This window comes from Bos indicus, chromosome 2 (genome assembly GCF_029378745.1).
Source record: "Bos indicus isolate NIAB-ARS_2022 breed Sahiwal x Tharparkar chromosome 2, NIAB-ARS_B.indTharparkar_mat_pri_1.0, whole genome shotgun sequence".
NCBI lineage: Eukaryota > Metazoa > Chordata > Mammalia > Artiodactyla > Bovidae > Bos > Bos indicus.
Window position 1 is genome coordinate 128642013 of NC_091761.1, and position 72089 is coordinate 128714101.

Below are 72089 nucleotides of genomic sequence, written 5' to 3' on the forward strand. Positions count from 1 at the left end.
GATTCTACTTGTTTGACCTAGTATGAATAGAATGCTAGATTTCTAATTTTAAAAAATAGATATACAACTAGCAAAAAAGATTTACTATAAACACAGGTAACTACAGGGAATACCTTGTAATAACCTGTAATGGAAAATAATGTCAAAAATAACATATGTGTATATGTAACTGAATCTCATACACAAAAAAGAATTCTGCTTTTTGAAATTTAGTAGTGTGTAACTTTTTAGCAGTTTTTCTAAATGTCCTATGGTCCTATGGACATCTAATAACGATGTGTGAGATATAACATTTTAAATATATTTGTGTAGGATATAATTAATATAAATTAATTAAATATAAATCTATTATATTTAAACTATTAATGACATCATTCAAGACACTCCTATTATTTTTTTCTGCACTTTGATAAAATACTCTCAAAAAAATGTTTATATGTCTCATATGATCATATATTATTTCTTTTCCCTTATGTTTCTTCTGATTTTTGCTTTATGTATCTTTATTCTTTGTTGTTAAGGTGTCTAATGGTTTATGATGTCTAACTTCTTTGTTTCATTTAAAATAAATAAATAAATTCAAAAGGTAAAAAAATAGGTAAGGGAGGGCTGCAGTGGGCAAGAAAATGTCCAGTGCCCTCTTTGCTAATAGACTTTCTCCCTTGAACTGGCAGATAATTCTTATGGAAAACCTGTTTGGCGGACTTTGCCAAAGGGGCAGGAAATCACCAGTACAACAACATCAACATTCTACATTTTTTCCACCACTTCCTCTAGCCCTGATTGGCATGACTATGACTCCGTCCCATTGTGTAGCGAAAACACAGTTTGACTGCATGCCACCCCATAACAAAGCGCACCAGCTTTCCAGCCTGAAGCGGCTGGAGCCTCATTAACCCCTCTTCTCCTCCTCACAGTTAATTCTACAGCTTAGGGCCTGTGACTTCCAGAAACCACCTTAAAATACTAAATTCTACAGGCATCAGCGTTCCTAATTGTAGGCAACAGAAGCTGATCCTGGCTGGTTACACAGAAAATAAGAGTATTAAAATTATCTCAATAGCCCACAGTCTGTGGAACTGAAGAAACTGGCTCGAGATTAAGCTTCCAAGTAAAGTAACTAAAACCAAAAGTCTGGCCTGATGAAGAAACTACTGCTTCTGCTCCTGTGGCCGCCACCAGGATGCACCAAGGCCACCATTTGCAATTCAATCAGACTCTCCATTTGTCTCCAACCACTGCTGACCAGAAATGGGCTTCCCAGATGGTGCAGTGGTAAGGAATCTGCCTGCCAATGCAGCTGATGTAAGAGATTCGGTCCAATCCCTGGGTCAGGAAAATCTCCTGAAGCAGGAAATGGCAACCCCCTCTAGTATTCTTGCCTGGAAAATTCCATGGACAGAGGAGCCTGGCGGGCTACAGCCCATGGAGTGACAAGGAGTTGGACATGACTGAGCACGCACATGCACGAATATTACTTAGGAATCCAGAGCTCCACTCGACTTGCAACTGCCGTATCCCTGAAAGCCTCTGCCACTGCTGGGGAAACGGTCTCCACTCCAAGCCTCCTCCTTCCTCAAACTGCTCCTTCTGAATCAGCGTTTCATAGGGCAAGTCCTCTTGGTGGAGAATAGCTCGCGGGCCTGAGCCTGACCACAAAAGAGGCTGGAAAACACCTGTGGGGTGGAAACGAGATTCAAGTGGCTGGAAACTCCCCAAACAGAGTAAAAAGTGCGTAGAAGCCAGAAAACATGAAGGGTTACGTGGGGCATTCAAGTGGAGCAATCTGGCCAATGATGACAAGGCATCTCTATAGTTTAGGAGAGTTACATGGGCTCAGAAGCACAGAGGTGGTGCTATGGGCTGAACTGTGTCTCCCCCCAATTTACATCCTCACCTCCCAGGTGAGGCTTCCCAGGTGGTGGCAGTGGTAAAGAACCCACCTGCTGATGCGGCAGACACAAGAGAATCGCGTGTTCCTGGCTGGAGAATCCCATGGACAGAGGAACCTGTCACAAGAGAGTTGGACAGGACTCAGCACGCTCGCCCATGTGCTCACCTCCAGTATCTCAGGACGTGTCCTCAATTTGGAGACAGGGTCTTTGCAGAGGTGATTGAGTTAAAATGAGATCATGAGAATTGGCCCTAATCCAACATGACTGGGAAATTTGAATGCACAGATTGCCATGGAAAGATAAAGGCAGCAAGCCAACAGACATCAGAAATTACCAGCAAAATGCTAGAAGCTAGGAGAGAGGGGATGGAACAGATTCTTCGTTGCTCACAGACCTCAGAAGGAACCAACGCCACCACACCTTGATCTTGGACTTCTAGTCTCCAGAGCTGTGAGACCATAAATTTCTGTTGCTTAAGCCACCCAGTCTGCAGTGTTTTCTCACAGAAGCCTTAGGAAACTAACACAGATGATAAATTCAGCCAGGGAATTAGGTAAATTTGCCTAGGAAGGATGTGTTGGTGCAAAGGGAAGTGATCTCAGAGAGACAGGAGCGAGCAGTCCAAAGACAGACCTTAGTTCCCTGCCCAGGAATTCACCCTGGGCAGCCTGGATGAAACTAAGATCATGGCATCTGATCCCATCACTCCATGGCAAATAGAAGGGGGGAAAGTGGAAGCAGTGACAGATTTTATTTTCTTGGACTCCAAAATCACTGCAGATGGTGAAATTAAAAGACCCTTGCTCCTTGGAAGGAAAGCTATGACAAACCTAGGCAGCATATTCAAAAGCAGAGGCATCACTCTGCCAACAAATATCAGTATAAAAAAAGCTATGGTTTTTCCAGTAGTCATGTATGGATGTGAGAGATGGACCATAAAGAAGGCTGAGAGACAAAGAATTGATGCTTTCAAATTGTGGTGCTGAGAGTCCCTTGGAGAGTCCCAAGGAGATCAAACCAGTCCATCCTAAATGAAATTAACACTGAATATTCATTGGAAGGACTGATGCTGAAACTGAAGCTCCAATACTTTGGCTACCTGCTGTGAAGAGCCAACTCATTAGAAAAGACCCTAATGCTGGGAAAGATTGAAGGCAAAAGGAGAAGGGAGCAGCTGAGGATAAGATGGTTAAATAGCATCACCAACTCAATGGGCATGAGATCAGAGATCAGATCAGTCGCTCAGTCGTGTCCGACTCTTTACGACCCCATGAATCGCAGCACGCCAGGCCTCCCTATCCATCACCAACTCCTGGAGTTCACTGAGACTCATGTCCATCGAGTCAGTGATGCCATCCAACCATCTCATCCTCTGTCGTCCCCTTCTCCTCCTGTCCCCAATCCCTCCCAGCATCAGAGTCTTTTCCAATGAGTCAACTCTTCACATGAGGTGGCCGAAGTACTGGAGTTTCAGCTTTAGCATCATTCCTTCCAAAGAAATCCCAGGGCTGATCTCCTTCAGAATGGACTGGTTGGATCTCCTTGCAGTCCAAGGGACTCTCAAGAGTCTTGTCCAACACCACAGTTCAAAAGCATCAAATCTTCGGCGCTCAGCCTTCTTCACAGTCCAACTCTCACATCCATACATGACCACAGGAAAAACCATAGCCTTGACCAGCTGGACCTTTGTTGGCAAAGTAATGTCTCTGCTTTTGAATATGCTATCTAGGTTGGTCATAACTTTCCTTCCAAGGAGTAAGTGTCTTTTAATTTCATGGCTGCATTCACCATCTGCAGTGATTTTGGAGCCCAGAAAAATAGTCTGACACTGTTTCCACTGTTTCCCCATCTATTTCCCATGAAGTGGTGGGACCAGATGCCATGATCTTTGTTTTCTGAATGTGGAGCTTTAAGCCAACTTTTTCACTCTCCACTTTCACTTTCATCAAGAGGCTTTTGAGTTCCTCTTCACTTTCTGCCATAAGGGTGGCATCATCTGCATATCTGAGGTTATTGATATTTCTCCCGGCAATCTTGATTCCAGCTTGTGTTTCTTCCAGTCCAGCAGGGAGATAGAGGAGGACAGAGGAGGCTGGTATACTACAATTACTTTGCCAACAAAGGTTCATCTAGTCAAGGCTATGGTTTTTCCTGTGGTCATGTATGGATGTGAGAGTTGGACTGTGAAGAAGGCTGAGCACCGAAGATTTGATGCTTTTGAACTGTGGTGTTGGACAAGACTCTTGAGAGTCCCTTGGACTGCAAGGAGATGCAACCAGTCCATTCTGAAGGAGATCAGCCCTGGGATTTCCTTGGAATGAATGATGCTAAAGCTGAAACTCCAGTACTTTGGCCACCTCATGTGAAGAGTTGACTCATTGGAAAAGACTCTGATGCTGGGAGGGATTGGAGGCAGGAGGAGAAGCAGATGACAGAGGATGAGATGGCTGGATGGCATCACTGACTCAATGGACGTGAGTCTGGGTGAACTCTGGGAGTTGGTGATGGACAGGGAGGCCTGTCGTGCTGCGATTCATGGGGTCGCAAAGAGTTGGACACGACTGAGCGACTGATCTGATCTGATCTGATGGGGTTGCAAAGAGTCTGATATGACTTAGAGACTGAGCAACAACAGCCTGGATGAAAACCAGGGAAACCTAACTGCTAGACCACCAAGGGTTAGAGGTCAGAACTAAAATGGCCCTGGCTCTTGCCGCCGTCCCACCCCATTTGAAAGCAAGAATGTTTTAGGAAGGCACCAACTGTAACAACAGGTGCCAAGTTTATTATCAGAGATGCAGCACAAGTGGGAGAGCACACAAGGAAACAAATTGTTTAAGACTGAAGCTAGGCAGAGATCCACACCCAGAGAGAAATGCTGTGAGCACGGTTCCTGAGGAGGAGGAGCACAGTGCAGAGGTGAGGTAAGTCGCTCATGCAGGGCGGTCCTTCCAGGTCTTGGTTTCCCTGTGGTCAATTACTTCTTTTTCCACATCTGACCCATCCTAGGACCCTCCCCAACACGTGTGGCGCAGAGTTTTACCAAGACGGATTCCACCATACAGGCCCGTGGGGTGTTGCCCCCTCCTACATGACCCCCAGGAAGCCTTCCTGTGCATGTGCAGATGGGAAAGTTTTCCTTGACCTCAGGAGCGGGCACTGTATCTCTGCCATTTGCTTTGTCCTTGGTGCATCTGGGGAAAAACAGAGCTTCAGTTTTATTCCACTTGACAAATACCAGCTGTCCAGCCCGGAGGCCCATCCACCTCCTACCCGCCTCAGGGAAGAAGAAGAAGGGTGAATACTTGGGGTTATACTAAGGAAGGAGGCACTTTTTCTCCATGAGAGAAAGAAGGCAAAACCAGATGCAGGTGAGATGAGGATTCCTGGGCAGTGACCTTTCAGGAAGCAGGACTATTCTCAGGAATAACCTGAAGGGAGGAAGGAAGAGAGAGCAGGAGAAGAAGATGGCCATGATAGCAAGGTACCACGAAGGGCACCCTGACTTGGGCTGTCCGCCTGCCCAGGAAGCTCTCCCACCTCAGAGTCACTCCAGTCATGGGGCAAGGTTGCTGGGCTGCTGGGCTATTTGTACTCCCAAACCCATCAGTCAGAGGTTAAGAGCCGCCCTTGGTGAGTGGAGGTGGGGAGGGCGGAAATTCCTGGCCACCTGCGCTTCTCCGTGCAGGGAGAGGGACTCAGGCAGCCTGAGGGCAAAGCTCAGACCAGGGTCAGAGGGGCTGGCTGTGGGCAGTGAAGGCACATGGCGGGGGTGGGGGTGGGGGGGCTGGTGTGCCCCCAGACAATGAAAGGAATCAAGATGACATGGGCAGAGAGCTCCAGCAGCCTCTGCAATACAGCTGTGGGTTGGCAGGCATCTCTTAATGTCTGTGAACAGGAAAGCGGGTAGAAAGGGAGACAGCGGAGAGGCCAGGATCTTGGCAGTTTTAACCAGTTTGAAGAACGGATGTCGTGGGAGCAACTGCGTAAAAATAAAGAAAGAAAGAAAGAATTGTGAAGGATGAGAGGGTGTGGTGATGATGCAAGGTCCAGGGTATGCCCGTGGCAGTGGGTACTTAGGTGGAACAGAAGTAAGGTCATGGGAGTTGCGAAGCCAAAGAGCCACCAGGCTGCTCTCACCATGTTGCTGGTGCCTGCATCACCCAGTCCTCCTCTCCTCTCCCGTCCTGGCCGAAGCCTGGGGGGCCAGGACCACTGCAACTCTGCCAGCTACAGTGCAAAGATGAAATAGAATTAGAAACCATGGTTTGGCTTGAAGACCAGAAAATCAGATACCAGCAGATAAGACTGAAGACAGAAAGACTTTATGAAACATTCACAGCAGTGACTCGATAAGTTCTTGAGAGATATCTCACAGACAGGAACTGTTTTTTCCAGATTCAAGATCTCCAGGTAACAATTGCCTGGCTTCTTGGTTCACTATGAGACTTGATTATGCAGATAATGCTGAAAACTATAAGGACTTGGGACCTGATAATGCAAAACATGTAGAAAGAAAGAAAGTGAAGTCACTCAGTGGCGTCTGACTCTTTGCGACCTCATGGACTGTAGCCTACCAGGCTCCTCTGTCCATGGGATTCTCCAGGCAAGAATACTGGAGTGGGTTGCCATTGCCTTCTCCAGTGAATCTTCCCGACCGAGGGATCGAACCCAGGTCTCCGGCATTGCAGGCAGACACTTTACCCTCTGAGCCACCAGGGAAACCCAAACATGTAGACAGTGCAACTAAAACTGCAGAGCCTGGATCAGTTTGGATGTAAATAACCCTGCTTGGAAGGCTGGGGTAGAGGCTTGCTACCCTTCTTCAGATTCAGTGTCATGGTGACTACCTGATAATGATTAAAGTTCAGGTGATGATTAAGGCAATTCTCACCGTGGTCCAGGAGCTCCTGACACAGGATGTACTTGCCGGGGCAAACCAAACAGAAGGAGGCTTGCCTGATGCTTCAGACGAGCATATTCTTGGTTTTGACACAGGAAATGCAGTTCTCTGTGAAGCTGCTCAAGTTCTGCTGCAAATAGAAGAACTCGAAGAGCTGCAGACAAAAATGAAGGCAGGCCGAGTGGCTGTTCAGGCAATTCTTGCTGATCCAAGACAGACCCTGAAACCAGAGGATTGTGGGGAATACCAGGTTCAACTGGTCACATATTTGGAAAGAATCATTCTTAACAGACTTATATGATGGATATAGGAGGAACTCAGAACATTCTAGAAGAAGTCAGTCTTGTCCTAAATTTGTTGGGCTTTAGAAGACAGTGTCACCCAGGTACACTGACCGGTGAAAGTTCTATTTAGCCCCCAGGACTCTATCAGCAGTTGAACACAGCAGAGGGAGTGGACATGATTCAGGTCTCCAGGAATGTGTCAGCGATGGCCTGTGCCGATTTGCTTCTAACAGAATCAGCCAGCACCACAGGGTAAGCCTGCAAGTTCCTGGACAAAATTGGTTTACTCAGCTCTGTAACTCCCGAACCTAACAGATGCCCACCATGCATACCAGAAAGAAGCCCTCTAAACCCTTGTTGATTGAGGGCAGGAAGAGAAGGGAACAACAGAGGATGAGATGGTTGGAGGGCATCACCGACTCAATGGACGCGAGTTTGAGTAAACTCCGGGAGCTGGTGATGGACAGGGAGGCCTGGCGTGCTGCAGTTCATGAGGTCCCAACATGACTGAGCGACTGAACTGAACTGAAACCCTTGTTGATTGAATGATTACTGGTTTATACTATTTGTGATGGAATTTAGCACAGCCATCTAATAACAGGAAGTATTATCAAGACATTTAAGTTCAAGATTACATTTGAGTAAAGATTGAATTAGTGACTCCCCCACAAAATCCTTGAAACAGAGTAAAATGGAGGCTACTTTTTTGTGTGCAGTAAAAAAACCTAACAGAAGATTTTCTATCTTAACCATCTTTAAGTGTACAGTTTAGTCATGTTAAGTATGTTCACATTGCTGTGAAACAGATTTCCAGAACTTTTTCAGCTTGTAAATCTGTAACCCTATACTCATTTAACAAAGCTCTCACCTTTTGCCCTGCTTACCAGCCCCTGGTACCCCATGAAGCTACTTCACATGTGAAATCATACAGTATTTATCTTTTTGTGATTGGTTTATTTGATTTAGCATAACATCCTCAACTTTCACCCATGTTGTAGCATGTGACAAGATTTCTTTTTAAAGCTAAATAATATTCCATTGTATGTATATACTATATTTTCTTTATCCTTTATTTCTTCCTGCTATATCTTACTCATCTGTTGACAGACATTTGGGGTGCTTTACCTCTTGGCAATTGTGAATAATGCTGCTATAAATATGGTTGTATGCATGTATTTCTTTGAGACTCTGCTTGCAATTATCTAAGATATACACGCTCAGTTCCATTTTTAATTTTTTTAGGATCTTCCATACTGTTTTCCATAGTGGCTGCACCATTGCGTAATCTTGACAACAGTACCCAAGGGTTCCTATTTCACCATATCCTCACCAAACTGTCTTATTTTCTGGGTTTTAGTAGCCTTCCTAATGAACGTGAGGTGATATGTCATTGTGGTTTTGATTTGCATTTCTCTGCAACAATTATAGGATTCCCTGTTTTCATTTGGGTGATCATATTTCCAAGCCTTCTATTCTCAAAATCTAACTGATTAATCAATAATCACATAATTTCTATTCAACAGTGACTAATCCAACTTATATCAAAACAAATAATATCCATAATTATAAAGGACAAACCTGGTGATTAGTGATGTTGAGTATCTTTTCATGTGCTTGCTGGTCACCTTCAGTGAAACGTTTAGTGAAGTTTTTTGTCTATTTATTATCAGGTATTTAGGGGCTTTGTTTGTTTTAAGAATTATTTATTTATTCTAGATATTAATCTTTTATCAGACATATGATTTTTAAATAATTTCTCCCATTCCATAGGTTGTTTTTTCTTTTTGTTCACGGTGTTATTTGATGCACAAAATTTTTAAGTTTGAGGTGATCAAAATATAGACAAAATTTTAACCACAATGAAGTAGCTAAGAGATTGTGAACCTAATATACCTAATGTTAGCAAGACAATCTTGCTTATATGATTAGGAAGGTATTCAAGGTAAACTGAAATTTTCACTAAGATCTCTCTCTATTTGGAGTGGGCTTTGCAACTGACCCTGCAGTTACTCTAAGCTATATTCCTCAAAGGACTCTGTGCAACCCTGGACCTGCTTAAGACAATAACACAATAAAGCTGATGTTATAAGACATGGTTCAGTAAGACCAAACAAACAAACAAAGAAAAACAAAAAATAAAACATGGTATAGAAATTATCACTAAGGAAATGTTTTGAGCTGTGTAGTGTCCTAGAAGCCAAGTAAATAAAGTATGCTGCTGCTGCTAAGTCGCTTCAGTCGTGTCTGACTCTGTGCGACCCCATAGATGGCAGCCCACCAGGCTCCCCCGTCCCTGGGATTCTCCAGGCAAGAACACTGGAGTGGGTTGCCATTTCCTTCTCCAATGCATGAAAGTGAAAAGTGAAAGTGAAGTCGCTCAGTCATGTCCAACTCTTAGCGACCCCGTGGACTGCAGCCCACCAGGCTCCTCCGCCCATGGGATTTTCCAGGCAAGAGGACTGGAGTGGGGTGCCATTGCCTTCTCCAAATAAAGTATACTAGGTGCTATATGTTGTTGTTCAGTCTCTCAATCATGTCCAACTCTTTGCAACCCCATGGACTGCAGCACACCAGACCTCCCTATCCATCAGTATCTCCCAGAGCTTGCTCAAACTCATGTCCATTGAGTCGGTGATGCCATCCAACCATCTTGTCCTCTGTCATCCCCTTCTCTTCCTGCCTTCAATCTTTCCCAGAATCAGGGTCTTTTCTAATGAATCAGTTCTTCACATCAGGTGGCCAAAGTATTGGAGTTTCAGCTTCAGCATCAGTTCTTCTGATGAATATTCAGGACTGATTTCCTTTAGGATGGACTGGTTGGATCTCCTTGCAGTCCAAGGGACTCTCAAGAGTCTTCTCCAACACCACAGTTCAAAAGCACCAATTCTTCGGCACTCAGCTTTCTTCACAGTCCAACTCTCACATCCATACATGACCACTGGAAAAACCATAGCCTTGACTAGACAGACATTTGTTGACAAAGTAATGTCTCTGTTTTTTAATATGTTGTCTCAGTTGGTCATAACTTTTCTTCCAAGGAGTAAGCGTCTTTTAATTTCATGGCTGCAGTCACCATCTGCAGTGATATTGGAGCCCAAGAAAATAAAATCTGCTTCCACTTTTTCCCCTTCCATTTGCCATGAAGTGAAGGGACCATATGCCATGATCTTAGTTTTCTGAATGTTGAGTTTTAAGCCAGATTTTTCAATCTCCTCTTTCACCTTCAAGAGGCTCTTTAGTTCCTCTTTGCTTTCTGCCATAAGGGTGGTGTCATCTGCATATCTGAGGTTATTGATATTTCCCCTGGCAATCTTGATTCCAGCTTGTGCTTCATTCAGCCTGGCATTTTACATGATATACTCTGCATTGAAGTTAAATACACAAGGTGACAATACAGGGTGTCATTACAGCCTTCACGTACTGCTTTCCCAATTTTGAACCAGTCTGTTGTTTCATGTCCATTTCTAACTGTTGCTTCCTGACCTGCATAACGTTTCTCTGCATATAGGTTTCTCCATACAGGAGGCAGGTAAAGTGGTCTGGTATTGCCATCTCTTTAAGAATTTTCCAGTTTGTTGTGATCCACACAGTCAAAGGTTTTAGCATAGTCAATGAAACAGAAGTAAATGTTTTTCTGGAATTCTCTTACTTTTTCTATGATCCGACGGATGTTGGCAATATGATCTCTGGATCCTCTGCCTTTTCTAAATCCAGCTTGAACATCAGGAAGTTCTTGGTTCCAGATCTAATTAAAGGAAAGAAAACCAGTTTTAAGCATTTCAAACAGAAGTAATTAATAAAGGAAATGGCTACAAGAGTATTAGAAGAGATGGAGGGGCAGAAGAGGAAAAGGGTGATTTCTCAAAGATTATTAACTTCACCACTCTGGGCTACAGGAGCAAAAGTGTTACCTAAAACCCAGGGACACAGTATCCCTACGGCGCCTGTTGGCTGTTGGAGCCCAGTGGTCTGAGCAGGAGTCCGGGAGCCTACACTTCCAGCCTGTTGGAGCCCAGTGGGCTGAGCAGGAGTCCGGGAGCCTACACTTCCAGCCTGTTGGAGCCCAGTGGGCTGAGCAGGAGTCCGGGAGCCTACACTTCCAGCCTGTTGGAGCCCAGTGGGCTGAGCAGGAGTCCGGGAGCCTACACTTCCAGCCTGTTGTTGCTTTCTTGTCCGCAGCCACCACCTGATTCACTGCTGCCGCTGTCACCAGAGCCAACGCTGTCGCCACCACCAACACTGTCTCCTCAGCTGTTCTGCTCTCGCTGATGCCACAAGAAACCAGAGTCAGAAAGGTAGTCAGTTCTCTCTTCCTTTCATCTTGCAGTGCCTTACGTTTGACAAAACCTAAACAGAAACCAGCTAGCTTGCAAATCTGGAAAATATAATTTCTCTCTCACTGATATATAGCAGAGCACAGAAGGGCAGATAAGGACGGAAAGCAGTAGGCAAATGACCAGCACAGGCTACCCTCTTGGTCACTGAGCATCCCTTCTCATTCTTCTACCTCTATTTAGGCAAAAGACTCAATACTTACCAGTGCTGCCTACATCTCAGAAACCTTTCACATGTGCTGTGTGCTCAGTCGTGTCTGACTCTTTGTGACCTCATGGACTGTAGCCTGGCAGGCTCCTCTGCCCATGGGATTTCCCAGGCAAGAATAATGGAGTGGGTTGTCATGCCCTCCTCCAGGAGATCTTCCCGAAACAGTGATCAAAACTGTGTCTCCTGTGTCCTCTGCAATGCAGGCAGAATCTTTACCCACCAAGCCAGCCTTTCATAGGTCTCCATTATCTTCAGTGTAAAGTTATTTTGGGGGGCTCCAAAATCACTGTAGATGGTGACTGCAGCCATGAAATTAAAAGATGCTTGCTCCTTGAAATAAAAACATATTAAAAAGCAGAGACATTACTTTGCCAACAAAGGTCCACCTAGTCAAGGCTATGGTTTTTCCAGTAGTCATGTATGGATATGAGAGTTGGACTATAAAGAAAGCTGAGCACTGAAGAATTTATGCTTTTGAACTGTGGTGTTGGAGAAGACTCTTGAGAGTCCCTTGGACTGCAAGGAGATCCAACCAGTCCATCCTAAAGGAGATCAGTCCTGAATGTTCATTGGAAGGACTGATGCTGAAGTTGAAACTCCAATACTTTGGCCACCTGATGCAAAGAACTGACTCATTGGAAAAGACCCTAATGCTGTGAAAGACTGAGGGCGGGAGGAGAAGGGGATGACAGAAGATGAGATGGGTGGATGGCATCACCGACTCAATGGACATGAGTTTGAGTAAACTCTGGGAGTTGGTGATGGACAGGGAGGCCTGGCGTGCTGCAGTCTATGGGGTCTCAAAGAGTTGGGCTCGACTGAGCAACTGAGCTGAAGTGAAAGCTAAAGCCCCATAGTTTGGAGGTTAACAACCTACCAAGCTAGACCAAGCTTCCTTTCCCAACTTCTCACTATCCCAGTTAGATCGATCCATATTTCATTTCCCAAACACATCTTGTGTGTTTCTTCCTCTAAGCCTTTGAGCTTGTCACTTCCCCCACCCAGAACGCATTCCCCATCTCACCTTTTCTACCTCCTCAGCTTCAAGCCTACCCAGTGTTCTCAGCGTGGCTCAGGTTCAGTTCCCGCACACAGGTCCCCTCCCCAGGGTGCCAGTCCTCAGGACTTTTTCTGCCCTCTGAATTCCTCATGTCAATCCCACTGACAGCGACCAATTAGCCTTGCTGGCACCCCTATGGCACCTAGTGGCATATTGTTTCCAGCCTATCCACTTACCAACTGATTTCTGGCAGTGGAGGATAGAGAAAATGAATTGGCAATGCATAGCCAGCTATTAATTTGAAGCCCAAGCATTGACTGCCTGCCTAATATCAGCTTTCCTGCAGCCTCCCGTAGGCCCCACTAGGCTCTGCCTGTTTGATTCTGAATTGTAATTTGCAGCAGTTTGTCAGCTCTCCACAGCAAACTTCAAAGGAGTTCAGCTGGCCTTCAGAGATACTGTTCTCAGATTACTACCAAGCTAGCAACCTGATTGAGGGTATTACTAAACCACACAGCTTGCCAGCTAGTATCAAGTCAAAGCAGAAGCAAACAAAGTGTTTTTGAGGGTGTTGCTCAACAGGAATTGTGAGAAAACTTGCAGAGACTCAGAACTGAACAAATTTCTGCATAGCCATCCTTAGTCTCCTCCTGAAAAAGATTAAAAGGAGCTATAAACCCTCCTTCTCTATGGAAGTTTAAGATCAGCTCTTACCAACAAAAAAAATTCTTCATCAACAGGAAGGGCAATCAGCAAAGAACCAAAGATGAGATTCTTGTCCCAGTTCTGTCTGGGATGAGGCATGTCTCTTTCTCTCTCTGGATTTCAGTTTCCTTATCTGAAAAATGAGGAATTTGAACTAGATAATCCCCGAAGGCCCTTGCAATCATAAAATCGGAAGACATCTTTAATTGCTTTCTGGTCTCCTTTTATAAAATATCCAATTGATTCATTGAATTAATAGGTTATTAATTACCTATTATACTGAGAGCTACCACACATGATGGTTCAGTTTGTACACTGAACAAATCCAGAGGCCACTGTCCACATTATAGTCTGTGTAAACTATACCCCTGTGTTGAGTGATATACTGAACATCCAAACACAGCAGCCTTGACTATGCCCTTCAATTTTGTAAATATTTAAGTTTTCACCTTTTATTTTCCATTTTGTTTTTTGTTGTTGTCGTTTTATTTTCAAATGTAGGGTATACTTTTTTCTTCTTTTGACTGCACTGTGCAGCACATGGGATCTCAGTTCCCCAACCAGATATCGAACCCATGTCCCCTGCAGTGGAAGCACAGAGTCTTAACCACCGAACCACCAGGGAAGTCCCTCATCTTTAATTTTTTTAATACCCATTGTTTCTTGACCTTGGGTCCCTCCTGGCAGAAATAAAACCACATTAATATCTGGTACTGAACTAAGTACTCTTTTCTTTTTCTTTTTTAATATCTATCTATTTATTTAGTTGTGTTGAGTCTTAGTTTCAGCATGTGGGATCTAGTTCCCTGACCATAGATCAAACCCAGACCCCCTGCATTGGGAACACAGAGCCCCAAGCCACTGGACCACTAGAAAAGTCCCAGTACTCTCTTATTGATTAACTTTTAATCATGGATAAGAAATGAAACTATTAACATTAATATACCATTTATTGATCACCTATGTGCAAGACACTTTACATTATTACTACATCTAATCTTTATGGAATCCTATCAGGGATAAAAGTTTCATTCTTTTCTTTGGATGAGAAAGTTGAGGTTCAGGGGAACTAAGTAAACTACCCCAAGGGTTCCTAACCAGAGCTAGAAAGTGACTGAGATAAGGATTCAAAGCCACCTCTGACTCCAAAGTTCACTCCATCTTCCATGACACTTACTCTTGGGTTGACCAAAAAGTTCGTTTGGGTTTTTCTATAAAATGTTATATAAGCTCCATAATCTCCCAACAAGCTGATGCTCTTGTGATATTAGTGAACAAGGACAAGTAATTAGGACGTTCAGTTAACCAGAAACAGCAGTAATATTGCATAATCACTCTGGAAAGAAGTCAACATTCCCATTTCCATGCTGATGTTGTCACTAACTGGAAATGGGCTTACCTCTCGAAGGGCCTGTGTTCTCCTCTGTCAGATAATGGTAATGTCTTGGGACATTTTTAGGATAGTTAAGTACTAGCAATTCCTACGGCAATGAGCACTTAATTATTTGCGTTCTCTGGGTTTTTGTTAGTTTTTTTGGCTCCAACTAAACTCTTGTGCCACTCTTGTGATCACTTCAGACACCAAGGAGAGTTCTTTCGTGGTTCTTGTTTCTCTGTGGCTCCCACAGGGCATTCCTGTACTTCTCCCTCATCTTCGAGATCTCAGGTCTGAGAGCTTATTCCATATAGATCTGTAGGCTTTGAGACATGTGCTTATTATCAGCAGCCCTGCCCTTCCCTCTCATGTCCCCAGCTCTTTCTGGATTTCCCAGTGAACCGTCCATTGCATTGCTAAAGTGGGCTGGTGTCAGAGATGCGGTCAAGCTTGGTTGGGATGAAGTGGAAGGATGGATGCTATCTGCCTCCTTCATAGACCCTGTCTTTCAGCTCAGTATCTCTCGATAGAATTAGAGGATGTCCTAATGAGCAGCCATAGAAGTTTCAGATCCAGACCAGGTATTCCTTCTCAATATGAAAAATCATTCATTATGACTATGATTATGAGGGTAGGAGAAAATAGAGATCTAAATACAATTAAAACATGTGAATTATTTCCCATATACAGCTAATGTTTTCTTCTCCATACCACTTGGATACAAGATATGACGTTTTATTTATCTGTGTATGTGCTTAGTCACTCAGTCGTGTTCGACTCTGCGACCCCAGGGACCGTAGCCCACCAGGCTCCTCTGTCCATGGGGATTCTCCAGGCAAGACTATTGGAGTGGGTAGCATGCCCTCCTTCGGGGGATCTTTCCAGCCTAGGGATCGAACACAGGTCTCCCACGTTGCAGGTGGATTCTTTATCTGGCTCTGAATTCTTGTGTATGTGGATGGAAAAAAATATAACCTTCACTATATGTAGAGGCCCACCTCCTTCCCCTTTGCCCAGAATTGTATTTGCATATTGGGGCACTTAGGTAATCCCCAAAATTGGGGGCAAAAGTACTCTGATTCTCAATCTGTTGAGGTTGACACTAAAAGGCTCATTACCCAAAATTTTGTGGCCCATTGAAAGATAACAGTTCAGGGCCTTCCCTGAAGGCCCTGAACTGTTAGGTCCACTGGCTAAGACTCCACACTCCCAATGCAGATGGCCCTGGTTTGATCCCTGATCAGGGTATTAGATCCCACATGCTGCAACTAAGAGTTCACGTGCCACAGCTAAAGATCCTGCATGCGGTGGGTAAGACCTGGCACAGTCCAATAAGTAAATAAATATAAACAAAAATAAATATTTAAAAAGAGATGACAGTTCATAGCCCAGCCCTGAGGACCTCAGTCACTTCCAAGACTCCCATGATGCTGAGGGGTTAAACCCCAGGTTCCAGGCATCACTTCCAACAGAGGAGCCACTCCTTTTGGAACGCTGCATGATGGCTGGGCACTGGTCCGTGCCACTCTTGTGACCACCACTGCCACCAGGGAGCGTTCTCTGTGGTCCCTGCTCCTGTGTAGTTCCAGCCTGCTGTCTAACCCTGGAAAAGGGGCGTGTGATTGGTGAAGCTTAGGTCACAGGTCCTCACCCTCACTACAACGGAGACTGGGAAAGCAAGCATCTAGCAAGTATCTATACTGTGAGACAGGCTCTGCCTCTAACCAAGACATGGAAAACGGGATTTCCCAAACAGGGCATACGCAAGAACAAAAGACAATGTCTGCCCTGCTTCAACCTGTGGGTCTTGGTGAAATCCCTTGAATTGTCTTTTTTTTTCCCTTTCGGTCACATTGTGTGGCATGTGGGGTCTTAATTTCCTGCTCAGGATGGAATCTGCGCCCGCTGCAGTGGGAGTGTGGGGTTTTAAAGCACTAGACCGCCAGGGAGGTGGGAGCACTCCCCCGCCCCACCTTGTCTCCTCTTAGCTTCCTCAACTGAAAAAAGAGATAATGATACTGACTTCACAGAGTGAAAGACCAGGAAGCAAAAGCAGACCTGGGTAACCCAGCCTCCCTGCCTCAGTGGTGTGGCAGGATGGGGCAAAGAAGGACGAAGGGAGAGGAGGAGATGGAGAGGAAGGATGAGATGTAAAGCGCAGGCCTGGAGGTGATTATGGTCTGATCTTCAAGGCCAGGACTTGCGCTGAAATGCCCTCCAAAAGCGGGAATCATCCAGAAGTCATTCCTCTCCAACAGTTATCACAAAGCCCAGAGGATTCTAGAGTCAGACTGCAAGAACGGAAAAAGAGAACGGGAAAGGTGCTTTAAAATAGGACACTGGGTGCACAGGAGAGGGAGGGAAGTCAAAACACAGGCAGTGCTGAAACAGAGGTCATCTTGCCCTAAATCAGAATGGGGTAACCGCGGCAACTTCTCACCCAGGGCTCCAAGTCACCTGATCCTCCCACATGCCTGTGGGCTGCCTTTTAACCAAGTCAGAGTTAGAGCACAGCAGCCATGAAGCTAAACAATTAAACCTCTGCGTTTTTGCTTTTCATGCCTAAGGTCTCTACAAGTGAAAAAAATCTAATGCGATTTTTTTTCCTCATAGCTATGTGTCTCCTCTCATGTTCCAGACAGGAAAATAAATAACAATGGATTATGAAATATGGTTCCAGAAAGAATGTTGAAGTTTTTTTTTTCTGGTATTTTTCATCTCTACAATAGTTTGAGCTCAAAAATAATAACAAAAACACTGTGACTGTATAAATGAAAGATATATACATATTTTTAAAACATCCTGCACAATTCTATAGTTACTATATATTTTATGCCCTATATATATATATATAGAGAGAGAGAGAGAGAGAGAGGGGCAGAGGTGTTTCCCTGGTGGCTCAGACTGTAAAGTGTCTGCCTACAATGTGGGAGACCCGAGTTCGATCCCTGGGTTGGGAAGATCCTCTGGAGAAGGAAATGGCAACCCACTCCAGTACTCTTGCCTGGAAAATCCCACAGGCAGAGGAGCTTGGTAGGCTACAGTCCATGGGGTCGCAAAGAGTCAGACACGACTGAGCGACTTCACTTCTTTCACTTCTATACATACAGAGAGAGAGACAGAGAGAGAGAGAAGTCGTGTCTGAGTCTTTGCAACCCCATGGACTGTAGCCTGTCAGGCTCCTCTGTCCATGGGATTCTCCGTGCAAGAATACTGGAATGGATAGCCATTCCCTTCTCCTGGGGATCTTCCTGACCCAGGGATCAAACTAGGGTCTCCTGCATTGCAGACAGATTCCTTACCAGATGAGTCGCCAGTAAAACCCAATGTATATACATAAAAATAATTAAATTGTACATTTTAAATTTTATTAAAAATTGTTGAATTGTACATTTACTACGGGGGTACTTTATGGTATGTAAATTGTACCTCAATAAAGCTATCTTTAAAAACTAACCTACACAAGGTTTGAAGACACATTTCAAAGTAGCAGAATATATTTGCCATGAAAATAACTAGAATAGAGGTGTCCTTACTACATAAAGAACTCTCCAAACTTCTGAGAAAAATGTTTACACACGAATGGAAAAAAATGGGCTAGAGAATAAATAGAAATGGTCAATAAACATGGGGAAAACCTTCATCTTCACTAGAAATCAAATATATATACGGTTAAGGAAGTAAAAAGCTTAATCTAGAAAAATCTAGAAAATTACAACTTCTTTTTTAAAATAGTGTTCAGAATTGGTGACAGTGGCTGACTCAGACTGAGAAAACCCCTAGATCTGCCAAATACCACCTCCCTTCCAAACCAAGAGTGAATTAAGCCCCCCTTTGTTTCAGTGTCACCCTAAACTTCCATCTCTTATCCCTTATTGTTACTGGTTACTAACATACTGTGTCACCCAGTTAAATTTTAACCCCCTGAGAACTGTGGCTTATTCTTCAGTGTACTCCCAGTTTTAGCAGAGTATCAATTCTGCACATGTTTCGTATTGAATGAATCAGAAGAGTGTAATCGGTACAGCTTTCCAAAGGCCATTTTGATCATGTCTATCAACCAAAGGGCATTTTGATCGTGTCTATCAAGTCCTTAAAGTTTTTCTTATTTTTTGACTCAGTGATTCAAAACAAATTAAGAATTTGTACAATTCTTGTACAAAACTCAGTGATTCAAAACAAATTAAGAATTTGTACAAAATGTACAAAGATATTCATCTCAGGGTTAGTTTTCATAATGAAAATTTGGAAACCATGCAGATGTCCCAACATTCAGCAATACATTACATTTTTTTTCCTGCTTTTATGACCTCCTTTTATTGTGGTAAAATGTACGTAACATACTTTCACCATTGTAGCCGTTTTACGGTGTGCCACTCGGGGACACTTAATACATTCCCAGTGTTGTTGTTGTGCAGCCATCACTACGACCTCTTTCCTTTTTGTGTTCCTCTTTCCAACACATTCTCTTCACCCCAAAAGAGAACCTCATACCCATTGAGCAGGCCTTCCCCAGCAGCCCCTGGTGACCACAATCTCCTTTCTGTCCCTGTAGAGTTACCTATTTAGATATTTCATATTAATGAAATCATGTGGTCTTTTATGTCTGGCTTGTTTCACTTAGTATGATGTTTTCAAGATTCATCCGTGTGGTAGTACTTCATTCCTTTTTATGGCTGAATAATATTCAGCTGTATGAATAATATCATATTTTATTTACCCAGCAATCAGTTAATGAACATCTGGGTTGTTCCACCTTTATCTATTGTGAATAGTGTTGCTGTAAACATTCATGTCCAAATTTTTCTTTGAACACTGTTTTCAATTCTTTGGGGTATCTACACCGGGAGTAGAATTGCTGGGCATTTCTTTGTTTATGTCCTATATAATTTTATGTTAAGTTTCTTGAGGAAGGGTTGAATTGTTTTCCACAGTGGCTGCACCATTTTACACTCTCACCAGCAATGCACAAAGGTTCCATAGATTCACATTTTATTATATGCTTTTGCGATGTGAGGCTGTCCCGGCATGAATAAAATAGACAAGTCCATGCTTTTAAGAAACAGACATTCAGCAGAGGGAGTTGGGTAATACACAAATAAATATTAATCTTTTGATTTTTTTCAACCATTTAAAAACGTAAGACTCATTCTTAATATGAAACTGAAACTGTTAGTTGCTCATTCATGTCTGACTCTTTACGATCCCACGAACTGTAGCCCGCCAGGCTCCTCTGTCCTTGGGATTTCCCAGGCAAGAATACTGGAGTGGGTTGCCATTTCCTTCTCTAGGGGATCTTCCCAACCCAAGGATCAAACCCAGGTCTTCTGCATAGTAGGCAGATTTTTTATCATCGGAGCCACCAGGGTATGAGTATCATACAAAAACAAGCTACAAGCCAGACTTGGCCCAAGGGCTGTTGTTTTCAACCCCTGGCATATATTTCCACTTGTCAAGACTGACCTAGCTGCTGCCAGCCTGCCAGAAACAAAGATCAATGCTTAGTCCTGGGTACGATGTCTCACAACTAGCTGATCAACCCCTTTGGCAATAAGAGGAAGGGTTACTGTGATACCACTGACACTGGGAGGAATGCATGTGGAACCCAGGTGACCTAGTCAGGTCTCTCTTGATGTCCCCTGACAACTGTACTGTGAGTGGACAAGCGCAGCAACCCTGACCTGAGGAGGACATGGTGACGAGGGGCTCAGACCACCACCAGGCAAGCCATCAAGATTGGAAGAAGTGACTTGAGTGTGAAGACAGAGGAGAAGGGAGAGGAAAAATGCCAGATGTGGCCCAAGACCAACTGCAGCTATGGGATCCCAAGAGCCTCCCTCTTCCAAGTTTTCCCCTTAGTAAGAGAGTCATGGGACCCATGAAGGAGATGCTTCCCAATAATGTAAGAAAAAGGGAATCTGCGTGGATCGAGGCGTGGACTTTAGCCACCAGGGATGTGAAACCATGCAGGACCCTATGGGGCCTTCCTGGGACAGACCTCTCCCCATATCCTCTGCTGTAGGTAGCCCTCTTTGAAGGACCAGATAATAGTATCTCAAACATATTTCCTGAGTTTTTCAGATGCTAAAAGTCTCCACCAAATGGAAAAAATTAACCATTTGATGATCATGAGCATGTAGCCCCAGAACTTCTGGCACCTAAAGATTGATCACCATCAACCAATGAGAGACATGCACACAAGGTGATCACACACCCTGGGACCCTCATCCCTCATCTGACCTTTAAACAGGATTTATTGAAACCCTTCAGGGAGTTCAGGATCTAGCGCCATGAGCCACCTGTTCTCCTTGCATGGCCTCACAATAAACCTTTCTCTGCTTAAAACTCCAATGTTTCAGTTTATTTGACCTCACTGTGCATCTGACACGTGATCTTGGAACTTGCATTCGGTAACAGAAATGTGCTGTCTGGGTCTCCCTTTTAGAGTGACCCTCCTGCCTCCCCCCACCCAATGTGTAGTTAGCTAACAGCCTCAGTCACAGCACCTTTAGGATCCAGTCCAAGAGCAGAAGACCAATGTCCCAGTTCAATCAATTAAGCAGGTGAAGTTCTCTCTTACCCAAGCTGTTTCAGACCTTCTATTCAGGCCTTCCATTGATTGGATGAAGCCCACCCACATTAGGGAGGGCAACCTCCTTTACTCAGTCTACCTGATCAAATGTTAATCTCGTCCCAAAATAGACACACAGACACACACAACATAATGTTTGACCAAGAATCTGGCCGCAAAACTTGGTCACATTGCCTATGTTTGTCTACTCGTGTGTTGTGCTTCAGATAGTCTCTGACTTAGGCTCACTGACACTCAAAAAACATGTAGATACTTTAAGCTTTTTTAACTTGGCCTATTGTTACTCTGGGATTGGATAGTAGTTGACTGGTATCTTGGACAATATAAAACTAATCTGATTAAAATTAAAACAAGCCAATTATGAACCCTGTAAAACTAACCTGAAACTCAATTTTATAAATATTTTGTACCTCACCAGCTTAAGAACTCCTTGAAAACATGGGAACTATCTTAAATTGTCTTTTATCCCCTTAGCCTTATATATCGTCAGGAAGCCTCATAGTGTCTCAAAGTTTCAGTCTCTTTATCTGTAGAATGGGGATTAAATGATCAAATTAGATAATGCAGATAAAATGATAAACAGTATATGGCATGTAGTTAGTTCTTGTCCAGTGTTCACTTTTATTGTCATCGTCACCATTTCTACATAAATCAATTATGCTACAACTATGTAACAAAATGTATTCTTTTAATGTATCCACTTATTCCTTACAAACAAAACTGAGTGTGGGGGCGTAGGTGATGATTCAAGGAGGATATGCCTTTTGAACTTTGTCCTACTCTTTCTTTTTTCTTGGGATGTAGACATGATGCCGGAAGCTCCGGCAGCAATTTTGTGACTATGAGGCAATTTGAGTATAGAAGCCAGCCCTGGGGATAGTGGAAAAGAAAGGAGGAGCCTGGATAACCTGAAGCTGCCATACCACTCCTGGAGCCCCTATTCCTCACTTCTCAACATACAAAAAGCAAATAAGTGAAACTCTAATTTGTTTAGACCATACTGTATATGTGTTTCTTCATCTATAAAATGGAGAGAATAATAGTAACTTAGTGTATAGGTTTGGTGTGAGGATTAAATAGTTAATATACATGACTTAAAATAATTGAAAACTATGAGCAGACCGACCTCTAAAAGTTGTAACAATCTGCTACTTCCTTCTCTTTTGTGAGAAAAATGTCTGGCATTTAAGTGCTCAATAATGTGTAAGCTATCATGAGCAACACTATTAATATTTCAAGTTTTTGTTACAGGTAATTTAATGCAGTTCATAATTAATACTTCAATGATTAAAAACTCTATTAAAACTATCTAATGGTCAGAGAAGATATTCTTCATAAAATGCTGAGTGAGGGAAAAAACACATTATTAAACTGTATATATAGTATGACCCCAACTTAAACCATTTTGGAAAAGCTCAGAAATTTGGAAAAGTTTTAGAATTAGTTCTGAGTGATATGATCACAGGTGATGTTTGTTGTCTTTAAAGTTTCTCTATTTCCAAAATGTTAACAATAAACACAGAACATTTATAACTGGGAAAGATGTTATTCTGAGACAGTAAAAGGAGGCTAAGATATAACAAGTGATTTTTATCTTAAGCAGATTCAAAGTAGCAATCCATGTGCTAGCACAAATCATCTAAGGAATAAGATAAATAAGTTGAATTAGTGGTGAATTCACTCACACAGCAGAGCTGTGGGAGCTGGACTTCAAAAGAAGGGCCCGTACATAGATAAATTGATACTATGTTTGTGAGTGTCCTAAAGTTTCTGACCCACAGGTAAGGAATGTCTAAAAGGGAACACCGAGTCCTTAGTGTGGGGAACTTGGCTTGCTGCCTACTCATTAGAGTGGGAGGGAAACATCAGGCATGACTTATTAAACACATTTAAAGAGCATGCTTCTAACTGATTGTTTGTTCATGGAGACAGGCAGTACCGAGCACCATGCAGGGCAATTGTCTGAATTAAACAACTGTAGCAATAAATTTAAGCTTGATATACTGACTCAAGATTCTGGTTTTGTTTATGGAGACAGGCTCATAACATCATTCCAAGGCTTTAATAAAAACACAGAATTGATCCCCGAGTCTCCTTCCAACAAGCAGCACAGCCCTCTTAGGTGTATATCTGTACCCTCACCCACAAATCAGGAGAGAGTTGTTTCAGCACCAAGGAAGTTCATAGGTATGTATTTTACACTTGGATTTTATCTGTTCAATTCTAAGAACAGAACGCAAGGAGCGTGGTTTTCTGATGCAAATCCCAATGAAACATAATTTCTTCAAGAAGTGAAGCAGTGCCAGCAGATGGTTTTCAGAGGTTAACATTTGGCTTTCAAAAAAATCAGCAACTCTGGCATTGTGCTCGCAAAGAAATACGATGCTCTTCACCACACGTTGAAGCACTTTCGGGAGGAAGTGTTGCGCTTCCAAAGTTCTCGGACGTCGCTCCTCCCCCACCTGCCTCCGGCACTCCCACCACCACCCGCGGCAGATTGCTAGTTTGGTTAAGTGCCCAGCTCAAGCCCCAGCTGAAAGGGGCTTGCTTTCTCTACTTTTCCCAATACCATCTCTTCTAGACTCTGGGATTCTAATGCACAAAAGGTAAAGGGCACTGGCATGCGAGGCAGAAAGTGATGCTAGTCAGTAAATATTTGCTCCTATTATTATATTAACTGGCTCCTATTATTTCTCAAGGCATTAGGAGTAACAATAGTAATTGCTAACATTCAGGGCAGGCTTCAGTGGCCATGGCACCTGGGCAGTTGCACGGGAGCCCACATTCGGAACCACCTTGCCCTTGGCTTAGAGGGCTGCCATTGTCATGTTAATTTTTGAACATTTTCGATCTTCCCTGAGTCCCACAAATTATGTAGCCATCCCATTAACATTTATAGAGCCCTCACTATGCATCAGACTGTTCTAAACATTTATCCACATGTGTTAATGTCCTCGTTGTTGTTTAGTGGCTAAGTTGTATCCCACTCTCTGCAACCTCGTGGATGGTAACCCACCAGGCTCCTCTGTCCATGGGATTTCCCAGGCAAGAATATTGGAGTGGGTTGCCATGTCCTTCTCCAGGGAATCTTCCCGACCCAGGGATGGAAACTTGGCAAGTGGGTTTTTTTGTTTTTTTTTTTTTTAAATCCCTGAGCCACCAGGAAAGTCCAGTTCCCTCATTATTGAAGGTAATTTACTGGAGTCTGTTTTCTAGCCACTAAAAAGTGCTTAGCTTTGGAAGTGGGGAGTGGGAAGACACTTGTTCAGCAACTCTTTGTTTTTTAAAAGGGCTTTTCTTCTTTTAACTCACATTACTATCTCTTTTATATCACAGATCTGCCATTATTTGTTGACTAGCTTGTTTTTTTGGAGAAGGCAATGGCAACCCACTCCAGTACTCTTGCCTGGAAAATCCCATGGACGGAGGAGCCTGGTAGGCTGCAGTCCTTGGAGTCACTGGGAGTCGGACACGACTGAGCAACTTCACTCTCACTTTTCACTTTCCTGCATTGGAGAAGGAAATGGCAACCCACCCCAGTGTTCTTGCCTGGAGAATCCCAGGGACGGGGGAGCCTCGTGGGCTGACGTCTATGGGGTCACACAGAGTTGGACACGACTGAAGTGACGCAGCAGCAGCAGCAGCTTGTTTTTTATGGAAACATAAGCTCCCTGATTTTTACCACTAAATTTACAGTATCTAATACAATGTCTGACATATAATACATAATAATTACATGTTTCAGTAAAGTAAGTGTCCAAAGCTTTTTAGAAAACATAAAAGTAGCAAAACAATGTTTCTGAAACAGAGACCAACAGACTATCACCATTCATGTCAAATCAATTGCTATGGATGCTGATGCTGACTGATGTAAAAATGGTTTTTTTGCCTTTTGTAAAATAAAAGCTCATTTAATTAAATAGTTCTCGAGTCACTGCTATCTGCTTGGCAATGTGCTACATGCCAGAAGCATTCTAATAGATGGCCCCTCATCTCTAAACGTTGAGTGTATCAGGGCAAGGAATGATTCTCAAAGTGTGGTCTGGGAAGTGTCCCCAGAATCCTTTCCAAGGAGTTTCCAAGGTCAAAACTATACTAAACATCATTTGCCTTTTTCCTGTCTGTGGCCCACATGCTCAGTCGCCTCCAACTATTTGCAACCCCAGGGACTGTAGCCTGTCAGATTCCTCTGTCTATGGGACTTTTCCAGGCAAGAACAGGGCAATGGGCTGCCATTTCCTTCTTCAGGGGATCTTCCATACCCAAGGATCGAACCCTCATCTCTTGCATCACCTGCACTGGCAGGCAGATTCTTTACTGCTGGTCCACCTAGGAATACATACATTGGTAGCAAGTAGATGTGAAAGTCGCTCAGTTGTGTCCAACTCTTTGTGAGCCCATGGACTGTAGGCCGCCAGGCTCCTCTCTATGGGTTTCTTCAGGCAAGAATACTGGAGTGGGCTGCCATTCCCTTCTCCAGGGGATCTTCCCAACCCAGGGATGGAACCCAGGTCTCCCGCATTGCAGGCGCATTCTTTACCATTTGAGCCACCAGGGAAGCCCTTTCATGTCCAGTCTCTCACAATTGCAGTTCCCCAGAGGCTACAAGATATGTGATGAAGGATGGTGGGATATGTGCTCGTGTGTTGTGTCAAAACTTTCTCCATTTTAAGTTCTAAGTTCAGTAAATATTAATAGCTATAACCCACATGTCTTCCCTGAGAGTTCAGTTGGTAAAGAATCTGCCTGCAATGCAGGAGACGCCGGTTCCATTTCCTGCGTCGGGAAGATCCGCCAGAGAAGGGATAGGCTACCCACTCCAATATTCTTGGGCTTCCCTTTGTGGCTCAGCTTGTAAAGAATCCACCTGCAATATGGAAGACCTGGGTTCCATCCCTGGGTTGGGAAGATCCCCTGGAGAAGGGAAAGGCTACCCACTCCAGTATTTTGGCCTGGAAAATTCAGGGTCGCAAAGAGTCAGACACGACTGAGCAACTTTCACTTTCACGACCCACATAAACAAACCTCTTTGAAGTCTTCCCATAATGTTAAAGAGTGTGAAGTTCTGAGACCAAAAAGTTGCAGAAACACTGCAATACAGGAACAAAGCACACTCAGGAAGCTGTTAGCAACAGAGATGGTGTAGATGACAATGGCAACTAAGATGTGAGGCTTGCGTCCCATTTTGGTAGGAACAGCCTTTCATGGGGAGGAAACCGTGTGGATAAGAGGAGGGAAAACGACCAAGAATGGTGGTGGCTAGGGGCCACCTGGGCAAAGGCGCTCAGGGAGTGAGCCGGCCGAAAGCACTGGAGAGGCAGGCCGATCTCTCTGCAAGGACACACAACTCCTTCCCTCTCACACTAATACCAGGGAGGCCGTAAGTTCTTCTCTTGCAGGTCAGCGATCTAATGAAAGCCAGGAGGACATAACGTGGACCAGACAGGAAAAAAAGGCCTGTCTCTCCGAATTATAACATTTAAAATTCTGTCCAGTTTGTAACGACTGTACAGTACGGCGCACAAGTTAAAACATCTGCTTCCTGACTTACGGGGCGGGTGAAGGAGAGGGGAAAGCGACGCAAGGCAGGAAAAGGCGGGAAAATAAAGCCTTAAAGAAAGAAAGAGCGGGCTGCGGGCAAAGGGGGAGGTAGCTCAAGAAGCCAATGAATGAGACCGAGGCTGCGGCACGTACTCCGGCCGCCCGTGTGCGCAGGCGCACGCCTAGTGATCTCGCGGGAAAGAACCGTTGCAGGTCCCGGCGTGGAGCCCAGGTAGGAGGGGAGGGGGTGGGGGGAACGGGAGTGAAGTCTCGCGAGAAGAGGCGGTCGCTGTAGCGGAGCCCTCTGGCTGTGTGTGTGTCTGTGGAGGATCCGGCGCCGAAGCTGCGGACGGTTTGCTGAGCCCGTTAGTGTCCCTGCGGAGACTCAACGCCGGCGTCATGTCCCGGTACCTGCGCCCCCCCAACACGTCTCTCTTCGTGAGGAACGTGGCCGACGATACCAGGTATGTACAGGGGAGGCCGCAGGCGGTCGGGGAAGACCGGTGCGGCGACGCATGGGGCCTGGGTCGGGGGGAGGGGAAGGGGTGAAGATGGCGCGTACAGCGCGGGCTTTCGGGCCCGAACTAGGCCGCGCCGCCGGCTCAACCGCCGCGTGGGAGCGAGGGCGGCGGCCGCTGATCCTCCCAGGCGGACGCGGGAGCGCGGCCCGCGTGGCGCGGGTTTCGGCCCCCTCCCCCTCCGCAGATCGGGGGGAGCCTTCCTCCCCGCTTCCTCTCTTCGGTTCCAGTCTCGGGTCTCCGGCGATCATCAGCTCCCCATTGATTTGAAGTTAACGTTCTTTGGGGTGCACGCCCCCTCGGCCCACAAGTTTTTTTGTTTTTTTTTTTTTAGTTAAAATTTCTTTGCAGTAGAATAACGGGATCGGGGCGAGGGGGAGTGTGGCGTAGCGTTTGCTACCCTTTTTGCTGTGTTATATTTGTCCCTTTTTTATTTTTTCTTTTGGTATTGGAGATGTTTGGAGAAAAGGGATGTTGAGATTAGAGATAAAAATAAAATTCTCCCAGCGAGACGGTACGAAATAGTCCTTCCCCTTTTCCGGGAAATGCCCATCACCCTTTGAAAACAGAGGTTTAGGAAGCTTCTACCATTAGGGCGTTGATAGCTAAATTGGATTAATCTGGACCGCCCCTTTGTTCTCGCCAATTCCCTTAATTGCATGGAGTTGCGGTCAGAATTTTTTGGAAGAAATGTTACCAGATTTACGGTTTCACAAGTAACCACTCTACACACACACCATTTTGGTAGCCTTGTGTGATTTTTCTGTCTTAACTTTTAAGTAGGGAAAGTAAGCAATAGTAATATACTCTAGCTTCTAGGAAATTTTCCCCTTTATGTCATATTGACATTTATTGAGAAATTTTATATATTTGTTTTTTAATTTTCAGACCGTATTTACCTGTTATTAAGTGTGTAACCCTTTCGCTAAAATTTGGGGCTAAAAAAAGTGCTTGATATTTTTCAGAATACTGGAGTTGCTTTAAAACTTTTTTTTTTTAATTAACAATACTTATATACAATTTAATGTTAACTATACTTTTTATGAAAAGTTATGAAGGCTGTGGATAAAAGCAGTGAAGATTAAGTTGTAATCAGGTTTCCTTAAATGTCTTGTTTTCTTATTGATGTAAAATACTAGTAGGTTTTATTACCGGCTCGTTTATTATGTTCCAAAATCATGGACTCTGGCTGTCCTTTCTCAAAAAGATACATGTTGTGTATTTTTACAGTTGGCTCTCCCTGTTTGTTTCAGGTCACCCAGGAACATAGCACAGTCCCTTTCATTATTTAAAATAGTACAGAAAGAAACCTATTTCTTACAAAGAAACTATTAAAAGAGTGAACATAAAAATTTGGCGTCTTTTTATGATGTTTTTAGGTCTGAAGATTTACGTCGGGAATTTGGTCGTTATGGTCCTATAGTTGATGTGTATGTTCCACTTGATTTCTACACTCGCCGTCCAAGAGGATTTGCATATGTTCAATATCCTTTCTTCAGATGGCTGATTAGTGAGGGGTGTTGAAGTTTGAAATTCAAGTTTTTGTAAGAGGTAACATCTAAAAAGTAGTTTTTTTGGTGGGTTTTTTTTTTTTTTTTTTTTTTTTTGGGCCTCTAATGTTTTGTCTTCAGTTTTTTTCTAAATTAATTCTGACTCACATTGTTCTTACTATTTCTTAAAGTTAATCCAAAAAGAGTAAAATATTTAAATTCCCATTCATGCTGCTGAAACTCAAATCAATTATAATGTGATTTAAATTTGAATACACTCTACCACCTCTAATGTAACTCAAATTAAAGGTTAATATGTTCTTGTGCTTAGCAATTAAAGTTTGGTATTCTTGTTTGTTAATTTGAATCACTTGATCAAAAACAAATTGTATAATAACAATGAGGTAAGCTTCTTTAATATTGTCCCCTAATTTGCTGTCCTCTGTTGTTACCTCAGAGAATGTAAAGCTGTACAGTTAATGGCGACCCCAAAGAGAAAGCATGAAAGAACCTTTAGAGTAGAGTTCAACACTTAAGGCAAGTAGACAAGCCAAAGACCTCTTAAGGATCAGGCTTGAAGAGAAGGGAGAGTTTGGGAAAAGAAAATATAAAGAAAAGCTGGAAGAAGGACAAGCCTAATGGGAGACAAAGCCTCGCTTTATCTACAAAAGGGGGAAAAGGTTGTTTTTCAAAGTTAAAGCCATCTGTCATATTTGGCCAAGCATCTCATGACAAGTCCTTCTGACAAGCACTTAAAGAGTTAAAGGTCAAGATGAAGTTGAATGATGGCCAAGATTAAAGGAGTCATACCTGATGTATCCTACAGAATAACTATTTTCCTTGTTTTTTGTGTTTTTTTTTTTCTGTTTTTTTCTTTTTTTTTTTTTCCCTAATGTTTTGTAAGCAGTTAATTTTCAAAATTTTTCCGGTTTGGTCTAGGGACAAAACCTGTAACTTGATTTTGTGGGCTTTTGATGTTGTGATGTGGTCTTGTATAAATGCACTCTCTCTCAGCTTGTCAAGTTAAAGTGTACCAGGATGTAATGTTAAGCTTAAATTCAGCATATTTCTGTTTTGGACCAGGTGGTAAGGTGCCATAGGGTGGCAGGCAGAGCTCTTGGAGTAGCATGAGGTTCTGGAGTCAAACTGACTCCACAGAGGCATGCTGAAAGGAGACACAGGTGCATGGACTGGGGATTACTTAGAAACTGCTCTGGTGGTCTTAGAAGGTCATGTCCACTAGGGATACTATCTATCTATAGATTTTTAAAGGGAATGCTAGTGGCACACACATTCTTCTAATATCTAAAGCTTAGTTCTGTGAGACCTAGTGGCCCTGAATGCTTTTTAGCACATATGATCAGTTGTCCCAGAATGGCTGCAGAAAGCCTTATCCTTGCTATAAGCACTAATCAGGATCTATGGGAAATTGTTCCCTGGCCCAGAGTCTCCAGTGACATTATTTCCTTCTGTGAGATCATCTTGTGACAGCAAAAGTTTGGGCTGTGTACTTAAATTCTTACTGCTTACATTCAGCGATTCTCTGGAAACTTAGAGTTCTAGAGTGGCTTAGGGGAAATGCCCAAAGCTGCGACTCCTACAGGGCCTCTGCTCAAGGACAGTTGTGAGAATTGGTTGCAAAGCTCTGTTACAGACAGGATAAGAGCTATATCTGGCTTGTTTTTTTTGTTTGTTTGTTTTAAGTAGCAGTGCATTCTGGCTTAGAGTGTTGACCTGATTTTATCTGGTTTGGGGGTGGCCTGGGAACCAGGATCAGCAGTTTGACTCAGGAGTATGTGATACTTGAGCCAGAGGAGTAGTTATTCAAAGGAACCTCAAGGCAAATTATAGCTTTTTATATATATATAAAATCTTTCTATGGTCTTAAAATAGTTAAAAATGGGTATCAGGATTTTGCAAAGACCTTGGACCTTGAGTATAAATTTCTCCATAACTGGCATCAGAATATTTGCCTTTGCTGCTGTTTTCTTTTTTATCTGACCCCATTCCCAACTAACCATCTCTTAACCGGTAAGGTAGAGCCTTAACTGTGGTTCATCCAACCCAGGGTTCTGTTTTTGAGGGTAGCCTCAGATGGTGATTGGCTCTCATTAATAATTTTTATGCTTCATGGTCTAAATCCTTTATTTTGTCTCAAAGTAGTATACCATTAAATGGACTTGTTCTTTTCAATTACTTTAGAGCCCAACTGCATTAACCTGGAGGAGTATTTGGTTATAGTATTCCAGGCTGTAAACTTCCTTGAACCTTTGTCTTTTCATGATGAAAGCCTCATGATTTAAGACTTGAGAAAATCTCTCCTTCACTACACATAATAGCCTCAGGAAAAGAGAACTGGGACCCTGCTGTGGTCCTTAAGTCCTTTCAGAATAAAAAATAGCAAATAAAGTGAGACAGACCTTTTAGTCTCTGGAGTAAGAGAATATTAATATCAGTCTTGAAGGGACTATATCACTTTGGGATGTTTTTAATCAGCACTTAAGATCTGCGCTGCTCTCAAATTTAAGAAATAGAAATGGACAAGTTAGAACAGTGAATTTTAGTACAGAATGAAAATCCACACACAGACCTAGCCTAGGTCCACTTGAGAAGCTTTCCTTTAAACACTGCTCTCAATATGTGCTTGGCTTCTATTAGAATGGTGGTTTTAGGAAAGGAACTACATTTGGCCAGAAGAATTTTGTAAAGCTTACATTGACTGGGGAGAACAAGCAACTTGGCCTCTCAGATCAAAAGCTGGGTACCAGCAATTCCTGCTTTGGGCTTGTAAGTATTATCTTGAAATTCTCAAATTGAAAACCAGTCCCAAACCCATTTCCTCATGGGAAGCTTTATGTTTAGTGTCATGGTAAGGGCTTTCTAGTCCAGGAATCTTTAGAAATGGTCTATAATTTCTTGACAGCATACTTTTATAGTCTGTGCATGGATGTAATGTGCTTCTGGTATAGTGATGTCTTTAGTATTGCTTGATTCTGTCTTGATAACTGCAAGTGGCTAGTATATCAGTCTTCTCAGTGTGGTATATGGTAAGACAGCTACGTGAAATAATCGGTTAGATATGTCTGAAAAAATAGCAAGATTAATTTGAGGTTAATGCTTTCATTTCTTGTATATTCCGCTTGCTTCCACAAGAACTATTGGCATTTTTTTTTTTCATTTGAAACAAAAATACGAAAAACAGTTTTGGTTTTAAGAAATTTTTGTTTTGGCATACAACATAAAATTGGCATTTGTTTTTCTATTTTGTATTTTTCTGTAAAATTCTTAAAACAGGAAAATCCTGATGGGATTACTTGGTAGTTCAGCTATAACAGACTTTATATCAATTATAACTTTATAATATGTATTCATTCACATGCGTTTTCAAACTTAGCACAAGTGCTTTAATACGATGAAGTGTTTATAGCTGAATCAACCAACTAGTTAGTGGGGTCTTGATTTTCTAGAATAATGTTGAGAGATTGCAAATTGTTCCAGACTTACCAACTGAACTCATTCATTATCAAAGTTTGCAAAACTTCCCAAGCCCCTTAACATTTAGCACATTTGAGGATGTTCGTGATGCTGAAGATGCTTTACATAATTTGGACAGAAAGTGGATTTGTGGACGCCAAATTGAAATACAGTTTGCACAGGGGGATCGAAAGAGTAAGTATCAGGACTCTTATGTCTAATACATGTAAAACACATCATACTTAGACACTGTTTTGAGAATGCTTCTTGGAAATACTTGTGCAATATGTCTTATCTGTTCAAACCGAAAACGATAGTTTGGAGGAATTTTTGAATACTTTGCAGAATTTCAAGGTAGACATAAGGATTTAGAATGCATTGATCAGAATCCCTGAAGTATGTTTGGACTCTTAAGAAAGTGGATCATTATTATCAGTTAGGGCATGTTTAATATATTGATTGTGTAATCGAAAGGAATAAAATTTGTAAAGTTCTGGTTCTTTTGAGCCATTTCCCTTCATCATGGTATACTGATTAATTATGTAGGTGGCTGTAGAAGTTGACAGACTGGGAAAGAGTATCTAGATTAAACCTAGAATAGATGCTGTTATTAGTACTTGATTTTTGTTAATGCAGGCATTACACCAGGTGTTGGCCGCATGCCAGTAAGGCAGAAGTACAGGCTTTGCAGTCAGATGGACCTGGGTTTAAATTCTGTCTTAACCTTTACGTTACCTTAAGCAAGATAGTAAAAGATAGAGATTAAAATAGTTACTGAAGAGAGGATCACTTAGGTAGATACAAGCTATTGGTAATTCTCTAGTTCTTGGGTCGGATGATAGGTTCCTGGGTAGTCACTGTATTATTTATACCTTCATACACACATACGTAAAGTACACGTAAATCTGCTTCATAGGATCAAATAAGGCTAATGAACGGATTGAGGCCTGTCCAAGGATATGGGTATGTCTAAGGCGTTCAGCTTCCCTCATAGCTCAGTTGGTAAAGAATCTGCCTGCAGTGCAGGAGACCCGGGTTCGATTCCTCGGTCAGGAAGATCCCCTGGAGAAAGAAATGGCAACCCACTCCAGTATTCTTGCCTGGAGAATCCCATGGACAGAGGAGCCTGGCGGGCCACAGTCCATGGGGTCGCAAGAGTCGGACACAACTTAGTGACTAAACCACCACCAAGGCATTCAGCAAGTGTTAGTTTTCTTTGTCATGGTTTCTCAGAACTATGTAACTAAATGTATGTTGTTGCATTTTGACACTGCATATTGTTCATAGGCCACCATTAAGTATTTTGTCATTGTTAATTGTGTTCCAGATGAATGGAAACTATGGTGAGATTGTTCCAAATTAGCATGTGGTTCAAAAGTCATTTGTGTTTTAATTTGGAATTTTAAAAATATTTTCCTGATGTTGAAGTAGTTGGCTTATTTTGGACAACACACTAGATGTGAGAGGTCTTTGGGGGAAAAAAAATTGAGATATTTGAGAGTATCGTTTTTAACATAAAACCATCTCCTAATAGCCTTGCTTGAAAATAAATACCTTTTCCAGGATATTCACAGTTAGCCTTGACAAAGATTTGGGGGCAAAAGGGAAAGTGATACAGGAAATTATCCTATAATTTGAAGGCTTAAATACTACATTTTTAATGTTTGTAAATATTTCCCTTCTCTGTTTCATAGCTCCAAATCAGATGAAAGCCAAGGAAGGGAGGAATGTGTATAGTTCTTCGCGCTATGATGATTATGACAGATACAGACGTTCTAGAAGCCGAAGTTATGACAGAAGAAGATCCAGGAGTCGGTCCTTCGATTACAACTATAGAAGATCTTATAGTCCTAGAAAGTAAGTGATGTGTACCACAGTGATCTGTTAGAAAACCTTTGTTAGTCTTTTGGTTTTTTTATCTTTTTGTATACTTTTTAATTATGTATATTGTATGCTTCATTGAGACTTAAAATATTTTTACTACTTTATTTTTAAAAGTTTTATGGTTCACTTTTTGAATTAGAAACTTATAAATAGACATGTGTCACTGTTTGCTTTTTCTGATGTACTTTTTAGCAGTAGACCGACTGGAAGACCACGGCGTAGCAGAAGCCATTCCGACAATGATAGGTAAATAACTTTGCTTTGAAAAAGACTTTATACATTTTTCAATTTCAGAGTGAACTTTTGCTCTAAAAACAAATTTGATTAATATAGAATCTAATTTTTACTCTAATTGTATTTCTCCTCTGTTTTGAAAGATTCAAACACCGAAATCGATCTTTTTCAAGATCTAAATCCAATTCAAGATCACGGTCCAAGTCCCAGCCCAAGAAAGAAATGAAGGCTAAATCACGTTCTAGGTCTGCATCTCACACCAAAACTAGAGGCACCTCTAAAACAGATTCCAAAACACATTATAAGTCTGGCTCAAGATATGAAAAGGAATCAAGGAAAAAAGAACCACCTAGATCCAAATCTCAGTCAAGATCACAGTCTAGGTCTAGGTCAAAATCTAGGTCAAGGTCTTGGACTAGTCCTAAGTCCAGTGGCCACTGATAGTATAAACCATGATATTTTTAGGCATGTATCATTCATTTACTCATAGTTTGGTTTACTTAAATTATCAGGAATACAATGTTGCAATGATGCTTAAAAAACACTTGTCAGTTTTCCCTGTACCAGGCAATGGTTATAATTAAAATGATATGCTGTTGAGAAGCCACTCTTAAGAGTCCAGTTTGTTTAATGTTATGGGCAGCTACCAATTCGTGGTGTCTCTGTATATTTTTGTAAAGATTCTCATTTTTTATGCTTGAAGTATTGGTGAAAAGATGTTGGTTGACCATAATTTGCAACATTGTCTTATTAAAAATAAACTTTCATATCCATATTTGGTAGAACTGTTAACCTAGAAATGTAGCTTGCTAATAAGATAGAATGAAAAAAAGTGAAGTTGTAGCCACAGTAAACACTGACGACCAGACACATTTAGGTTCAGGGTGGACCTTTTTGTCTTGTCCAGATGTCTAGGCCCGTGATGATAGTTTATGGCACAGTGTGGAGTAGTTCTTCTGTTAACCCCCACTGTCTTGGAACATGACAAGTGGGTTAAGTAGCATTTTCAGGCAGATTGTTTGAAACAAGGAGCCTTCACTTTCCTGGTTTCTATGAAGATTTGGAACCATACAAACGTCGGAAAAACTCACCTTAAAATTTGGGCAGGTTGATGGTGGCAGAAATAATTTTAAGGGGAAAAGAAAGCTCTTATGTAGTTACTTTAAGGAGCATTGTTGACCATAATATTGCATAGTTTTCTTACTGCTGTTAAAAGCAAGTAAAGTGTTTCAAAGGATGATTTGTTTGTGAGTGTGCATAGTGTAAGAGGACTGAATTTTGATGCTTAAAGCACTTGGTGTGTGCATTTGTATCAAAATGTGCCCATCTCTTTATGAAGGAAGCGTGTTCTTCACACCTCAGTTTAACGTGAGGCAAGTTAAAAAACAACACTCCCATTCTAAGTGATTCTCTGGTGCCATGAGATTTAAAATAACTTTGGAAAAAATTAATTTCAAGAAAGTCACATCTCTTTGAGTTTATGATTGATTATCAGTATAGTACCTGATAAAAACAAGAGAATAATACCCTACTCTTTATAAAAATTTCTAACATCTCTCTGTGATATCATGTGGGGGCAATAAAAAGTGACTTGATATGTCCAGTCTCATTTCAGAGTAAAAGCTAGCATCTTTAAAATTTTAGATTGCTTGCTTACAGGCATAAGTAAGAAATGTTGTGGGGAAACTATCCCTTTTAGAGGATTACTTTTTTCAGTTTTGGTTTTAGAGATCTAGGCCTTGCCTGTAAAGAACAAAAGGTGGTTTTTAAATACTGTTTGTGGAATGTGTTTCAAGGATTGATTCTAGAACCTTTGTATATTTGATAGTATTTCTAACTCATTTCTTTACTGTTTGCAGTTAATGTTCATGTTCTGCTATGCAATCATTTATATGCACGTTTCTTTAATTTTTTTAGATTTTCCTGGATGTATAGTTTAAACAAAAAGTCTATTTAAAACTGTAGCAGTAGTTCGCAGTTCTAGCAAAGAGGAAAGTTGTGGGGTTAAACTTTGTATTTTCTTTCTTATAGAAGCTTCTAAAAAGGTATTTTTATATGTTCTTTTTAACAAATATTGTGTACAACCTTTAAAACATCAATGTTTGGATCAAAACAAGACCCAGCTTATTTTCTGCTTGCTGTAAATTAAGCAAACATGCTATAATAAAAACAAAATGAAGGAAATAATGATTAACTGGAATTATTATAGTTTTGAATGAGATTCTAAAATAACAGTGGAAACAGCTCTTTGTAGATTTAGGAGCATTTTAAATCAGCGTTGCACTAGGCACAGCTCTTACTTTGGAAATGATAGAACTTGCCAGAAAGGTACGTCTTTTACATAGTGCTTAACATTTCCTGTGTAAGTTCAAAGTTGTTTCATGATTGCATATTAAACCCCTCGGGTTAAATAACTTAGGTTACTTGTTTTAAGATATGCATTAAAATGAAATTTGAGTCAGATTTTTAAGTTTATATTTTCTTTATTAGATGGACCAATAATCCTACTCGTCCCCATCCTGAACAAAATGGATTGGGCCTTATGTTTATGGCATGATTTAATATATTTTTGCGTTCAGTGTTGGTGAGCACTTAATGTTAAGTGATAATCACTGTGGGGAACTGGTTTAGGTGTTTTGTGGTCTGAGTTCTAGCTTTATAATGAAAACAAGTATAGCTGATATTTATTATGATGTGCCAGACACTGTTCTAAAGTTTTATGTATTCATTTACTTATCATGAACCCTGTAAGAAAGATACTTTTATTTTCTCCATGTCACAGATGATAAACTGAGGCACAAAGGAAAAGCTGTAAAAGGCAGATCCAGGATTTGAGCTCAGGCCTGATCCTTAGATGATTTTTTTTTTTTTTTTTAGTGGACTATAAATAGAGTAGATTGAGGAAATAACCCATGGAAATTGTTCTCAGTCCATATAGAATTAGAAGGCCTGATGTGTCACTTATTTTTAGACTTTCTTGAGAACTTTATGTTATTTCTAAAGTGACATGTTTAACATGGCTTCAAAGGGACTATTTTATAGTTGAACCCATGACAGGGATCCTCCTGATACTGGAGGATCCTTATAGAGGGCTTTAATGTTGGGTTACATAGGTGCATAATTACTGAGTATGTACTGTGTCTGGCACAACCCAGCATTGGAGTAGAACATATCAAGACTCAAGTGAGAGCTGACAGTTCACCTCTCTTTTTACTTAAGATCTCTCTGCTTTTTTTTTTTTTTGAAGCCAAGTAAACAAGAAGAATAATGACAGATAATGCTTAAGAAAGGAAAGGTGCTACATAGAGTGTGAGCTCTTAAGTTACAACCCAGGAAAAAGGCCTGGGAACTATTATACTATTCTCTTGAGAATTTGGCCCTGTAAGCTGCTACATCCAGTTCAACTAACAAAATCCTGTATACCACAGAGAAGAATAAAGAAAAACCAAACTGACAAACATCCTTCTTTTATTTAAGACCAAACTGCAGCTGGAATACCCAGTACAGTTCTGCTTACTACACTTCAAGAAAGATCTGAGAAAGCGGAAAAAGAACCAAAGAAGGGCAGTTCAAGCGACCAAAGGGTGGGTGGAAGGTGCTGCAGTATGAATACTGTACGAATATTTTGACTCTGGTCTGAAAAGATAAAAGAATGTTATGGAAACTACATGGAATATTTGAAGTCCCTTCAAGTTTGAAAGTAAGCATTTTAGGACAAATAAAAGGAAATTCAACTTTGTACTTGTGGAAACTAATCCCTAAATCTGAATAGGTTTATACTGATTCGTGGGTAACAGGTCCATGTTAAATTATTGGAAACCAGGATGTCTGAATATCAAGGAAGACAGCCATAGTCTCTTACAGTGCCTCTATTGGTCTGTCTCAAAGTGAATTGGGTGAGAAAAGGTATGGTCCAATATAAACTTGGTTATCTCTTTAAAAAGTCAGTTCTATTTTTGCTATTGGGAAATCTTGCCTTTGTTTATTATTCCAGTGCCAGTGTTTTCTGCTAATGCTTTGCTTTGTTGGCATCTGAGTTTCCTTGTATGCCATATGTGGTTTACATCTTCCTTAAACACGCTCCCTCGTAAATTCCAATTATGATACTTGACATCCAGCTAAGAGGGTCCATCTCTTCTCACCTCCTTCCTAGTCAGTATATACAGCAAACATTTACTGAGCCCATAGTATGCCCCAAAATTGTACTGGGTAATTGGGGAGAAAAACAGGTAAAACTCACTTATTCAATAAATGTCTACTGAGCACAATCTAGTGAATCATAACAGTGTGGCCTCATTGTCTTGTTTGAGGTGTATTATAACAATATTTTACACCGTTTATATCCTATGTAATTATAAAATCCAATATACTATCAAGAAGCAATTTTGTGGTTATTTGCCATTTAAAAGTATCCAGTATTTGTTTGCATCCCATTAATACAGATAATGAAAAAATGATTTGTTTTAATCTGTAATAAACTGATTTATTGTGCAGTGACTGTAATATACTAGAGTTATATTTAATTGTTAACTCTGCCTCCTCAAACACATTAGGCAGCAATCCCCAAAATAAGTATTTAACTTTGCATCAGATGTAAAGGAGACTCTGGGTGCTATAATTAAAGATTATTTTGAGGCAGACAGAGAGCTGTTAATTCCCAACTGATTTAGTATGTTCTGTAATTGAGAAAATGTTCACCAAATTAAACTTTTTAGTGATTTACATGTACATTTTATAGGGGACATGTTCTGTGTATAGTGAATAAATAACTTTTGTAGTATCACAAAATGTTTTGGATTCCTTAGTTCCTCATTAGGATGTGCAGTTTACCTATACATTGATTTCATCACTTGCATATTATATTTTTGTCTTATTTCTGCGGCATTTAAAACTTTTTATCTAAAGTTATTCACCTAAAAATACAGACGTGTTTAAGCCTTTATAAAGATTTTGAAAATATAGCAGAATACATCTAAGGGAGATGTGAAATGGAGGTATTTTTACCCCTGCTTCATTTTTTAATATTTCAAACTTGCACAAGACCACACAGCAAGTAAGTGGCAGATACTAGTTAAGTGTCCATGGTTTTTCATTTGGTTCATCTTTTTAAATCAAATAGGTAAATTTAATAACTTAATACAATGGAATCTAGAATTCACTTGCAAGATTTAATAGATTTATGAACATAATTGAATTACAAAGTTTTTTGGAACTTTCTTGGATGAAAAAGAGGTTAAATGTAATCCAGGATCAGCTGTTGACAGCAGCTGTCACTCACTTTCCAATCTAGCTTTCCAGATTTCAATCACATTGTATTGCATTTTGAACATTCTTGTTTACAAGATCCTGAGATATTTTGAAGTGGGGAGGCTGTGAACTTGAAGAGCACAGTGGTAGCTCAGGAGTCACAGTGTTCAACTAAGGTCTGTCAGCTTTTCACACCTGGAGTCCGAGGTGTAACTGTCCTCATTGATAAATGAAGTCAGCAACCTGTCCCAACCACTGTTCCCTGTCTGTAAAACATAGCTGGCTGCCATGGAAAAGGCTCCTTGTGGGTTCCCCTTTGTCCCTCCCTCAGCAGTGCTGGTTATGTTCATTGTGTTGTTCCTCTGTATTCCTAACAGCTGTTTCACCCTTATGTTAAAGGTGGGATTCTTTTAATATTTGGCCTAAAAAGCAAGGTGTGTAAATTGATTTTATTGATAATTGACAGAGTAGTTTGTAAAGAAGTAAAAGGCCTTTTTGTGTCTAGTTTTTTGTAGAGCACATCTCTGAATGCTAGATAATGAAATAAAACTGGTCAAGGATCCAAAAAATCTTGAATTTTTTTTATTTTTATTTTTTTAGCTTTAGCTCTGCCTGACAGATTTGTGACTGGGTAGGCTTTCTTCATTTGTGTAAGAAGTTGGAGATGTACTTTATCCCACTTATTTTACAAAGTAATTGCCTATGAGAATAGTTAAAGAAACGCTAGAAAACTTACCCAAAACCCTTTGGTTTTTTCCATCTTGTGCTTGCTTCTGGGATGAAGAGAACTTAAGTGTAAAGATAGGTTATAGACTGAAGATTCTATCGAACTGTATATGCTGCCATCAGAAAGATGACAATGTAAATTATGACACTGACAAGGCTCATGCTTTTGCTGACCACAGCCCTACAAGATAGATGAGTGCTAAACTTTTTGGTTCTTAGAACAATTTGGGAAATTGATGTCAACATACTTGTTGTAGGCAAACCATAACTCTGTATCTAAGGTATAAGTTACCCTTAGCTATTAAAATTTTTGTAGTGAAGAACATTTTTTACCACTTGAGTCAATTCCAAGCCAAAAAATCTAGAATATATATGTATACATCAAACCTAACTTAATGCCTGGGATAAGGACTGTTCAGTCCAGTGGATTCCAGTACAGCACAAAGGGCACTTGGCAGTTGTTGGCATTATTGCCCACAGAAATTACACTGGGACACAGGACAAAGGTGACGACTCAGATGTTAGCGTTTGCGTGAGAAAATACAGCCTGGCCCTAGCATCACAGCCTGCTTAGTGTGGAACTTAAAACTACTTTAAGCTGTCCTATCTTTTGGAATGCGTTAGAAAGCCGGTTATAGTTCTTTTTTCCCCCAAGGTCCTCTTGTGAAGACTATATGTTAACAAATAGGTAACACAAATGTTCCTGTCAATTTGAGTAATTCTATTTTTTTTTCTATAAACCTAAGCCATCTTAGGCAATTAAACGTGCTTTACTGAGTAAAATAAATTCAAAAGCTTTATGCAGGTTCCTGAAATATTCTATGGCCTTTTCCTGTTAGCCCTGCTGTAAAGAGCAAGTCAGTTCCCTTTTTAATGTATAGCTGCTAATCCAAGACTTTGTCAGCAAATGGGTTGCTTCTTAAAAACCAATGGTTCTATTGTATTTCAGTGGGGTTAATTATGCAAATAGTCATAACAACTTCTATACAATAAAAACAAGCCAGTGGGGAAGAAACAATTTTATTTTTTAATTTCATGCTTCGAATTCATGTATGTACATTAAGTACTATATAAAACTTGTTTTTAGGATATCATCATTTGACTTGGACATCTCACCTCAATTTATTTGGAGAAACAATTTAGCCATTCTGCTTAAAAGTATAAAAAAAAGCTGCCAAATTAGAAAATAGACACCCCCCCCCCCCCCACCCCATACACACACTTTTACTACTGGGATGGCTGTTGTAATTAGCATGTTTAAAGTAAGCAAAACATGTTATCAAGGTATTATGCAAGAAACTACATCTTTTGCAGTAAGTTGGTCCCCTGGGTTGCACCTGTTGACAAGAAAAAAAAATACACTGACGTTCTACCCTACTATACTCATAGGTTACACAAGCTGTCGAAAGCCAAAAGGAGTCTTTAAGGTTGGAGGGACTGCTTAATAGTTAATCTTTGGGTTTAAGGAAAAAAAATAACCCCATACTGCATTTCACATCTCAAAAATAGCAAGTGTTTTAGCAGCTTAAAACCTTTTCAGTTATATAAAACTTCTTACACTAGGATTTACTTTGAAATATAGTTTACAGCAAGATCAATTATAACATACATACACTGGCACTTCAGCACAAGGGCAAAATTTAAAAACAGGTTAGTTTGTGGGGGTTTTTTTGACCTTTAAAATTAGGCCATAGTATTAAAGAGTCCATGTCTTACATTCAGCAAATTTGTACTAAAATATTCTATTTTTATAGGATAAATGCCAACAAAACTTTACATATGCTACAATTTTATTACATATATTTACATGGCTCTTTCCTAGGTATGCAGAACTTTCACATTATACAGCTCCCAACTTTAAAAAAAACTTTGCAGGGATGATTTAAAGCCGTATCACTGTCAGAATAGCTTGTGCAGTGCCATCATACAAAAATGTTATTTTGAAAGCTACTCTGAACACCAAATACTGTTTCTATAAAAATTGGTTTTGGTGCATTTGTTGGCAGACACCTATCCACTGCACACAAGAGGGCCAATGGCTTGTTTCATTCTAAATAGCCCCTAGTGCCCTTCACACATTCACCACCATACAGTTCATTAAAATACTATTCTCTAAAAAAAAAAATTCACATTTTCTTTAGGCAGTGCATCAGGTTGTCATACTACTGGTTTAGGTGTACTGATTTAGCTGTCTCTAGGACAATAACATCTCAAAGATTCAAACAGTTTTCAACCCCTGTATGTCTTTAACTGGATGCTTAATGATCTGATTTACCATCTTAACAAGTCAATCTGCTGACCCATGAAATGTTAATCTTCAGTATTTTCCCCCAACAAGCAATATAAAAAGTTGATTCCTTTACCATTCCCCAAATCTAAATTTGAATGGTTTCACTTGTATGGTCACTCAATTGAGAATACTAGTGAAGAGATCAAATACAATTATCCATAATTCAGTTATCTTAAACTGTACTGATTCTACCATCACAGTGCACATAAAACAATTAAGATGAAGTCTAATTATATTTTCTACATTAATCAGTTTTACAGATTAATTCCCTAGTGAATTTGGTCTGAAACAATTGCCAGTTATCCTTAAATATGACTAAGTTTAAATGTTAGTACTTTACCTCATTTTATACCTGTACTTTAAGTAAGGTTTTAAGTTGAAATGTCATTATTTCTTTATCAGAAGGATTAAAGGAAACAGGAACCCAGTGGCTTGGTGGTTTAGGAAGAACACTTGGTGATGGTGGCTCACTAAATTTGGCCCCGGCATAGTTCTGATTAGTTTGAGACTTAAAAAGTAAGGTGGGACTTGATAAGCTAGAGTTCCAGTTTTGATTGTTTGGAAAATTTTTGTTCTTCCCCCCATTTTGCATGGCCTGCCATGCAGCTGATGATGAATTATAAGTATGTCCTCTTTCCTTTTTCTTGTGAACAATCTTCATCTGGGAATTCTGATCCTTGGTCTTCTGTCTACTAAGCTGTTGTTGGTTCTTACTAACATTTCTAGTTTGAGGGGCTGGAATGTTAAACCTCTCTCCACCACCCATCTTCAGCTTCTTTGTCACCTGTGAGTGGAAACAAAATACTGAGTGAAATCCCACAAAGTAGTACAAAACTTCAGTGGCCCCAATTTGCAACTCCAAATATCTTGAAGAAGACTCATGTGCTGTTCAGCTTCTTTAGCTTCACTATACTGTTCACAATTACATGTACAGCCTTTATTACCTTCCTAAGAAATTAATGAGTTTACCAACAAATCTAAATAATACTGCATTAAAAAGTTTGTTTAGGATGTGCCCGTGTGCCTGCTCAGTCACATCCAACCTTTTGCAATCCCATGGGCTGTAGCCCGCCAGGCTCGTCTGTCCATAGAATTCTCCAGCAAAGAACACGAGTGGGTTTCCGTTTCCTCCACCAGGCGATCTTCCCGACCCAGGGATCTAACCCAGGTCTCGTGCATTGGCGGGTGGATTCTTTATCATGGAGTCCACCTGGGAAGCTCTAGAATGAGTGAGTGAAGTCGCTCAGTCGTGTCCGACTCTCTGCGACCCCATGGACTGTAGCCTAACCAGGTTCCTCCGTCCATGGGATTTTCCAGGCAACAAAACGAGTGGGTTGCCATTTCCTTCTCCAGGAGATCTTCCCCACCCAGGGATTGAACCCAGGTCTCCCGCATCGTAGGCAGACGCTTTACCGTCTGAGCCACCAGGGAAGATCCTGGTTTGAAACGAGAAGGGGACGACAGAGGATGAGATGGCTGGATGGCATCACTGACTCGATGGACGCGTGAGTCTCAGTGAACTCCAGGAGCCGGTGATGGACAGGGAGGCCTGGCGTGCTGCGATTCATGGGGTCGCAAAGAGTCGGACTCGACTGAGCGACTCATCTGATCATAAAATGTCTGCCCCATTACAACCGTGAGTTTTTGATACCTTTCAGTCTGCTTTTCCGATTGCAGGATTTCCACTACCTGTCCTCTTCCTTGCTGCCACGCCCAGGATAATAGATGTTGCTTTCTGACAGATCCTTTCCTTTGTCTCAATACAGAAGTTTTCATGGGCCGATCTGCTGAGTTCAGCCTAGGAGCTGAGGCCAACATCTGAGTCTCCTCAGCACACAAGTTTGAGAGAAGTCTTAGCTAGAAAAGCAACGATTTCTTCATTATTTCAATTAAAAAACAGAGAATGTGATCGTTCATATTTACTCCAGAAAAAACTTAAATGGCTACTTACTGAACAATGTCTCACATAGATTTAGTGACCAAAATGTTGTCAAACCATGGAAACGTTAGCCTCTACAGCCATGCCAAGAAATGGGCTTAAAATTTGTTTCCTAAAGAGACCGTGTTTTTAAAGTCCCACTAGAATTTCCCAATCTTTAGACACATCACGTATCTGTTTTAGCAGAGCCTCCTCTCCCAACATGTTTACGTCACGCAGCGCTTCCTTTGGTTATGAACTCTTGACTCCTCCCCGTTTTAAAATAAGTTTCACAAGCCGTAACAAGCAGTCAGTTTCCCATCTTAAATATATAAAAACAATCACTATTATAAACATTAAACATTTGCGATTCCACTTGATAGTCCAAGAAACCAAGTTACCAAGCAAGAAGCTCTTATCGAAAGGGTGAGAGGCCCCTCCAGACTGTTTTAACGCCCTAAGGAAATTAGTTTCCAGACCCTGAATCATTCCCAAAGCGAGCCCGGAAAGTTCGGGTCTTCCGCAACGGGGCTGGGCTTCCACGTCGCTCAGCGTTCCTCGAGCCCGGCCCGGGAACCCGCTCCTCCGAACCGCCCGCGCCCCCCAGCCTCGGATCTCGCCTCCTTCCCCCAACAATAGGGAGCGCCGCCACCAACATGGCCGCACCCGTCGCGCCGCCGCCACTCACCGACTTCAAGCCCGGGACTACGGCGGCGGCGGCTTCTGCTCGGCTTCGAAGCCCCCCTCCCCTTCCAGGGAGAGACGAGGCACGGAACGGGCGAAGCCCACGAGCACCGACGAGCTAGTTGCTGGCCACCCCAACGTCTCCACCGACCTCCTCCTCCTGTCTCTACCGACAAAATGGAGGCGGCGGCGAGCGCTGAAGCGGGGCCGGGAGGCGCGGCGGCCAATCAAAACACGCTTTCGCGCGACCCGGCCAATGATACGCGGGCCACCGCCTGTTGCTGGGGCCCGACGGGGCCGAGGGAGGGGAGTTGGCTGTGGCCGAAGGTTTGAAATCCTCCCTGAGAGGAGCATGTCGGGAATAACCGCCGCGGTCCCGGTGGCCGACCCTCTGCAGGGCCCCGGGTGACACTGTCCTCTCCCGGGAGGCGCCCGCCTGGCCAGGCTCGGCACCCAAGGACGCAGTCAGCGCCAACCCGTCACGGCGACTCCGAGCCGTGCGCGCGTCCGGCGCCGGGGAAGGGACGTGAGCGGCTCACCCGGATCGCGGCTTATACCGGGGCTGCCCGGTTCGCGGATCCCGCGGCCCTTGGCACCCGATGGTTCCCCGCCGTGGGGCGTCACTGAAGGCGGCTTTGAGTTCCCGAGTTAAGTTCACCTAACCGTGTAACCAGTCTCTTAGGATGCAAGATACTCCACCAAGTTGCTTCCCGAGGCCGACCCTTGGCCACTTAGTCCTGACACTTCGACCGTGTTCCCCTGTCAAGGGAATTACTTTGCAGCTCCCCCAGCTTGTGGTTCCCTCCCGCCCTCCCTGCCCGCAGCCTCGAAATTCTTGAGAAGTTGCCTCCTCTGTGAAGAGGTTTCCGACACTTGTGCGGATCAAGTTAATCAGTTCCTCTTTTGTCCTAAACTTGAGTCACACCGTACTGTAGCTACTTGTCGACCCAGTCACTCACGCACACACTCGTTTGAGCCCAGAGCACATGCTAAGTGCACGAGAAAAGTTTGAGAGAATGGGGCTCTCTCATTTCCCCCTTTAGGCTCCGTTTGTAAGTGAAAGGGGGAAGAAAAGAGTTCAGTTGACTGTGCCACCAAGGTGCCAGGAAGAGGAAAGGGGCAACTGCTTTGGAGTAAATGGATAAGCAACCCAAAGCTGGCGTTTTAAAGGAGAACACCAGTTTCTACAAACATACAAACATTTTTGTTACAAGATTTATGTGTACTTTGTTTAAGTCCCACGATTCGTTTTTTAATCTTGAGTTTTTCTGCTACCATCATCCCCCACCCCAATGTTCTTCTACCCATGGACCTTAAGTTTCTTAAGAAAACCATTTTAAAAGAGGAGTTTGTTAATCAAATTAATTTGGTGAAATGTGTAGAGTAGAAGAGATATTTCTGAGCATGGGACTTTCAGCTGCTAAGCATTATAGTCAAATAAGATGTACATAACAAGGAACTACTACCTCACTGAAAGTGTAATCTGTTTCCTAAAAATTTAAGAAGCTGACTTTAGACATGCAGCTAGATGACAGCTAAGTGGTATTTAATGGATTCAAGACTTTGACTTTTAAAAAGACCATTGCAATGTATTTTTTAATATAGTGGTTTGGGCTTCCCTGGGGGTTCAGTTGGTAAAGAATCCACCTGCAGTGCGGGAGACCTGTGTTCAATCCCTGGGTTGGGAAGGACCGCTGGAGAAGGAACAGGCTACCCACTCCAGGATTCTGGCCTGGAGAATTCCATGGACTGTATAGTCCATGGGGTCCTGAATAGTAGGACAGGACTGAGCGACTTTCACTTTTTGTAAAATGAACAGTCTTGTTTTAGTCTGAACACTTTCTTTTTCTAATTCTTTTTTTATTATCATCATCCAAATATCTTTTAAATTCATCCCTGCTACAATCCTTCTTCTCCCTCCATTCTGCCCTCATGGATCTGATTGTGTTACTTTAAAAAAAAAAACAAACAAACAAACCTGTATTGGCCCCAAGTTGTATTACAAAATTAAATCAGCCTCCAGACCTTATCTGTATAAACACACCTGTAATGTATTTGAGAGACTTTATTTTTGGAGGTTCCAAAGTCCTGCAGATGGTGACTGCAGCCATGAAATTTCAAAGAAGCTTGTTGCTTAGAAGAAAAGCTATGACTAACCTAGACAGCATGTTAAAAAGCAGAGACATTACCTTGCCAACAAAGGTCCATCTAGTCAAAGCTATGGTTTTTTCAGTAGTCATGTATGAAAGTGAGAGTTCGACTATAAAGAAAGCTGAGTGCCGAAGACCTGATACTTTTGAACTATGGTGTTGGAGAAGACTCTTGGGAGTCCCTTGGACAGCAAGGAGATCAAACCAGTCAATCCTAAAAGAAATCAGTCCTGAATATTCACTGGAAGGACTGATGCTGAAGCTGAAACTCCAATACTTTGGCCACCTGATTCGAAGAACTGACTCAATGGAAGAGACTCTGATGCTGGGAAAGATTGAAGGCAGGAAGAGAGGGGATGACAGAGCATCAGATGGTTGGATGGCATCACTGACTTGATGGACATGAGTTTAAGCAAGCTCCGGGAGTTGGTGATGGACAGGGAAGCCTAGCATATTGCAGTCAATGGGGTCACAAAGAGTCAGACGTGACTGAGCAACTGAACTCTACTGAAGGTATCTGATGCTTGGGTACACACACATGATGTATTGGATACTTATTCTGCCTCCCTCTGCCCTGTGCTAAGTTGTTTTGTTGACAAGACATTAATATAGAGTAGGTGATATTTTTATTGCCACTGTACAGATAAAGAATCTGAGGCTTAGAACAGTTTAAAGCTGAAAGCCACAAACTAAGGCTTCAAAGCCTACTCCATGTTCCCTGCAGCATCTGTCTCTGACTCACCTCTGTGTCCTCCCCAGGGCCCTCCAAAGAGCACTGTTAAAGCCTACACCATGTCCCAGGCTCCCAGGAGTCTCACAATACAGCTCCAGCCTCATCCTTCATTAATCATTTACCAAGTACTCACAACAGCCCAGAACTGGAAGCAGGAGTGGAAAACACATTCTCTTCAGGACATCCAATATTGTTGTAATTCAGTTGTGTCCAACTCTTTGTGACCCCATGAACTGCAGCCCATGCAGGACCCCAACCTCCCATGGACAGGTTTCCCTGTCCTTTACTATCTCCTGGAGTTTTCTCAAATTCAAGTCCATTCAGTCCATGATGCTATCTAACCACCTTGTCCTCTGTCGTCCTCTTCTCTTTTTGCCTTCAATCTTTCCCAGCACTAGGGTCTTTTCCATTGAGTCAGTTCTTCACATCAGGTGACCAAAGTATTGGAGTTTCAGCTCCAGCATCAGTCCTTCCAATGAATATTCAAGACTGATTTCCTTTAGGATGGACTGGTTGGATCTCCTTGCTGTCCAAGGGACTCTAAAGAGTCTTCTCCAACACCACAGTTCAAAAGCACCAATTCTTCAGCACTCAGCTTTCTTTATGGGCCAACTCGCACACCCATACATGAAAAAATCGTAGCTTTGACTATACAGACCTTTGTCAGCAATGTGATGTCTCCGCTTTTTAATATGCTGTCTAGGTTTGTCATAGCTTTTCTACCAAGGAGCAAGTGTCTTTTAACTTCATGGCAGTCACCATCCACAGTGATTTTGGAACCAAAGAAAATAAAATCTATCACTGTTTCCACTTTTTCCCCCATCTATTTGCCATGAAGTGATGGGACTGGATGCCATGATCTTAGTTTTTTGAATGTTGAGTTTTAAGCCAGTTATTTCACTCCCCTCTTTCACCCTCATCAAGAGTCTCTTTAGTTCCTCTTCACCTTCTGTCCTTAGAGTTGTGTCATCTGCAAATCTAAGGTTGTTGATATTGCTCCTGACAGTCTTGAGTTCAGCTTGGGATTCCTCCAACATGGCATTTCATGTGATATACTCTACATATAAATTAAATAAGCAGGTGACAATATACAGCCTTGACGTACTCCTTTCCCAATTTTGAACCAGTCCATTGTTCCAAATAAGGTTCTAACTTTGCTTCTTTACTTGCATACAGGTTTCTCAGGAGGCAGGTAAGGTGGTCTGGTATTCCCATCTCTTTAAGAATTTTCCACAGTTTCTTATGATCCACACAGTCAAAGGTTTTACATTAGTCAATGAAGCAGGAGTAGAAGTTTTTCTGGAATTCTCTTGCTTTTTTTGTGATCCAACAAATGTTGGCACTTTGATCTCTGGTTCCTCTGTCTTTTCTAAACCCAGCTTGTACATCTGGAAGTTCACATACTACTGAAGCCTAGCTTGAAGGATTTTGAGCGTAACCTTGCTAGCTTGTGAAATGAGCGCAACTGTATGGTAATTTGAACATTCTTTGGCATTGCCCTGCTTTGTAGTTGGAATGAAAACTGACCTTTTTAATCCTGTGGCCTCTGCTGAGTTTTACAAATTTGCTGACATATTGACTGCAGCACTTTAACAGCATCATCTTTTAGGATCTTAAATAGCTCAGCTGGAATTCCATTACCTCCACTAGGTTTGTTTGTAGTAGTGCTTCCTAAGGCCCACTTGACTTCATGCTCTAGGATGTCTGGCTCTAGGTGAGTGACCACACCACCATGGTTATCTGGGTCATTAAGACTTTTTTTGGTATAGTTTTTCTGTGTATTCTTGCTACCTCTTCTTAATCTCTTCTGTTTTTGTTAGGTCTTTACCATTTCTGTCCTTTAATGTGCCCGTCCTTGTGTGAAATATCCCCTTGGTATCTCCAGTTTTCTTGAAGAGACTTCTAATCTTTCCCATTCTGTTGTTTTCCTCTGTTTCTTTGCATTGTTCACTTAAGACGGCTTTCTTATCTCTCCTTGCTGTTCTCTGGAACTCTGTGTTCAGTTGGGTATATCTTTCCCTTTCTCCCTTGCCTTTCTCTTCTCTTCATTTCTCAGCTATTGGAAAAGCCCCCTCAGACAACCACTTTGCCTTCTTGCATTTTTCTTTGGGACGATTTTGGTCACTGTCTCCTGTACAGTGTCACAAACCCCTGTCCATATTTCTCCAGGCGCTCTGTCTACTAGATCTAATCCCTTGAATCTATTTGTCCTTCCACTGTACAGTCATAAGGGGTTTGATTCAGGTCATACCTGAGTGGCCTACTGGTTTTCCCAACTTTCTTCAGTTTGAGTCTGAATTTTGGTGTAAGGAACTCATGATCTGAGGCACAGTCAGCTCCCGGTCTTGTTTTTGCTGACTGTATAGAGCCTCTCCATCTTGGGCTGCATAGAATATAATCAATCTGGTTTCAGTATTGATCATCTGGTGATGTCCATGTGTAGAGTTGTCTCTTGTGTTGTTGGAAAAGGGTGTTTACTATGACCAGTGTGTTCTCTTGACAGAACTCTGTTAACCTTTAACTTGCTTCATTTTGTACTCCAAAGCCAAACTTGCCTGTTATTCCAGGTATCTCTTGACTTCATACTTTTGCATTCCAATCCCCTGTGATGAAAAGGACATCTTTTTTGGGTGTTAGTTCTAGAAGGTCTTGTAGGTCTTCACAGAACTGGTGGTCACTTTTAGCTTCTTTGGCATTAGTGGTTGGAGCATAGACTTGGATTACTGTGATATTGAATGGTTTGCCTTGGAAATGAACCAAGATCATTCTGTCGTTTTTCAGATTACACCGAATTACTACATTTTGAATTTTTTGTTGACTATGAAGGCTACTCCCTTTCTTCTAAGGGATTCTTGCCCACAGTAGTAGATATAATGGTCATCTGAATCAAATTCATCCTGTCCTGTCCATTTTAGTTCACTGATTCCTAAGATTCTGATGTTCATCTCTTGCTTCACCATGTCCAATTTACATTGATTCATGGACCTAATATTTCAGGTTTCTATGAAGTATTGTTCATTACAGGATTGGACTTTGCTTTCACCACCAGACACATCCACAACTGAGCGTCATTTCTGCTTTGGCCCAGCCTCCGCATGTCCTAGGCTAGGCTTTAAAGTCAGTTCCACCAACACTATCTAAGTAATGGTTCTCAGTTCAAATAGGAAATTATTGATATAAACAAATAGCTCTCAGGATGTAGAGGAGTTACCAGTGCTGGGCACCAAATGCATAATAAATACGTGAGTGCTTCATACCATGCATTTGTTTAACAAAGATTTAGCTGGTGGCTTCTTTGAGACAGGCACTCCATCAAGCCCTGGGAATACAACAGTGAATGAGGCTCCATTCAAGCACTAAACAACTCAAAACCTTTTCCCTTTACTATATATCAGAGAGGGAAGTTGGTGTCTGGGACATTTGTTTTCTCAGTTCTTCCCCTGAGAATCAAGGACAGGTAGTGCCAATTATATATAAACACAAAAATTAACCTGCTAACATTGGAAAGGAATGCAGATTACGGACATTGTGCTCAGACCCTGTAGAATGGGAGGAAAATGAGAGGATTTCCACATTCATTGACATTCTTTCCCCCTGGGAATCTGTTTTGAATTAGTATCTGTAGGAGCTAAAATCAACAAAACCTACCTAATCTATAAGTAGAAATGAGGCAAAAAAGCATTTCTTTTTTAAAAATTATTTATTTTTTGGCTGCACTGCATGGCATGTGAGATCTCAGTTCTCCAAACAGGGTTCAAACCCGTGTCCCCTGCATCCCTGCAAGGCATCGTAACCGCTGGACCACCAAGGAAGTCCCCAAAAAGGCATTTCTTAAAGTCCAGCTTTGAAAGACTGGTGAGTGGCAGACTGATGCTTATTGTTCAATATTTAGACCCCACAAAGGTCAGGGCTGGTGAGACAAAACACACGTGTTTGCCAAACATTGGGAACAAGTCTCCCGTTGAACTGCCTGGCTTTCAGGCTGGATCCCTTACACCCCTGTATGTCAAACAAGCTGGTTTGGTTCTTTTTCTTCTTCAAGCTCATCTATGAATTTGGGGCACAGCTTTGAATACTTGCAGCTCTGTCAGCTGATGGTTTATTTCATTTAGGGGAAGCAAGTTTCCTGGGACCTGCCAAGAGGAAAGTGAACCTCCTGCCTGATGTTATGTATCTTGGGGTCTTATCTTGTTGCCAAACTGGTATCAACACACACCCCTCCCCACACAGTGGTTTTGTTTCCTGGGGAAACAGCTGCTGTGGACTTCCCAGTTGCTCACATGTTCCAGAGCAATTGCAAATCAGTCCTCAGCCATTAGAGCGATTTTGGTTTAATTACTAAATGGGGCACAGGAAGTCACTGCAAAACTCCCACACTTTCTGTGATTCTGACCCAAAGGTTCTCAATTTCCAGGACTTTTCAAGGCTTCAGATGCAAGGACCCCCAGTCCAGAATCAGAATCTTTAAGGATGGGTGCTGGGGTATTCCAGATCCAGCTGAGGGCTGGCAGAATACACCATTCCCAAATATGCCACTTGGCCACAATGATTATTTTGAGCTAAAGACACTTGAAAAACAATAGGTACAAGAAGGATGCTCTGACCCACCTTGCCTTTTCTTCCTGAGAACAGGAGAAAATTCTCTTGTGAAAGATATCCCTTTGATATTAGGAGGAAAGAAACAGTCTTATCATCAGCGATGGGGGATCAAGGCCAAGAGAATTCTTACAAACAAAACTTGTCAGAAGTAACTCCAAAATGAAGCAGAACCCTGAGGCCACACCCCCTTCTCCAAGTACAAGTCAGTTCAGTTCAGTTGCTCAGTCATGTCTGACTCTTTGTGACCCCATGGACTGCAGCATGCCAGGTCTCCCTGTCCATCATCAACTCCCGGAGTTTACTCAGACTCATGTCCACTGAGTCGGTGATGCCACCCAACCGTCTCATCCTCTGTTGTCTCCTTCTCCTCCCACATTCAATCTTTTCCAGCATCAGGAAAGTCAGTTCCTGATGAGTCAGTTCTTTGCATCAGGTGGCCAAAGTATTGGAGCTTCAGCTTCAGCATCAGTCCTTCCAGTGAATATTTAGGACTGATTTCCTTTAGGATCGACTGGTTGGATCTCCTTGCTATCTAGGGGACTCTCAAGAGTCTTCTCCAACACCACAGTTCAAAAGCACCAATTCTTTGGAGCAGCTTTCTTTATGCTCCAACTCTCACGTCCATACATGACTCCTGGAAAAACCATAGCTTTGATTAGACAGACCTTTGTCGGCAGCATGATATCTCTGCTTTTTAATATGCTGTCTAGGTTGGTCATACCTTTTCTTGCAAGGAGCAAACATCTTTGAATTTCATGGCTGCAGTCACCACCCACAGTGTTTTTGGAGCCCAAGAAAATAAAGTCTCTCACTATTTCCATCATTTCCCCATCTATTTGCCATGAAGTGATGGGACCAGATGCCATGATCTTAGTTTTTTGAATGTTGAGTTTTAAGCCAGTTGTTTCACGCTCCTCTTTCACTTTCATCAAGAAGCTCCTCAGTTCCTCTTGCTTTCTGCCATAAGGGTGGTGTCACCTGAATATCTGAGGTTATTGATATTTCTCCCAGCAATCTTGATTCCAGCTTGTGCTTCATCCAGCCTGGCATTTCACATGATGTACTCTGCATAGAAGTTACATAAGCAGGATGATAATATACGGCCTTGATGTACTCTTTTCCGAATTTGGAACCAGTCCATTGTTCCATGTCTGGTTCTAACTGTTGCTTCTTGGCCTGCATATAGATTTCTCAGAAGGCAGGTAAGGTGGTCTGGTATTCCCATCTCTTTCAGAATTTTCCACAGTTTGTTGTGATCCACATAGTCAAAGGCTTTGGCCTAGTCAATAAAGCAGAAGTAGATGTTTTTCTGGAACTCTCTTGCTTTTTTGATGATCCAATGGATATTGGCAATTTGATCTCTGGTTCCTCTGCTTTTTCTAAATCCAGCTTGAACATTTGGAATTTCTCGGTTCAGGAAACTGTTGAAGCCTGGCATGGCAAATTTTGAGCATTACTTTGCTAGAATGTGAGGTGAGTGCAATTGGACAGTAGTTTGAACATTCAAGTACAAAGGCCCCTTCATATCTCCTGCCTCTTGTTTAGAGAAAAGTTGAAATCTCCCAGGCCTCCCTGAATCACAAAAGAGCAGGCTCAAGTTAATGATTAGGACAATGGAGTCACAGATTCAGTGTCTGATGCACATTCCTGGGTTGTTTTACAGACACTGTAAGAACTGCCACAATGTAGGGAAAAAGCTAACTGATGACCAGATTGCAACCATGACATAAGCTGCTCCATCTTGAGCAGTACTGAGTCTATGGCTCACACATTTCCCAGAATTGGCTGTAAGAGAATGGGATTAGCATTATTGCTCATAATAATCTATATATTTGTTGGCATCAGAATAATTGTAGCTTGTTCTGCCCACATGTGTAAATAGGTGAGTACAACTGTCAGCAAAGAGATTCTACATACCCATGTAGATATTTTCCACTCTAAAGATATGGTGCTCTATATCAGCACGAAGAAGCTACAGAAGATGAACTTTCACCCATGATGCCGTAGAAATGGAATGATGTTCAGACAAGTAGGGATTTCCAAGCAGCTTTTGGCAGAAAAAAAAATCCCTTTGCAGGAAAGAACTCTCTGAAAGAGGCACCCCTTTTTCTTGACACTGATCTTAAACAAGGCACCCCCATGCTGTACTCATCTTCAGCTCTAGCACTCCTTTCAAATCTTTTGATCACACAATATAACTTGTTGGTTCTTTCCGTAGATTGATGAAGTAGAAATGAAGAAATCAACAGATGATCAAATCTCTTCCGTAGCTTCCCCTTCAGCAATCTTTCAAACAAACTGTGTGAACAAGATAACATCTAAATAAAGATCAGGAGTCCTCAAGGACTTACTTTACTTAAAATTCATTTTGCCTTTGGCTTTTTTTCTAATTGAGACAAAATTTAAGTGAAGATCATGAGGCGTCAACAAGCTGGCACACAAGCCTGCACAGTGGGGGATGGTGACAACTCTGACCCCTCATCTCAATGAGGAATGGAGATTGCTTCCCTGTTCCCTTTAAAAGTTATCATGGCTGAGCAGAAACTTCAGAGATGGTTTTGGAAGACACTGAGTCCATCTGCCCAGATTTCTGGCATTCTGATTAAAGGCAGCTTTTGTATCAACACTGATAGAGTATGTATTGATTTTATAAGCAGCAAGGAATGGGACCCAATTCGATAACGACTCATCTTCCTTTGCACGTGCATGGTCAGACATGTCTGACTCTTTGTGACTGTATGGACTGTAGTCTGTCAGGGTCCTCTGTCCATGGAATTTTCCAGGCAAGAATATTGGAGTGGGTCTCCATTTCCTCCTCCAGGGGATCTTCCCAACCCAGGGATTGAACCCGAGTCGCCTATGTCTCCTGCATTGCAGGTGGATTCTTTCCTGCTGAGCCATCAGGGAAGCCCCCATCTTCGTTTAGGCTCCCCACATATTTTAGTTATTTTTCCGAAATTGCCTCTCTTTGTTCAATCTAATAAAGAAGTATGTAGGGAACTTCTCTGGTGGTCCAGTGGCTAAGAATCCTCCTTGAAATGAAACCTCTGGTCCAGGAGGTTCCCAAATGCCAAAGGGCAACTAAGCCCATGTGCCACAACTACTGAGCCCCTGCTTTAGAGCCCAGGGACTGTAGCTACTGAAACCTGTGTGCCTAGATCCTGTCCTCTGCAACGAGAAACCACTGCAATGAGAAATCGGCTAGAGAGTAGCCCCTGCCCCCAGAAAGTAGAGAAAGCCCAAACACAGCAACAAAGACCCAAAACAACCAGAAATAAAATAAAAATAAATAAATTTTAAACAAATGAAAAGCATTTAGGCTTTGCCACTTCTTAGGGTCTTCATTTCCTTATGTAGGCTCCTATGTCACACAAAACTTTTGTTAAATAGACTTGAATGTGTCTATCTTGCTCGTTTGCTTTGTGTCAGTTTCATTCTTAGGTCCAGCTGAAGATCTTACCAAGATGAAGATACAGTTTTGCCCACCATACACCTGATTGCAGTGTCTCACTCTGGTTGACAATTTCTGCTTTCGGTTTTCCGAAGGGCAGCCCCTCTACATAGGGATGCATGTGTGAAGGAGACCCCCTTTGTCCTCCATAATCCTCAAAGGTGGTGATCATACCAAACAACCGGAAAAAGTGAGAAACTAGCTCCTGAATACCCAGAGGAACATAGGTTATGATGTGTGTATCTCACAAGCAGACTCCAGGTCTATCAGCAAGCTCCCTGCTAGTCCATTAAGCCAAGCTGTCCATCCCTTTGCCCACTGCAGGGAGAACTCCCAGTCCTTCAGGCCAGAAGCTGTGTGAACAGTGAGATAGGCAGCAACATTCAGAACAACCATAACAGCCTCCGACTGGCAAGTGGATTGATAATAAGAGGAAATCTGGGAGACCAATACTCAATAAAAAAAAATAGTAATGGGCTATGAGAGCCATTTACTTATATATAAGACCATGACAATACCTGTCTCCCAACAAGTCATGCCTAGGGCACGAGGAAGAGGCATATAATCCTCAGCTCAGAAGTCATGGGAGGCTCGGGACTTCCCTGGCGGCCCAGTGCTAAGAGGCTAAGATTCTGTCAGCACAGGGGGCCCAGGTTTGACCCCTGGTCCAGGAGCCGGATCCCGCATGCCACAACTAAAATATCCTGCCTGCTGCAGTGAAGATGGAAGATCTGCATGCCACAACTGAGACCTGGTACAGCCAAATCAATAAATGGTGCCAAAAAAGAAGTCATGGAAGGCTCTAAAGAGAATCAGAAGAGCGATGAAGCCCTTTGAGCTCTCATGAGTTTGCTCAACTTGACAGTCTCTGAATTCCTGCAGACACCTTGCCTCATTGCATTCTACTTTCTATTGCTTTGTACTGTAGCACCAGGCACTTTTTCAGTTCAGTTCAGTCTCTCAGTCGTGTCCAACTCTTTGCAACCCCATGGACTGCAGCACACCAGGCCTCCCTGTCCATCACAAACTCCTGGAGTCCACCCAAACCCATGTCCATCGAGTCAGTGATGCCATCCAACCATCTCATCCTCTGTCATCCCCTTCTCCTCTTGCCTACAATCTTTCCCAGCATCAGGGTCTTTTCCAATGAGTCAGCTCTTCACATCAGGTGGCCAAAGTATTGGACTTTCAGCTTCAACATCAGTCCTTCCAATGAACACGCAGGACTGATCTCCTTTAGGATGGACTGGTTGGATCTCCTTGCAGTCCAAGGGACTCTCAAGAGTCTTCTCCAACACCACAGTTCAAAAGCATCAATTCTTCGAGCTCAGCTTTCTTTATAGTCCAACTGGCACTTTTTAACACATCCCAAATCTACATTATCAGAGTGCTTTCACAGCATTGCTTTAATATTGGCATTAGTTCTGTGGGAAAGATGTTACTACTCTCTATTTGTACTATTAAATAGAGTAAAGAATTTGTAGTGTTCTTCTACAAATGAGGAAATTGAGGCTTAGAGAGACTGGTTCAAATCTGCAAAAAGATCTCCTTAAACATTTTTATTGGCGTTTGTCTTGCTACATAAGGGTAATGTGTGTTAACTGTAGAGAAGGCAGATAAACAAAGAAACATAACAAAACATATTACCTCCCAGAGATAAGCACAGAGATAAGGTTTTCTGAGGACATCCTTCCAGCCTTTTTTCCTATACTGAGAAGCAATATGAGCGCAGACTCCACAGCCTGTCCAGAGTCAAATCTCAGAACTGTGACTTACTGGCATATGACCGTGGCAGGCTCTTTAACCCCTCTGTGTTTTAGTTTCCTTTTCCATAAAATGGTGATGATAATAGTACCTAATAGTTAGTGTAAGGAATTAAATAAGTCAACACCTTTGAAGTACTTGGAACAATGCCTGACACATAGAAAGACCCTAGTTATTGAGCTTTTTCCCTCTTGTTATAAAAATGGTAATAGATGGTATACATTCTTTTGTTACCTGACTTTTTCTTTTCACTTCTTAGACTCAGTGTATTGTGAATGTGTTTCTGTGCGTATATACACACCTATTTACGGCTGTTACCAGTGTGCTATGCTGTGACCCTCTGTCACTAACTTCACCAACCTCCCTACTGTTGTTTGCAATCTTTACTATTACATGCTGAGCTGAATATCCTTATGGATAAAACTTCACTTCCTTAAATACATTTCCTTTAAATAAACTCCTAGAGGTGAAATTACTAAAGTAAATATATAGGTCAGACTTTTAATGCATGCCCCCACCATCAAGGTAGGGCTTCCCTTGTAGCTCCGTCGGTAAAGAATCTGCCTGCAATGCGGGAGACCCGGGTTCGATTCCTGGGTCAAGAAGATCCCCTGGAGAAGGAAATGGCAACCCACTCCAGGATTCTCGCCTGGAGAATCCCTGGACAGAGGAGCCTGGCAGGCCACAGTCCATGAGGTCACAAAGAGTCAGACATGACTTAACGGCTGCTGCTGCTGCTAATTCACTTCAATCGTGTCCGACTCTTTGTGACCCCACAGACGTCAGCCCACCAGGCTCCCCCGCCCCTGGGATTCTCCAGGCAAGAACACTGGAGTGGGTTGCCATTTTCTTCTCCAATGCAGGAAACTGAAAAGTGAAAGTGAAGTCGCTCCGTCGTGTCTCTTATCGACCCCATGGACTGCAGCCTACCAGGTTCCTCCATCCATGGGATTCTCCAGGCAAGAGTACTGGAGTGGGATGCCATTGCCTTCTCTGACTTAACGGCTAAACCACCACAAACATCAAGGTAAAAGTGAAGTCTCCAGCTTTGAGGACACTTTTCTCCCTCCTTGTTATTTATGGCTGCTTCTCTGACACTGGGTCTGTAAGCGGAGTTAGTGAATTTACACAGAAAAGAAATAGCCTAGAAAATTTGAAAAGGTTTTTAAAGATGACATATTTTATGTGGCCCTTGTAAGGAATATGCCTATGGGACAGTTCTTTCTTCAGGGGACCATGGTGGTAATAGGCTCTACCTACTCATCACAGTTGATGGCCTCCCTAGTCATCGATTTGGCAGCGAATGAGCAACAAACATCTGGAATTTTCCACTGACTCAGGCAGGCTGATGTTTGTTCTGAGGCTGATTGCATAGGCTTGGGAAGAGACTGTGAGTCAAACTCCCATGGCCCGAGAGCTTGTGTTCGCCACAGCACAAAAACACGTGGTGACACAGCTTTAGTAAATGATTAAACACTTGGGCCTAGTTGACACCGTGGTGTGACTACACGGGCACCAAGCAGCCTCCTTTAAATTCACGGCTTCTAAGGCATGGGGGTGTGAAATATCTTACCCAAGGATAGTCTGATTTTTTGACTCCAGTTCACCATTGCTGAATTTTTATACCATCTCCTTGCCTTTAATGGATAGATCTTTATTTTATCTTGGTATAACTAATACCTTGTGCAATTCAAAGCTATGCTCTTTTGCATATTCCAAATGAACCCCCTATTAGATAATAAGGAATGAGTACTGAGCACTTTACAATGAGCAAGACACTGTACCAAGCAATTTACATGCATTATCTTATTTAATTCTCAACACACTCCTCCTAAGGTATGTAATATTATTATCTCCACTTAACAGATGAGAAAATTGAAGTTCAGAGAGGCAGGTTGAGTGATATTCTCAGAGTCATATACAGAGAACTCTCACCTGGGTTAAGCAGATACCAAAACCTCTGCTTTTAGTCTCTCTGCTACACTGGCATAGTCTGCAGGGTTTGTATTTCTAGGAAATAGAATACAGCTTGCTCTGGAACAGGAGGTCGCTACCCTTCTGAGTCCAAGCTATTTTCAGCCCAGTAAATTTGTGCATATATCCTTAATGCCAATTAGAAAGGAAGCAAAGAGAGGCTAGACTATAAATATGTGGGGTTATTTTCAAAGGGATCCTGCCCACAAAGGTGGTTCCTGCAGTGAAAGTATACTGCTAAGAGACAGAAGCTGAGAGAACTTCTGCAGCCGCCAGCTTAAGGAGGAGCATGACCAATGCAAAGAAATCACAGTCAGGTAAACTCACGAAGAGGAGTTCCTGAAGAACTCCCAAAAGTGCCCATGAGAAAAAGAGGCAGCTTTCGATGTCCGTCTAGCTAGGAAAACATGAAGCCATCTGAAAAGAGCTCTATCTAGTACAGAAGGAACTTTCCTGTTCTCCTTTGCCTTTCCTCCTCTGTGACTGAAATCTCAGTGGTGTCAAAAGCTATATAGTTAGCAAGCTGCAGAAGAAGAATAAGGAAGAAAGGAGCATCAACTCTCAACCAAGTTCAAAGTTCTGATTATTACCTGGACAGGCCAACTTTAATTACTGGGTTAAAATGGGTTTAAAATTTAAAGTAATCAAAGATTTCTATTACCCACCCATCCACCCCCAAAATGATGATAATGTAAAAGAACTATTGGTGTAGCACAGACAACATCAGACATTTGACTAATCAAAATTAGACAGCTCTCGCCTGAAGAATCCCATGGACGGAGAAGCCTGGTGGGCTGTAGTCCATGGGGTCGCTAAGAGTCGGAGACGACTGAGCGACTTGACTTTCTCTTTTCACTTTCATGCATTGGAGAAAGAAATGGAAACCCACTCCAGTGTTCTTGCCTGGAGAATCCCAGGGGGGAGCCTGATAGGCTGCCATCTATGGGGTCGCACAGAGTCGGACACGACTGAAGTGACTTAGCAGCAGCAGCAGAAGCAGGACCATTGGGAGCATACTGGATAAATGTCATCCCTGCCTAGGAGTAATCAAAAAGGTCACCTGCCCATAAAAATGGGTGTGTCACCCATTGACTGAAAAAGACAATCAACTTGCACAGATTTAAAAGAATAAGTTTATGTACATAATAACAGACCATCAAATGTATTAAGCAAAAATTGATAGAACTGAGGGAGAAATAGAGATTTCTACAATGATGGTTGGAGACTTCAACATGCCATTCTCATTAAAAAATAGAATAATCAGGTAGAAGACAAGTTAAAAAAAAAATAGAGAGGACTTGTCTAACAACACAATAAACGAACCAGATCTAACAGACATATAGAGGACACTCTACCTAACAACAACAACATATGCTTTCTTCTCAAGTGTCATGGGGCATTTTCCAGTGTAGACCATATTTTATGTCTTAAATTAAGTCTCAATATATTAAAAAATATGGATATCATTTAAAGTATCTTCTCTGACCACAAAGGTCCATCTAGTCAAAGCTATGGATTTTCCAATAGTCATGTATGGATGTGAGAGCCAGACTCTAAAGAAAGCTGAGTGCCGAGGAATTGATGCTTTTGAACTGTGGTGTTGGAAAAGACTCTTTAGAGTCCCTTGGACTGCAAGGAGATCCAACCAGTCCATCTGAAAGGAAATCAGTCCTGAATATTCATTGGCAGGACTGATGCTGAAGCTGAAACTCCAATACTTTGGCCACCTGATGTGAAGAACTGACTCATTTGAAAAGATCCTGATGCTGGGAAAGATTGAAAGCAAGAGGAGAAGGGGATGACAGAGGATGAGATGGTTGGATGACATCACCGACTCAATGGACATGAGTTTGAGTAAGCTCCAGGAGTTGTTGATGGACAGGGAGGCCTGGCGTGCTGCAGTCCATGGGATCACAGAGTCAGACATGACTGAGGGGCTGAACTGAATGAACTGAACTCTGACTACAACAGGATGAAGTCAGAAGTCAGTAACAGAAGGAAAATTGGAAAAGTCACAGAGTTGTGGAAATTAAACAAGACACTCTTAGACAATGTATGGATCAAATATATCATAAGAGAAATTAGGAAGCACTTACAACCAAATGAAATTGAGAGCACAACATATCAAAACTTTTGCAACCCAGAAGAAACAGGGCTAAGGAAGAAACGGGTATGTATAAACACAATGAAAAACAAGAAATATCTCAAATGAACAGTCTAGCTTTCCAGCTTAAAGGACTAGAAAAGAAAAGCAAACTAAGCACAAAGATAGCAGAAGAAAGGAAATAATGAAGATTTGAACAGAGATAAGTAAAATAGAGAATAGAAAACCAACAAAACCAAAAGCTAGTTCTTTGAAAAAAAAATGCAACAGAATTGACAAATTAGCTTTATTGACTAAGAAAAAAGAGAGGACTCAATTTACTCAGAATCTAGAGTGAAAGTAGAAACATTACTACCAGTTCTACACACACACACACACACACACGATTATAAGAGAGTACTATGAACAACTGTACTCCAACAAATGGGATAATCTAGATGAAAGGTAAGCATTTCTAGAAACACATAACCTACCAAGACTGAGTCATAAAGTAATAAAAAATCTTTTTGGACCTATAACTAGCAAGGAGATTAAATCAGTTATCAAAATCTTCTGACAAAGGAAAAGCTTTGACCTAATGGCTTCACTGGTGAATTCTACCAACATTTGTGCTGTGCTTAGTCACTCAGTCATGTCCGACTCTTTCCAACCCTATGCACTGTAGCCTGCCAGGCTCCTCTGTCCATGGGGATTCTCCAGGCAAAAATACTGGAGTGGGTTGCCATGCCCTCCTCCAGGGGATCTTCCCAACCCAGGGATCAAACCCAGGTCTCCCACATTGCAGGTGGATTCTTTACCATCTGAGCCACCAGGGAAGCCAAAATTTGAGAAGAACTAATACCAATCCTTCTCAAAATTGTCCCAAAAATTAAAGAGGAGGGAACACTTCCTAACTCATTTCATAATACCCTGATACCAAAGCCAGATAAGACACTACAAGAAAAGAAAACCACACACCAATATCTCTTATCAACATTAATACAAAAACCCTTAACAAAATACTATCAAATTGCATTCAGCAGCATAGTAAAATGTATCATAGTAATACACCATGATCAAGTGGAATTTATTCCTGAAATGCAAGGATGGTTTAACACAGAAAATTTATCAATTTTTTCCTGAAGTTGATCAGCACTGAAACAGAATGAAGGGAAAAACCACATGATCATCTCAACTGATGCAGAAGAAGAATTTGACAACATAAAACATTCAGTAGACTAGGAATAGAAAGAAACTATTTCAACATAATAAAAGTCATATACGAAAAACCCACAGCAAACATCATAATCAATGGTGAAAGACTGAAAGATTTTCCTCTAAGAGCAGGAAGAAGGCAAGGATGCTTGCTTTTGCCATTTCTATTAGACATAGACCTGGAGTCCTAAACAGAGCAATTTAAGCAAGAAAAAGAAGTAAAATTATCTCTGTTTGCAGATATGACTTTTTATGCATCAGATCAGATCAGTCGCTCAGTCGTGTCCGACTCTTTGCGACCCCTTGAATCACAGCACGCCAGGCCTCCCTGTCCATCACCAACTCCCGGAGTTCACTCAGACTCACGTCCATCAAGTCAGTGATGCCATCCAGCCATCTCATCCTTTGTCATCCCCTTCTCCTCCTGCCCCCAATCCCTCCCAGCATCAGAGTCTTTTCCAATGAGTCAACTCTTTGCATGAGGTGGCCAAAGTACTGGAGTTTCAGCTTTAGCATCATTCCTTCCAAAGAAATCCCAGGGCTGATCTCCTTCAGAATGGACTGGTTAGATCTCCTTGCAGTCCAAGGGACTCTCAAGAGTCTTCTCCAACACCACAGTTCAAAAGCATCAATTCTTCGGTGTTCAGCCTTCTTCACAGTCCAACTCTCACATCCATACATGACCACAGGAAAAACCATAGCCTTGACTAGACGAACCTAATGTCTCTGCTTTTCAATATGCTATCTAGGTTGGTCATAACTTTCCTTCCAAGGAGTAAGCGTCTTTTAATTTCATGGCTGCAGTCACCATCTGTAGTGATTTTGGAGCCCAGAAAAATATAGTCTGACACTGTTTCCACTGGTTCCCCATCTATTTCCCATGAAGTGGTGGGACCGGATGCCATGATCTTCGTTTTCTGAATGTTGAGGTTTAAGCCAACTTTTTCACTCTCCACTTTCACTTTCATCAAGAGGCTTTTGAGTTCCTCTTCACTTTCTGCCATCAGGGTGGTGTCATCTGCCTAAAATTCCACCAAAATCCATTAGAAACAATAAAAAAAAAATTTGACAAAGTAGCAGAATAAAAAGTCAGGGCCTCAAAATCAGTTGCATTTCTATATAGTAACAATGTAAAATCTGAAAAGGAAATTAAGAAAACAACACAGTTTACAACAGTATCGAAAAGGATAAAATAGTAATTAATTTAACCAAGGAGGTGAGTCTTAGTCAAGGAAAAAATAAAAACATTTTTCTAATGTTAGAAGAAACTAAAGAAGACATAAACAAGTAGAAAGACACCAAAGTTTATGGATTGAAAGACTTAATATTGTTCAGATGTCAACACTGCATAGTGATCTATACATTTAATGGAATCCCTATCGATATGCAATGACATTTTGTCAGACAGGAAAATCTGTCCTAAAATTCATATGCAATCTCGAGGCACCCTGAATAGCCAAAACAATCTTGAAAACAGAAGAACAAAATGGAATGTCTCAAACTTTCTGATTTCAATACTTACTACAAAGCTATAGTAATCAAAAAAAAGTGGGAAACTGGCATAACCATAGACATAGAGATCAATGGAAAGGAATAGAGACCCTAGAAATAAACCCTCACATATATGGTCACATGATTTCCAACAAGGGTGCCGAGACCATTCAGTGGGAGAAAGTATAGTCTTTTCAACAAATGTGCTAGGGAAACTGGATATCCACATTCAGAAGAGTGAAGCTGGGCTCTCGTTTTATACCATATACAAAAAGTAACCACAAATGGACCAGAGACCTAAACGTTAGAGCTAAAACTCTTAAGAAAACAGGGAGCAAGATTTAGATTGGCCAATGTAGTGTTGGATTATGACACCAAAGGTACAGACGAAAAAAGGAAAAAGAAGCAAATTGGATTCCATGAAAAACTTTTGCGCATCAAAGTGAAAGTGAAGTCGCTCAGTGGTTTCCGACTCTTTGTGACCACATGGATTGTAGCCCACCTGGTTTCTCTGTCCATGGGATCTTCCAGGCAAGTGTATGGGAGTGGGTTGCCATTTCCTTCTCCAGGGGATCTTCCCGACCCAGGGATCGAACCCAGGTGTCCCACATTGTAGGCAGACACTTTTACCATCTGAGCCACCAGGGAAGTCTTGCACATCAAAAGACACTATCAACAGAGTGGAAAGACAACCTAGGAAATGGGAGAAAATATTTGTACATACTATATCTCATAAGGGATTAATATCCAGAACATATAAAGAACTCCTATAAAAAACAACAGCAACAAAATGACCCAATCCAAAAATTGGCAAAGAACATGAATAGATTTTCTCCAAAGAAGATATACAGATGACCAATAAGTATTCTAAAGATAGTCCACATCACTAATCATTAGTGAAGTGCAAAGCTGAACCACAGTGAGATGCCACTTCACAATCATTAGGATGACTCTTATAAAAACAAAAATAAAAAAGCAAAAACTAGCAAATGTTGGTGAGGATTTAGAGATATTGCAATCCTTGTGCATTGCTTCTGTTTTTCAGTCTCTCAGTCATGTCCGATTCTTTGCAACCTCATGGACTGCAGCACCCCAGGCTTCCCTGTCCTTCACCATCTCCCAGAGCTTGCTCAAACTCATGTCCATTGAGTTGGTGATGCCATCCAACCATCTCATCCTCCGTCGTCCCCTCCTCCTCCTGCCTTCAATCTTTCCCAGCATCATTTTCCAATGAATTGGCTCCTCATATCAGGTGGCCAAATTACTGGAGCTTCAGCTTCAGCATCAGTCCTTCCAATGAATATTCAGGATTGATTTCCTTTAGGATTGACTGGTTGGATCTCCTTGCAGTCCAAGGGACTCTCAAGAGTCTTCCCTAACACCATAGTTCAAAGCATCAGTTCTGCACTCAGGAATGTAAACTGGAATGGCCACTGTGGAAAACAGTATGCTGGCTCCTGAAATAATTAAAAAACATAATTACCATAATTATCATTTGGTTCATCACTTCCACTTCTGGGTACATATCCAAAAGAATTTAAAGTGGAGGTCTCAGATATTTGTTAAGTCCATGTTCCCATCAACATTATTCACAACAACTAAAACACGGAAGCAATTCACGTGTCTATTGATGAGTGGATGGATAAGCAAAATGTAGCATATGCATAAAATATAATACTATTTCATTTTAAAAGGACAGGAACTTTTAACAGTTGCCACAGGATGGGTGGAACTTGAAGATATTTTGCTAAGTGAAATAAGCTAATCACCAAAAGATAATGCTGTATGATTCCACTTATATGAATGGAAGTTCCTTGAGTAGTCAAACTCATAATGACAGAAAATATAATGGGGCTTACCATGGGCTGGAAAGAGGGAGAAGGGGGAGTTATTGTTTAATAAGTATAGAGTTTCACATGATATTGTGAATTAACTACACTTCAATAAAAACAAATAAACAACAACAACAAAAAAAACAAAACATGAATATAGAGTTTCAGTTTTGCAAGATGAAAAAGTTTGGGAGATGGGTGATGCTGATGGTTACCCAACAATATGAATATACACCTAAAAATTGTTAAATTAGTAAATTTTATGTTACATTAATTTACCACAGTAAGAAGCAGAGGAGAGGGAGGGGAAGACAGGGAGGGGGCAGGATAAGAGAAATAAAAATACTTCTTTATACCATGGAGCTTCTTTTTCAACATACCATGTTACTGAGGGCTTCCCCGGTGGCGCGGTGGTAAAGAATCTGCCTGCCAATGTGGGAGACACAGGTTCAATCCCCAGGTTGGGAAGATCCCCTGGAGAGGGAAATGGCAACCCACTCCAGTATTCTTGCCTGGAAATTCCATATGCAGAAGAGCCTGGTGGGCTACAGTCCACGGGGTTGCACAGAGTTGGGCACGACTGAGCAACTGATCATCCAAGATGATATTGAGACCCATTGTTGCAGCAAAAATAAAGATGAGATTTTTCTTACATAAAAGTGAGACTTTTCTGATAAGGAAAAAAAGGAACAAGGAACAGGCTGGGGAAACAACATAAACAGGCCTGAAAGAGTTAAAAAAATCTTGGTTATTCTTGGTTAATACGAACAAACACTTGTAGCCGGACTTGGCCTTCACAAAGCTACTCTCTGACTCCATATGAATCATATTCTGCTCCTCGTATTCTCCCCCTGCACACCCTATTAGCATTCTTTGTTTCAGATGGGACTTTAGACAAGACTAACTCCAGTCACCAAGTTACCTGATGCCAACTGTGGCCATTTTGAAATTTTGCAAAAGAAAAAATAAGGCAAGACCTTCATTAGGATATAAAACCTCTCCCTAGTCCCCAGGAAGTGAGCCCCAGTTCTTGAGCCAATAGCCTACTATGTTCCCTCTTTGTCTGGCAAAGAATAAAGCTCTTTTCCTTGTTTCTCCAAAGCTCTGCCTCCATATGTCTTTTTTGGCCTTAATGCACAGAGAGCCAGGATTTTGTATCACTGTCCCTGATACATGTGAGGGTCTGGGGCAAGGGTGCAAATGGAGAACCACATATCATTTGTTTAAATATTTAAACGGGACAAACTAAAAAATATTTAAATAAAAGATATCCTAGCTTCCTACCTTGTCAAATTTATATTCACAACAACAAAATCTACCACAAACTTCATTATCATTTGGATGCAGTTGCTTTTGGTTTCAAAATCATGCAGCAAGATATCTGGAAAGTATTTTCCTGGAGCCAAAACATTGTTAACCGTAAGAGTGGATGTTGGGGGTTGTGTTGAGCTTGCACTGGGCTTCCCTAGTAAAGCGTCTGCCTGCAATGTGGAAGACCTGGGTTCGATCCCTGGGTTGGGAAGATCCCCTGGAGAAGGAAATGGCAACCCATTCCAGTACTCTTGCCTGGAAAATCCCATGGACAGAGGAGCCTGTCAGGCTACAATCCATGGGGTTGCAAAGAGTCGGACACGACTGAGAGACTTCACTTTCTTTCACTTTGGGCACCAGAAGTGCCCTCGTGTTCTTGGCATGCAAAACAACCCATGTGGCCCAACAATCCTTCAACTCCCATGGCTGGCAAAATAGGTTTATTTACATATTCCTTTTTTCATTCCTGTGCTCATTCATTTGGAAATAGAATGATAATCACCCATTCACATATTTCATTCTTAACAATGTTTTCTGCAATTTAGAGATTTCATCTTGGTCTCTTATTCAATCAACAAGAGGCTCAGGCTCTTCCCAAGATAGCAATAAGGAGTCAGCTGGTCATTTCCAGGCTGGAAGTCGGGAAGGATTCGCTTCCAGACTTCCTCAGCTGGCTGTCCACGGGCCTACTTCCTGGCTATTGGCTGAAAAATTAATCTTCTTGTCACAGGGGCTTCTTTGAAGGACAGCATACAGTATGGCAACAGTTTCCCTCAGGGGGATTTCCCTCAGGGGGAGTTAAAGCAGGAGAGCAAGCAAGACAGAAGTCACAGTCTTTTTGCAACTTAACCTCAGAAGTAAAATCCCATCACTACTTTTGCACTGTGGTGAAACATACCTAACACAAAATTTACCATGAACCCCTGTTAGGTGCACAGTTCAGTGGCATTAAAGGCATTCATGCTGTTGGGAAACCATCACCTCTACTCATCTGCAGAAGTTTTCATCTTCCTGAACTGAAACTCGGTCCTCCTTAAACAATAAGTCCCCATTTTCCCCTCCCCCTAGCCCATGATAACCACCATCCTGTTTTCCGTTTCTGATTTTGGCTCCTCTAGGCACCTCACTTAAGTGGAATCATACAGTATTTTCTCTCTGTGTCCAGCTTATTTCATTTAGCAGAACATCATCAAGGTTCATCCATGCTGTAATATGTATTAGAATTTCCATTCCTTTTAAGACTGAAAATAAGATTCCACCGGTAAGGACATTTTGTTTATTCGTTCATCTGTAGATGGACGTTTGGGTTATTTCTGTCTTTTGGCCATGGTGAATAACGCTGCTATGAGCACGGGTGTGGCAAATACCTGTTCACGTCCCTGCTTTCAACTCTTCTGTTAGGTACCCAAAAGTGGAAAACCATGTGGCAATTATATTTTTCATTTTTTCAGGGACTACTATTCTGTTTTCCACAGCAGCTGTATCATTTTACACTTCCATCAGCACGATACAAAGAGTTGAACACGACTGAGCAATCAGCACTACAGAAGGGTGCTGATTTCTCCACTCATTGGCCAACACTTATTTTCCAGGACTTTTGTTTTTGTTTTTATAGTAGCCATTCTAATGGTTGTGACACAACATCTCATTGTGTTTTTGGTCTGCATTTTCCTAATAATTTGTGATGCAGACCATCTTTTTTCATATACTTATTGGCCATGTGTATATCTCTCTAGAGAAATATCTGTTCAAGTACTTTGTCCATTTTTGAATTGGGTCATTTTGCTGTTGTGATTTTTAGAAGTTCTTCATATACTCTGGATATTAATCCCTTATCAGGTACTTGATATGTAAATATTTTCTCCCATTTAAATAAGTTACCTTTTCACTCTGTTCTGAGTATCTTTTGGAAACCATTAGGTGGCACTTGCAGGGGTGGGAGGGGGTTGTTTCTGAGAAACTGTAGTCCTTTATGCCTTGGCACAGAGGGAATTCAACAAGAGGCAAAGTGATAGGTAAGAAGACGGTTTATTAGAGTAGAAAGCTTATGAGGCTCACAGGCAGGTGAATGAGAGAGTGCCACACTGAGAGCTTCCTGGGCTACAGTTTGGAAATCAAAGGAAGAGTGGCAGGGGGAGACCACTTTTCCTCATTTTGGAGTAGACACAACGCTTCCACAGCCAGCTAGTCCTCCAGGTTGGCAGAGGAGTTTTCTTGTCCCTGCACGGTCAAGTCAGCACTATGACTTTGGTACTTCCATGGTACTATGGAAATATTATTTCAGGTCTCAGCACAATGGGGGTCTTTACTTTGAAATGTCACCTTTCAGGGCTTCCCTGGTAGGTCCAGTGGTTGAGAACCCACCTGCCAATTCGGGGGACACGGGTTTGATCCCTGGTCTGGGAAGATCCCACATGCCTCGGAGCAACTAAGCCGTGTGCCACAAATACTGAAGCCCACGCACCTAGAGCCCACGTTCCTCAAGAGAAGCCACTGCGATGACAAGCCCACACGCCACGGTGAAGAGCAGCCCCCACTCACGGAGCCAGAGAAAGCCCAGGTGCAACAAGGAAGCCCCAGCACAGACAAGTATAAATAAATGAGTGTCGCCTTTCCATCAATCATTGGTTTTCATGTGTGCAGAGCGCATGTCCCGGGAATCATTAACTTACTGACTCCCTGGGCAGGATGTGGGCCTCATGCCTCCACTGTTTCATTGTTTGAGGCCCCGTCTCAGGCTTCTGCTGCGGGGTTTTGCTGCTAAGCAAGCCTGATTGGTTTTGTGGTTAAGCAAATCTGTTTTCTTAAGTGATCATGAACTCACACGGGTCTCCCATGCTTTTTCTAATGACCTACCTTGTCTCTTTACTTTCTCCCTGCCACTTTGAGGTCCACCTGCTTTTAGGTTTCATAAAGTCCAATTTGCTTAGTTTTTCTTTTGTTATGTGTCACAATCCAACATATTTTTGCCAAATCTAATGTGGTGGAGCTCTTATTTCATGTTTCCTTAAAAGTTTTGCCTCTTTTGTTTAGGTCTTTGATGTATTTGGCATTATTTTTTGAATGTGGCATAAAATGAGAGTCCAAACTCACTCTTTTACATGTGGATATTCAGTTTTCCTTGCACATGTTTTGAAAAGACTGACTTCTCCCCCATTGAATGCCTTGGCACCCCTGTTGAAGATCATGTGACCGTCTATTTGAGGGCTTATTTCTAGACTCTCTGTTCTACTCCAGTGTTCTGTATGTCCACGTTTATGCCCTTTCCCCACTGTTTTCGTTACTGTAGCTTCGTAGTAAGTATTGAGACCACAAAATGAGACATCCAACTTTGTTTTTGTGTTTTCGAGATTGTTTTGGCTATTTAGGGTCCCTAATATCTCATTACTTCTGCTATACTCTGTTTGTTGGAAGCTATTAATAGTCACTGAGTCCAGTCCACCATCACGAGAAGGAAATCACACAAAGGCAATAAATAGTTATCCCTCCATCTCTGCGGGTGATAAACCAGGATCCCACTCAGACACTAAAACCTGTGAATGCGCAACTGCTTTGTATAAAACGCTGTGGTAGTTGCTTATAACCTAGGTACACCCTCCTGTACACTTTAAATCATCTCTAGATTATTTATAACACCTCAGTTCAGTTCAGTTCAGTTCAGTTGCTCGGCGTGTCTGACTCTTTGCGACCCCATGAATTGCAGCACGCCAAGCCTCCCTGTCCCTCACCAGCTCCTGGAGTTCACTCAGACTCACGTCCATTGAGTCAGTGATGCCATCCAGCCATCTCATCCTCTGTCGTCCCCTTCTCCTCCTGTCCCCAATCCCTCCCAGCATCAGAGTCTTTTCCAATGAGTCAACTCTTCCCATGAGGTGGCCAAAATATTGGAGCTTCAGCTTTAGCATCAGTCCTTCCAATGAACACCCAGGACTGATCTCCTTTAGAATGGACTGGTTAGATCTCCTTACAGTCCAAGGGACTCTCAAGAGTCTTCTCCAACACCACAGTTCAAAAACACCAATTCTTCTGTGCTCAGCTTTCTTCACAGTCCAACTCAACATCCATACATGACCACTGCAAAAACCATAGCCTTGACTAGACGGACCTTTGTTGGCAAAGTAATGTCCCTGCTTTTGAATATGCTATCTAGGTTGGTCATAACTTTCCTTCCAAGGAGTAAG

At 42.0% G+C, this 72089-nt stretch overlaps 2 protein-coding genes across 10 annotated transcripts; one reads left to right on the forward strand and one right to left on the reverse strand.

Annotated features, from left to right (window-relative positions):
- The first annotated feature begins 27098 nt into the window (after positions 1–27098).
- SRSF10 (serine and arginine rich splicing factor 10) lies at positions 27099–39228 on the forward strand. 8 transcript variants are annotated; one of them, XM_019981380.2, is made up of 7 exons: positions 27099–27304; positions 28738–28842; positions 32414–32517; positions 34017–34179; positions 34399–34452; positions 34584–34685; positions 37918–39228. In XM_019981380.2, exons 1-7 carry the CDS (start codon positions 27240–27242, stop codon positions 37976–37978), a joined length of 654 nt encoding a protein of 217 aa, XP_019836939.2. In that variant the 5' UTR covers positions 27099–27239; the 3' UTR covers positions 37979–39228. The 8 variants fall into 8 exon arrangements, with proteins under 8 accessions (XP_019836939.2, XP_019836923.2, XP_019836886.2 ...); XM_019981364.2 differs by lacking the exon at positions 34584–34685 and having other exon boundaries at positions 27100–27304; positions 34402–34452; positions 37688–39228; XM_019981327.2 differs by lacking the exon at positions 37918–39228 and having other exon boundaries at positions 27100–27304; positions 34402–34452; positions 34584–36903.
- Positions 39229–41417: 2189 nt separating this feature from the next.
- Positions 41418–45492, reverse strand: PNRC2 (proline rich nuclear receptor coactivator 2). Of its 2 annotated transcripts, XM_070776632.1 has the most exons (4): positions 45310–45492; positions 44655–44943; positions 44355–44560; positions 41418–43487 (listed from the first exon to the last, which is right to left on the reverse strand). In XM_070776632.1, the coding sequence occupies exon 4, from the start codon at positions 43467–43469 to the stop codon at positions 43050–43052; it is 420 nt and encodes a 139-aa protein (XP_070632733.1). In that variant the 5' UTR covers positions 43470–43487; positions 44355–44560; positions 44655–44943; positions 45310–45492; the 3' UTR covers positions 41418–43049. The 2 variants fall into 2 exon arrangements, with proteins under 2 accessions (XP_070632733.1, XP_019836955.1); XM_019981396.2 differs by lacking the exon at positions 44655–44943.
- Positions 45493–72089: the final 26597 nt, after the last annotated feature.

Bases quoted from the DNA above. Each gene is read 5' to 3' on its own strand.
- SRSF10 (XM_019981318.2), top strand. From the start codon at position 27,240: ATGTCCCGGTACCTGCGCCCCCCCAACACGTCTCTCTTCGTGAGGAAC. The intron at 28,843-32,413 runs ATATCCTTTCTT...AACATTTAGCAC, and splicing joins AGAGGATTTGCATATGTTCA to ATTTGAGGATGTTCGTGATG. The intron at 34,453-34,583 runs GTAAATAACTTT...CTGTTTTGAAAG, and splicing joins AGCCATTCCGACAATGATAG to ATTCAAACACCGAAATCGAT.
- PNRC2 (XM_019981396.2), bottom strand. From the start codon at position 43,469: ATGGGTGGTGGAGAGAGGTTTAACATTCCAGCCCCTCAAACTAGAAAT.